The sequence below is a fragment of the Homo sapiens genome, chromosome 5 (assembly GCF_000001405.40).
Source record: "Homo sapiens chromosome 5, GRCh38.p14 Primary Assembly".
Lineage (NCBI taxonomy): Eukaryota > Metazoa > Chordata > Mammalia > Primates > Hominidae > Homo > Homo sapiens.
Window position 1 is genome coordinate 40,461,027 of NC_000005.10, and position 72,089 is coordinate 40,533,115.

The 72,089-nt window shown below is 37.5% G+C and overlaps 4 annotated features.

Moving 5' to 3' along the window:
* Positions 25,720-25,779: an enhancer, noted in NCBI's record as "active region_22500". NCBI's record gives its function as "activates an Ori minimal core promoter by ATAC-STARR-seq in GM12878 lymphoblastoid cells {active_cell/tissue: GM12878}" and the evidence as "EXISTENCE:reporter gene assay evidence [ECO:0000049][PMID:35858748]".
* Positions 29,407-29,556: an enhancer, noted in NCBI's record as "rs9283753 150 bp oligo used in MPRA constructs". NCBI's record gives its function as "activates a minimal TATA promoter with higher activity for the rs9283753 T allele by MPRAs in lymphoblastoid cell lines {active_cell/tissue: LCL}" and the evidence as "EXISTENCE:reporter gene assay evidence [ECO:0000049][PMID:27259153]".
* Position 29,481: a transcriptional cis regulatory region, noted in NCBI's record as "rs9283753 emVar and PTGER4 eQTL with higher activity for the alternative T allele than the reference C allele". NCBI's record gives its function as "positively regulates PTGER4 gene expression with skewed activity for the T allele in lymphoblastoid cell lines {active_cell/tissue: LCL}" and the evidence as "EXISTENCE:mutant phenotype evidence [ECO:0000015][PMID:27259153]" and "EXISTENCE:natural variation mutant evidence [ECO:0001103][PMID:27259153]".
* Positions 35,224-35,765: an enhancer, noted in NCBI's record as "NANOG hESC enhancer chr5:40496352-40496893 (GRCh37/hg19 assembly coordinates)". NCBI's record gives its function as "activates a minimal SCP1, AML or CMV promoter by ChIP-STARR-seq in primed H9 embryonic stem cells {active_cell/tissue: H9 hESC(primed)}" and the evidence as "EXISTENCE:reporter gene assay evidence [ECO:0000049][PMID:30033119]".

A 72,089-nucleotide genomic window follows, 5' to 3' on the forward strand; every position in this document is an offset into this window, starting at 1 on the left:
AAAACCTATTTAATAAAATAATAGCTGAAAATTTCCCAAATCTGGAGACAGATATAAACATCCAGATCCAGGAAGTCCAAAGATCCCAAACTATATTTCAATCAGAAAGGTACTGTCCAAGGTAAAAAATAGTCAAAATATCAAAAGTCAAAGACAAAAAGAATTCTAAAACAAGAGAAAAGCACCAAGTCACATATAAAGGAATATTCATTAGACTCACATTAGGTTTCTCTTCAGAAACCTTACAGGTCAGGAGAGAATAAAATGATATATTCAAAGTACTGAAAGAAGAAATTGACAGTCAAGAATACTATACTCAACAAAGCTATTTCTTAGACTGAGGGAGGAATAAAGCCATTCCCAGACAAGCAAAAGTATAAGGAAATCTATCACTAGACTGACTTTACAAAAAATGCTGAAAAGAGTCCTGCATCTGGAGACAAAAAGGTGATAATCACAATCATGAAAACATGCAAAAATATATAACTCATTGATAGGGCAGATAAACAAAGAAGAAATAAAAAAAAGTTCATACCATTCAAATAATCTATAGATTCAATGTAGTGCCTATCAAAATGCCAATAATATTCTTCACAGAAATAGAAAAAAAAATCCTAAAATTTGTAGAGAACCACAGAAGACCCCAAATAAATCAAAGGATTGTGAGCAAAAAGAACAAAGCTGGAAGCATCACACTACCCAACTTCAAAATGTACTACAAATCTTTAGTAACCAAAACTGCATGGTACCAGCATAAAAACAGACACATAGACCAAAGGAACAAAATAGACAACCTAGAAATCAATCCACATATTTACAGCCAACTCAATTTTGACACAGGCACAAAGAACATTCAGTGCAGAAAAGACAGTCTATTCAATAAGTGATACTGGAAAAACTGGATATCCTTATGCAGAAAAACGAAACTAGACCTCTATCCTTCACCATATACAAAACTCAAATCAAAATGGTTTAATACTTAAATTCAAGACCTGAAGCTATGAAAGTACCAGAAGAAAACATGGGAAAACAATTCAGAACATTAATCTGCAAAAAGATTTCTTGTATAAGAGCTAAAATGCACAGGTAACAAAATCAAACATAGACAAATGGGATTACATCAAGCTAAAAAGTTTCTGTACAGCAAAGGGTGCAATCAACAGAGTGAAGAGACAACATACAAAATGGAAGAAAACACTTGCAAACTATCCTTCCAACAAGAGGTTCATGACTATAATATATTAGCAATTCAAATAACTCAATATCAAAAGAACAAATAATCCAATTTAAAAATGGGTAAAAGACTTAGAGATTTTTCAAAAGCAGACATAAAACGACCAACAAACATATGGAAAAAATGCTCAACATCACTAATCATCAGAGAAATGCAAATCAAAACCACAATGAGTTATCACTTCACTCCAGTTAGAATGACTATTATCAAAAAGCCAAAAAAAAAAAAAAAAAAGCTAGCAAGGATTTAGAGAGAGGGGAACTCTTATGCACTGCTGGTAGAAATGTAAATTAGTACAGCCACTATGGAAAACAACATAGAGGTTCCTCAAAAAACTAAAAATATATCTACTATATGATCCAGCAATCCCACTGCTGGAATATATCCAAAATAAAGAACATTGGTATGTTGAAGAGATATCTGCATGTCCATATTTATTGCAGCACTATTCACAATAACCAAGACATAAAATAACCTCAGTGTCTATCAATCTATGAATATGGAATATATACATGATAAAATATTTTTAAATGATAAAAAGAATGAAATTCTGTCACAGCAAAATGAATGGAACTGGAAATTATTATTTTAAGTGAAATGTGCCAAGGAAAGAAAGAAAAATATTTCATGTTCTCATTCATATATGGGAGCTAAAAAAGTTGATCTCATGGAGGTAGAGAGTAGAATGATAGTTACCAGAGGCTGGGAAGGCTCGTGGAAGGGGTAAAGAGAGGCTGGTTAATGGGTTAAAAACACAGTTAGATAGAAAAAAGAAGTTCTAGTTATCAATAGCACAGCAAGGTGACTATAGGTAATAATAATTTACTGTATATTTCAAAGTAGCTAGAACAGAATATTTGCAATGTTCCCAATACAAAGAAATGATAAATGCTTGAGGTTATAAATATCTTAATTATCTTTGATTACTACACATTGCATGTATCAAAATTATCACATGTACCCCATAAATATGTACAATTATTATGTGTCATTTTTTAAAACCTTGGGGCTATAAGAATAGAATTAATGTATTTGTGAGAAGAACATACGTTTTGGAGAGCCAGGGGGAGAATTACATAGATTTAATAGTTGTTCCTTCTGAAACCCATGTTGAAATGTAATCCCCAGTGTGGCAGTTTAGGGAGGTGGGACCTTTAAGAGGTGATTGGATTGACAGGGCTTTTCTCTGATGAATGGATTAATCTACTCATCGCTTAACTGATTGATGGGTTAAAAGATTAATGGGTAAGCATGGGAGTGGAACTGGGGGCTTTATAAGAAGAAGAGGAGCCTGAGATAGCAAGCTCAGCCCATTGCCCTGTGATCCCCTGCAGCACCTCAGGACTGCAGTGTCCTCACGGATGAGAAGACTCACATAAGAATCAATCTCTCACCCCTGGACTTCCCAGCCTCCAGAACTGTAAGAAATGTGTTTTGTTGTTATTGTTGTTGTTGTTATTGTTTTACTAAATTACCCAGTTTCAGGTATCCTGCTACGAGCAACAGATATCTGACTAAGACAGAAACTAAGACAAGAACTTTCTTCATACTTATTTTTTAGGTGGCCTGGAGAGTCAGATTTTATTTAAAAAGAGAAAATAATGGAGTTTTGAACCACATTTCCTTGATTCTAAAATACAATCTGTCAATTTTAATGTTTCTAAAATCAGGATACCTCTTTCATTGGGCATGTACCTTTGATATAGAAACTTTTCTTCTGAAGATATTATTAAATAGATAATATATCTTAAAATTTATTGTACCTTATAATTGAGTATAACAGTATGAAAAAATGATATGGGAATATTTGTGGTGATTTGTGAATACGCAGGACAGTTCATGGTAAGATTGATGAGCATACACTGTGGCTTCATTCCCACCTCCACCCTTTAAATACAAGCCTTCAAATAAGGAATTCCTGACAATACCTCCACACAGCCATGTGTTTATGATGAGATCCATCTCACACGTGAAGGATGGTGCATAAAAATATAAAATGATTTGAGCAATGCCAAGTATTGAAAAGCCAGAAGTATAACGTAGTGTTCTGACTTCATCTTACAGTAAGTAATTACCTTTTCCACCCCTACCTCCCATTTGTGTAATCAATTATCAACCTACCTTATGGCAAACAATGTAAAACATTTTCCCTCTTGTTTCAGTAAAGATAGAAATTCATGGAAGCAAATTTCAGGTCAACTGCTTGTATCATATTAGGAAACAGAATGCTGTTTTAAAAAAGGAGCATAATTCAGAGAGAAAAAGCAAGTATCACGATGGAAGGATTTGGGTTTTAACCCTGGCTTCTTCACCTGGGTTTATATAAGTGATTTAATTTTTCCTCGAATTCTTTTGACTGTCCCCAGCTAATAACATCCGAAAGAGAATAATAAAATACTGACTCACTTCCCAGAGATATTTTAACCAGAGATGAGTAATATTTTCAAAGGTTTTTCACTGCTACTCTTAAAGCGTATTTCAAAATCAAAATAGCATAATTTTCTTCAAGCTCTTGCTTCTACAAAAGCATAATGCTCTTGTGTTTAATAGCTTAATCAGAGACAAAACTAAATTTGAGAAGATGGGGAAAGAAGAATAGAGTATGTAGTAAAGAAAATAGCTGCAGAAGCCAGATTTGTAAGCTCAAATAAATAATCTATTGTCAACCATGAGCTACTTCAAGCAGTAAGCTTCCCTTCAAATATAAAACTTCTTAACTACCCCTCACAGTGCACCTGGAATGTCAGTGATGGTAGAGTTCACAGATTCAAAGCTTAGTAGCTGCCTAGATCTGAAAAACAAGGCTTTCATCTTTAAGAATGTTCCAATAATTGTTTTTGAGAAGCTCAGAGTGAAGGGCAAATAGCTACAAACAACGGGCAGTTACCTTGTGATCACATTGAAGCCATTAACGTAAATAAATATTCTTTCCCTGAGGAAACACGTGGAGAACAATCATGATTGGGTTGTCTTCATAAAGGGAAAAAGCCCTAATTGTAAATCGAGTAGCTATCAGTAGATCAATATCAGATTCAATCATGGAAACACTTCTGAATTCAAGTGGAAGTAACCTTGACAAAAATCAAGCCTATTTGATGTGAAGGGAAAAATTTGAAAGCTCACAGCACACATAAATGCTCTTTCTTCTTAATTACCAGTGTTTCCAGAAGTACATTTGGTCTAGTTAGCATAACTTACCTGGAATTGCTAAACTACCCTACTGGATACATGTCAGCTTCCCAGAAGAGTCCCTACCTGATAATATGATATGATATAAAATTAAAGTTTATTGTTTGAGGCAGCTTTATGGTTTTCCAGTAGTACTTCCCTCATCAACCAGAGGAAACGCTCCTTGAAGTAATATTGCTGGAGACTTCCTCTGCATAACAAGAATCTTGGCTTCCACCAAGTCCCCTTATCTTAACCTAAGCACTTCTTTCTGCTGATTTCAACTCTTTAGGCAAAACTTAACTCTTTCAACCAATTGCCAGTCAGGAAATCTTTGAATCCATCTGTGACCTGAAAGGCCCCACTTCATCCCACCTTTCCAGACTGAACCAATGTACACCTTACATGAATTGATGATGTCTGCCTGTAACTTCTGCCCCCTCTAAAATGTATAAAATCAAGCTGTGACCCAACCACCTTGGGCGCTTGTTCTCAGGGCCTCCTGAGGCTGTGTTATGGGCATGTATATAACCTTGGTAAAATAAACTTCAAATTTGGGGAAAAAAAGTGTCTACAGAAGTAAAAAAGTCTGCCTGCTCTATCTCAAATGTATCTCTCTCTCTCTCCCTCTCTCTTTCTCTCTCTCTCTCTCTCACACACACACATTCATGCCTTCTCACACTTGATGATTAACAAAGATTGATAGACTCAATCAATAGTACTATTTCCCTAATAAATATAGGAGATTTTTTTCTCTATTTTATCACAAAATAACTCAAAAAATAGTGAAAAAAAATTATGAAAGGAATGAAGATGTTACACTAGAAACCACTTAATGCAAAAGAAAGTGGTAAAGCAGAAAAACAGGAACATAAAAGACATGAGACAAAGAAAATGAAGCATAAAATAGCAAATGTAAACCCAGTTATATGAACAATTGAATGAAATGTGAATGAATTAAAGAACTCAAAATCAGAGATTATTAGACTATATAAAAACAAGATCCAACTACATGCTATCTACAGAAGAACCTTGTCTAGGTTCAAAGACAAAATGTTAGAAGTAAAAGGATGTAAAATATATATATTGTGCAAACAGCAAACACAAGAAAGCTGGAGTAGTTACACTAATATTATTCCAAACAGACTTTAGAACAAAAATTAATTACTCAAAATAAAGATAGACATTTTATAATAATAAAATGGTCCATCCAGGAGAAAGTTATGAAATTGATAAACATACAGACATTTAACAACAGAGCTTCAAATTATATAAAGCAAAAGCTGATAAAATCAAGGAGAAATTAGGTGATTCAACAATAATAGCTATTTCTTTCTAGAAAAGTAGAAAAACTAGAGAGAAGATTTTAAAATAAATGGAAAATTTGAACATTATAAGAAACTAGACCTAACAAACATCTATAGAATGCTGTAAAGAACAGCAGCAGAATACACATTTTTTCTAAGCACACACAGAAATTTCTTCAGAATTCACCGTATGTTAGATGATAAAGCAAGTCTTGATAAACTTAAATGACTGAAATTATGCAAAATGCACACACCAACCATAATAGCATGTGATTAGAAACCAATAGCAAAAAGAAATTTGGAAAACTTGTGAATATGAGGAAATTAACATCTTTCTGAATAGTCAGTGGCTCAAAGTTAAAAATCACAATAGAAATTTTAAAATCTTTGAGATGAATGAAAATAAAAGCATGACATCAAAATTTATGGGACACTGCTAACGCAGGACTTAGAGAAAAATTTATAGATGGAAATGCCTATATTTAAAAAGTGGGACAATCTCAAAATCAGTAACCAAACCTTCACCTTAAAGCACTGAAAACAGAACAAGTCGAGCCCATTTAAGCAGAAGGAAGAAAATAATAAACTTTTGACTGGAAATTAAGGGGAACAGAAAAGCAAAAGAGAAAATAAATAAAACCAAAAATTTGTCCTCTGAAAGGATTAGAAAATATTGACAAACTTTTAGCTATACTGACTAAGAAAAAATAAGAGAAGACCCAAACTACTAAAATAAAAAATGAAAGAGGAAACATCATTGTCAACCTCACAAAATTTAAAAGAATTATAAAGAAATACTCTCAACTAATGACAACAAATTAAATAATTTAAGTCAAATGGACACAATTTTAGAAGTAAAACTGTCTCAGGAAAAAAAGAATTCTGAATGGACCTATAAAAAGTAAGGAAATTACATTAATAATTTTAAAACTTCCATAATGAAAACCTAAACACATATGGATTCACAGTTGAATTCTACTATTTAAAGAAGAATTAATATCAATTTTTTACAAATTGTTACAAAAAGGGAAAGGAAATATTTCCCAAATAATACTATATGTCCAGTGTTATCCTAATAACAAAACCAGACAAAAACATTACAAGAAAAGAAAAACACAGATCAATATATCCTATGTATATAAACTCAGAAATCTTCAACAAAATGCTGTCATATCAAATCCAGCAACATATAAAAAGGATTATACACCATGATCAAGAGAATTTATCCCCAGAATGAAAGATTAGTTTAACATACTTCTTATCAATAAAATAAAGAACAAACTTACATGACCATCTTAGTAAATGCAGAAAAAGCATTTGACAAAATTTAACCTACTTTCCCTTTTAAAAAACTCAACACACTGAATAGAAGAAACCTCATCAACCTCCTAAAAGGCATCTATGAAGAAAACACACACACACACACAGTACTGGAGGCTTTAACTAGGGAAAATAGGCAAGCAAAAGAAATAAAAGGCATTTAAATTGGAAAGGAAGAAGTAAATCTCTGCAGATGGAATGGTCTTACATGTAGAAAATCCTAAGAAATCCATTAAAGAACTATTGTAGCTAATGCATAAGCTGATAACTCTCCATGGTATGAGATCAAGATACAAAAATCAAAGTATTTCTATACATTAACAATGAACAATCAAAAATGAAGTTAACCATTCCAATTACAATAATAATAAACATAATACAATATTTAGGATAAACTTTAAAAAAGTTTAAAACTTATACTCTGAAAATCCCAAAACACTATTGAAAGAAAAATTTTAAAGATCTAAATAAATGTGAAAGATCTAAATAAATGAATGGAAAGGCTTAACAATCTTTGAGATGGTAATGCTTCCCAAAATGTTCTACAAAATAAATGCAATCTCAGTCAAAATCTCAGCTGATATTTTGCAGAAATGTATAAGCATGTAATCAAATTCATATGCAAATTCAAGGAATCCAGTATAGCCAAGACAATTTTGTTTGGTTTTTTTTTTGGTTTTTTTATTATTTTATTATTATTATACTTTAAGTTTTAGGGTACATGTGCACAATGTGCAGGTTAGTTACATATGTATACATGTGCCATGCTGGTGTGCTGCACCCATTAACTCGTCATTTAGCATTAGATGTATCTCCTAATGCTATCCCTCCCCCCTACCCCCACCCCACAACAGTCCCCAGAGTGTGTTGTTCCCCTTCCTGTGTCCATGTGTTCTCATTGTTCAACTCCCACCTATGAGTGAGAACATGTGGTGTTTGGTTTTTTGTCCTTGCGATAGTTTACTGAGAATGATGGTTTCCAATTTCATCCATGTCCCTACAAAGGACATGAACTCATCCTTTTTTATGGCTGCATAGTATTCCATGGTGTATATGTGCCACATTTTCTTAATCCAGTCTATCATTGTTGGACATTTGGGTTGGTTCAAAGTCTTTGCTATTGTGAATAGTGCCGCAATAAACATATGTGTGCATGTGTCTTTATAGCAGCATGATTTATAGTCCTTTGGGTATATACCCAGTAATGGGATGGCTGGGTCAAATGGTGTTTCTGGTTCTAGCTCCTTGAGGAATCGCCACACTGTCTTCCACAATGGTTGAACTAATTCACACTCCCACCAACAGTGTAAAAGTGTTCCTATTTCTCCACATCCTCTCCAGCACCTGTTGTTTCCTGACTTTTTAATGATCGCCATCCTAACTGCTGTGAGATGGTATCTCATTGCGGTTTTGATTTGCATTTCTCTGATGGCCAGTGATGATGAGCCTTTTTTCATGTGTCTTTTGGCTGCATAGATGTCTTCTTTTGAGAAGTGTCTGTTCATATCCTTCACCCACTTTTTGATGGGGTTGTTTGTTTTTTTCTTGTAAATTTGTTTGAGTTCATTGTAGATTCTGGATATTAGCCCTTTGTCAGATGAGTAGGTTGCAAAAATTTACTCCCATTCTGTAGGTTGTCTGTTCACTCTGATGGTAGTTTCTTTTGCTGTGCAGGAGCTCTTTAGTTTAATTAGATTCCATTGGTCAATTTAGGCTTTTGTTGCCATTGCTTTTGGTGCTTTTAGACATGAAGTCCTTGCCCATGCCTATGTCCTGAATGGTATTGCCTAGGTTTTCTTCTAGGGTTTTTATGGTTTTAGGTCTAACATTTCAGTCTTTATCCCTCTTGAATTAATTTTTGTATAAGGTGTAGGGAAAGGATCCAGTTTCAGCTTTCTACATATGTCTAGCCAGTTTCCCCAACACCACTTATTAAGTAGAAAATCCTTTCCCCATTTCTTGTTTTTGTCAGGTTTGTCAAATATCAGATAGTTGTAGATGTGTGATGTTATTTCGGAGGCCTCTATTCTGTCCATTGGTGTATATATCTGTTTTAGTGCCAGTACTATGATGTTCGGTTACTGTAGTCTTGTGGTAAAGTTTGAAGTCAGGTAGTGTGATGCCTCCAGCTTTGTTCTTTTTGCTTAGGATTGTCTTGGCAACGTGGGCTCTTTTTTGGTTCCATATGAACTTTAAAGCAGTTTTTTCCAATTCTGTGAAGAAAGTGAATGGTAGCTTGATGGGGATGGCATTGAATCTATAAATTACCTTGGGCAGTATGGCCATTTTCATGATACTAACTCTTCCTGTTCAAGACCATGGAATGTTCATCCATTTCTTTGTGTCCTCTTTTATGTCATTGAGCAGTGGTTTGTAGTTCTCCTTGAAGAGGTCCCTCACATCCCTTGTAAGTTGGATTCGTAGGTATTTTATTCCCTTTGTAGCAATTGTAAATGAGAGATTACTCATGATTTGGCTGTTTGTCTGTTATTGGTGTATAGGAATGCTTGTGATTTTTGCACATCGATTTTCTATCCTGAGACCTTTGCTGAAGTTGCTTATCAGCTTAAGGAGATTTTGGGCTGAAACAATGGGGTTTTCTAAATATACAATCATGTCATCTGCAAACAGGGACAATTTGACTTCCTCTTTTCCTAGTTGAATACCCTTTATTTCTTTCTCTTGCCTGATTGCCTTGGCCAGAATTTCCAACACTATGTTGAATAGGAGTGGTGAGACAGGGCATCCTTGTCCTGTGCTGGCTTTCAAAGGGAATGCTTCCAGTTTTTGCCCATACAATATGATATTGGCTGTGGGATTGTCATAAATAGCTCTTATTATTTTGAGATACGTTCCATCAATACTTAGTTTATTGAGACTTTTTAACATGAAGGGCTGTTGAATTTTGTCAAAGGCCTTTTCTGCATCTATTGAGATATCGTGTGGTTTTTGTCATTGGTTCTGTTTATGTGGTGGTTAACATTTATTGATTTGCATATGTTGAATCAGCCTTGCATCCCAGAGATGAGGCCGACTTGATCGTGGTGGATAAGCTTTTTGATGTGCTGCTGGATTCGGTTTGCCAGTATTTTACTGAGGATTTTTGCATTGATGTTCATCAGGGATATTGGTCTAAAATTCTCTTTTTTTGTTGTGTCTCTGCCAGGTTTTGGCATCAGGATGATGCTGACCTCATAAAATGAGTTAGGGAGGATTCCCTCTTTTTCTATTGATCAGAGTAGTTTCAGAAGGAATGGTACCAGCTCCTCCTTGTACCTCTGGTAGAATTCGGCTGCGAATCCATCTGGTCCTGGACTTTTTTTGGTTGTTAGGCTATCAATTATTGCCTCAATTTCAGAGCCTGTTATTGATCTACTCAAAGAGTCAACTTCTTCCCGGTTTGGTCTTGGGAGGGTGTACGTGTACAGGAATTTATCCATTTCTTCTAGGTTTTCTAGTTCATTTGCATAGAGGTGTTTATAGTATTCTCTGATGGTAGTTTGTATTTCTGTGGGATCAGTGGTGATATTCCCTTTATCATTTTTTATTGTGTCTATTTGATTCTTCTCTCATTTCTTCTTTATTAGTCTTGCTAGTGGTCTATTTTGTTGATCTTTTCAAAAAACCAGCTCCTGGATTCATTGATTTTTTGAAGGGTTTTTGTGTCTCTATCTCCTTTCAGTTCTGCTCTAATCTTAGTTATTTCTTGCCTTCTGCTAGCTTTTGAATGTGTTTGCTCTTGCTTCTCTAGTTCTTTTAATTGTGATGTTGGGGTGTCGATTTTAGATCTTTTCTGCTCTCTCTTGTGGACATTTAGTGCTATAAATTTCCCTCTACACACTGCTTTAAATGTGTTCCAGAGATTCTGGTACGTTGTGTCTTTGTTCTCATTGGTTTCAAAGAACATTTTTATTTCTAGCTTCATTTCGTTATGTACCCAGTAGTCATTCTGGAGCAGGTTGTTCAGTTTCCATGTAGTTGAGTGGTTTTGAGTTGATGGTTTCTTAACGCTGAGTTCTAATTTGTTTGCGCTGTCGTCTGAGAGACAGTTTGTTCTGATTTCTGTTCTTTTACGTTTTCTGAGGAGTGCTTCACTTCCAATTATGTGGTCAATTTTAGAATAAGTGTGATGTGCTGCCGAGAAGAATGTATATTCTGTTGATTTGGGGTGTAGAGTTCTGTAGATGTCTATTAGGTCCACTTGGTGCAGAGCTGAGTTCAAGTCCTAGATATCCTTGTTAACCTTCTGTCTTATTGATCTGTCTAATATTGACAGTGGGGCATTAAAGTCTCCCATTATTATTGTGTGGGTATCTAAATCTCTTTGTAAGTCTCTAAGGACTAGCTTTATGAATCTGGGTGCTCCGGTATTGGTTGCATATATATTTAGGATAGTTAGCTCTTCTTGTTGAATTGATCCCTTTACCATTAGGTAGTGGCCTTCTTTGTGTCTTTTGATCTTTGTTGGTTTAAAGTCTCTTTTATCAGAGACTAGGATTGCAACCACTGCTTGTTTTTGCTTTTCATTTGCTTTGTAGGTCTTCCTCCATCTCTTTATTTTGAGCCTATATGCATCTCTGAACATGAGATGTGTCTCCTGAATACAGCACACTGAGGGGTCTTGACTGTTTATCCAATTTGCCAGTCTGTGTCTTTTAATTGGGGCATTTAGCCCATTTACATTTAAGGTTAATATTGTGTGAATTTGATCCTGTCATTATGATGTTAGCTGGCTATTTTGCACGTTAATTGATGCAGTTTCTTCATAGCATCAATGGTCTTCACCATTTGGCATGTTTTTGCAGTGGCTGGTACCAATTGTTCCTTTCCATGTTTAGTGCTTCCTGCAGGAGCTCCTGTAAGGCAGGCCTGGTGGTGACAAAATCTCTCCGCATTTCTTGTGGTGTAAAGGATTTTATTTCTCCTTCACTTATGAAACTTAGTTTGGTTAGATATGAGATTCTGGATTGAAAATTATTTTCTTTATGAAGGTTGAATACTGGCCCCAACTCTCTTCTGGCTTGTAGGGTTTCTGCCAAGAGATCCGCTGTAAGTCTGATGGGCTTCCCTTTGTGGGTAATCTGACCTTTCTCTCTGGCTGCCCTTAACATTTTTTCCTTCATTTCAACCTCGGTGAATCTGACAATTATGTGTCTTGGGGTTGCTCTTCTCGAGGAATATCTTTGTGGTGTTCTCTGTATTTCCCAAATTTGAACATTGGCCTGGCTTGCTATATTGGGGACGTTCTGGATAATATCCTGATGAGTGTTTTCCAACTTGGTTCCATTCTCCTCGCCACTTTCAGGTACACCAATCAAACGTAGATTTGGTCTTTTCACATAGTCCCATATTTCTTGGAGGCTTTGTTTTTTCTCTTTTTTTTTTTTTTTTTTTGCTCTTTTTTTCTCCAATCTTGTCTTCCTGCTTTATTTCATTCATTTGATCTTCACTCCCTGTATCCTTTCTTCCACTTGATCAAATCAGCTATTGAAGCTTATGCACACATCACAAAGTTCTCGTGCCATGGTTTTCAGCTCCGTCAGGTCATTTAAGGTCTTCTCTACACAGTTTATTCTAGTTAGTCATTCATCTAATCTTTTTTCAAGGTTTTTATCTTCCTTGTGATGGGTTCAAACATGCTTACTTAGCTCAGAGAAGTTTGTTATTACCGACCTTCTGAAACCTACTTCTGTCAGCTTGTCAAAGTCATTCTCTATCCAGCTTTGTTCCATTGCTGGCGAGGAGCTGCAATCCTTTGGAGGAGAAGAGGTTCTCTGGCTTTTAGAATTTTCAGCTTTTCTCCCCATCTTTGTGGTTTTATCTACTATCTTTGATGTTGGTGACCTAGAGATGAAGTTTTGGTGTGGATGTCCTTTTTGTTGATGTTGATGCTGTTCCTTTCTGTTTGTTAGTTTTCCTTCTAACAGTCAGGTCCCTCAACTGCAGGTCTGTTGGAGTTTGCTGGAGGTCCACTCCAGACCCTGTTTGCCTGGGTATCACCAGCAGAGGCTGAAGAGCAGCAAATATTGCAGAACAGCAAATATTGCTGCCTGATCCTTCCTCTGGAAGTTTTGTCCCAGAGAGGCACCTGCCTGTATGAGGTGTCTGTCGGTTACTACTGGGAGGTGTCTCCCAGTTAGGCTACATGGGGGTCAGGAACCCACTTGAGGAGGCAGTCTTTCCTTTTTCAGAGCTCAAACACCATGCTGGGAGAACCACTGCTCCCTTCAGAGCTGTCAGACAGGGATATTTAAGTCTGCAGAAGTTTCTGCTCCCTTTTGTTCAGCTATGCCCTGCCCCCAGAGGTGGAGTCTATAGAAGCAGCCTGCCTTGCTGAGCTGAGGTGGGCCCTGCCCAGTTTAAGCTTCCTGGCCATTTTATTTACCTACTGAAGCCTCAGCAATGGTGAATGCCCCTCCCCCAACAAGGCTGCCACCTCACAGGCTGATCTCAGACTGCTCCGCTAGCAGTGAGCAAGGCTCCTTGGGCTTGAGAACCACCAAGCCAGGCATGGGAGAGAATCTCCTGGTCTGGCAGTTGCTAAGACTGTGGGAAAAGTGCAGTGTTTGGGCGGAAGTGTACCAATTTTTCAGGTACAGTCTGTCACAGATTCCCTTGGCTAGGAAAGGGAAATCTCCCAACCCCTTGTGCTTCCCAGGTGAGGCAACACCCCACCCTACTTCAGCTCACCCTCTGTGGGCTGCACCCACTGTCCAACCAGTCTCAGTGAGCTGAACCAGGTACCTCTGTTGGAAATGCAGAAATCACCCATCTTCTGTATCGATCACACTGGGAGCTGCAGACCAGAGCTATTCCTATTCTGCTATCTTGGAATGGGAATTCTAAAATTCAGCAGCATAATTTCTAATAGCCAAAATTTGGAAACAACACAAACATCCATGAAGTGACCAACGAATAAACAAAGTGTGGTCTCTTAGTAAAATGGGATATTATTTGGCGATAAAAAGCAACAAATATACTGACACATGCTACAACACCAATAAACCTTAAAGTATTATGCTAAGTAAAAGAAGCAGACACAAAAAGCCATGTATTTTATTACTCTGCCTGAAATGTCCAGAATAGGAAAATTTGTTGGACACAAAAAGTAGAGAAGTTGTCTAGGGCTTGGGACAAAATGGGGTATGACTGCTAATTGGTATGGGCTTTGTTTGGGGGCAGATCAAAGTGTATGAAAATAGCTTGTGGTGATGATTTCACAACTCTGCTAACTTACTAAAAACTAGTGAGTTGTACATTTTAAATGACAATTATATTGTATGTGAATTATATCTCCATAAAGCTATGAGAGAAAGAGCTTTCAATGGCTTCTGTACCATGTCCAAATTGTTCTGCCAGTCTTTGAAACCCCTCCATACCACAGAATCAGATTTCATACTATGCCTTTCACCTTTCAAAATTATTTCCAACTGTATCAGTTTTCTATGACTGTGTGACAACCCACCCCCAAATTCAGCAACTTAAAACAATAAACATGTATTAATATTATCACACGAATTCTGTAGGTCAGAAATCTGAGAGTGGCTTAGCTGGGTCCTCTGGCTCAGGCACTTGATGTCTGCCAAGGCTGTAGTCATCTCAAGGCTTGACTCAGGCAATAAGTTCCAACTTCCAAGCTCACTCATGTGGCTGTTTCAACCCCTCAGATTCTAGCTGCTTGTTGGCTGAAGACATCAGTTCCTTGATACACGGCAGCTCATCACACATCAGCTAGCTTCCCTCAGAGAAAGCAATGGTGAAACAGAGTGAGTAAGATGGAAGTCAGAGTCTTTTGTAAGCTAATCTTGGAAATGGCATTTCATGGCATTTGCTGTGTTCTTTTCCTTAGAAGCTAGTCATTAGATCTGGACCACACACAGGAAGAGGCCATTGCACGACAGCATAAATACCATGAGGAGGGAGACAGATGGGGGCCATCACAGAAACTGCCTATCACCACACTGAACACCATCTGATCCAACCAGTCTGGTTCCCTCTCCATCTCACAAGCACATTTCTTGACCCTGTCGTAACTCTTAACTCACTTTATTCCTGGGCCTCTCTCCTTTACCGATCTGAAGTCAGACTCTCATTCAAGATGAGCTCAAATTCCATGTATTCCATGAAACTTGCCCCTGATTATACTTTATTCCTCTGAACTCCTTATGTTTCATAATTATACTACATAATTTACCCCTTAATTATCTCCTGCCTTGCCTTATTACGCAAAGTATGTCTCCCTTAACTGCATATGCTTCAACTGAGAGTTTGTAAGAAACACAGAATCTCCAGCTCCTAAACCAGAATCTGTGTTTTAACAAGACATGCAGGTGATTTTCATGCCCATGAAGGCATGGGAAGCACCACTGAATTGTACCATTCTCTATTGTTTCACCTGTGTAAGTCCCATATCCTTGACTAGGCTTGCGTGTATTTGGAGAACTGGTACCATTTTCTATATTTGTTCTGCTCTTAAACACACACACCCAAGCTTAGAATATAGGTTAGTGCTGACCACACAGTAGATCACAAATTCAAGCTACTAGAGAAGAAACACCTCTATGAACTGGCCAAATTCAGTAACAGGAATATAAAGATAAATCAAATCCCAGCTCTGCTACTCAACAGATAGTGTGACTTTGGGCAAGTCATTTAATTACTCTACATTTCCAATTCTTTATCTGAATTTAAAGGGGACTATCATGGAAGCTCCAATTTTCATTTTATTTCTGAATATCTACTAATCCACAATAACATTAGAATCAATATAGTTTGATATTGCTTAATAAATAAGAAAACATTCTGGAACCTTTTAGTGCCTAAATGTCATCAACATGAACATCAGTAATAACTGCATTGTAGATGTGAGAAAATGTTGCTTAGTCCAGGATTGTTTAGCAAAAAAACATAGAATTCTATATCCTGCATTTGATTTCCCTTATAATTTAGGCCATGTTGAATGTAAGTAAATTGTTAAAGAAGTTTAAAACAAATTTTTGCTGGATAACAACAAGAGTATGGCTAGAACAGGTGAAATCTCCCCTTTGCCACACTTTGGGAGTCACCCCTATGCTCCTCAGCTCTGCCTTGGAAAAGGAGCTTCTGGCTCTGTAAGAGTCAGATTAGAAACAAAGACTTTGCCTTCAAAAGAAAACTATGAATTTCCACCTGAGGTTCACCACCTTCTCCTGTAAAAGGAGGAGCTGGATTTGTTATACAGAGCAGCAGAACTAGGCTGAGTGAATAAAGAAATGGACATATACACAGGTGGTGCTTTTTGTTGTTGTTTTTAAGGTACTCAGTTTAATTTCTTCTTCTGCCTGTAAGGTCCAATCCCACCCACAGAGTTTAAATTGGCACTTCCCCTGAGGACCTGGACTCCAATTACATCTTATATTTTGATCTCTAAATCTCTTCAAGTTCAAGGACTTCACCTCCTCTCCAGGAATAAAGGGCTGTACTTCCCAGTCACCTCCCTCCCCGTCATGTTGTCCTTGCTTCAGCCTTCAGTCCTCTCTTCTGCAGCAAAGAATCCTAATTCCCTACCAGAATTCTTAAACATCAGTTTACTTTACACATTTCTTTTTTGGCTTCTTTACTGTTAGAACAAGCCCTGAGTGTGTAAAACTGTTCTCACTGTGATGACAAGGCTGTACTGAACAATTGGGGGCAAGAGAGCTGTGGTTCCAGCTGAGGGGGCTAAGTTATGGGACCATGCATGCCTCCACACTTATTTCTCTAAAATTCATCATAGCTCTGAACTTCATGCAGAACTCCTAGAAAAAAAAACACAGTCCAGCTACCTACTTTTAAATTTATGGACGAATGATGGTGGTGATGATGATGATAACAATAATAACACTAGTGCTGTTAGCCGCCTCTGAACAGAAGCATATTTTTGGTTTCTGTCCTCAGGCTCCAAAGTGGTTCACATGATGCAAACTGGCCGTGTAGTCAGCGTTTTGGCATTTTCATTTGATTTCTCTGCCCACTCTCCCCTGTTGGCACTGGCTGCACTTTGAAATGAATTTCTGTTCCTGTGCAAACAGGACCGCAAGAACAGTTACCAGACTTTGAGATCACTCAGGGCATGCAGGTTTCCAGAGATCATTATCCTAGAAGCACAATTCAAGAATAAATATGGGAGCTCAAAATCCACCTAAAGAAGAGAGAACTCTTGTACCCCTCTGGCAGATAATTTCTGCCCACAGCCAAATAATACTTTGGTAAAGTCATCCTGAAACTATTTCTTCTATCCGGCCAAACTCGGGCACTTGGACAGAAGCACCAGAGACATCACAGAGAAAAGAGATGCAATGGGAATAACACAGGACCAAGGACAGGGACCCGGGTTCTGGTCCCAGTTCCACCACTAACTTTAACACTGAGTGAGCCACTTCTCCCAAGTGCTTAGCTTTCTCTGTGAAAGATAATAGTTAGATACTACAGTTTCCAACTTGAACTTACCTAATCATCAGTATCTTGTAGGACATTTATTTTAAATACAGATTTTCAGACTGCTCCCTGCAGATGCTGGTTCAGTATGTTTAGCAGTTACTGAATACTAAGTTTAGTTAGTATTCAGGAGTTTGCATTTTAACAAGTGACCCAGGAAAGTCTTCACATAAGCAAGTTTAGGAAACACGGGCCACATGACATCAGAAAGCTCTTCCGGGTCTGCAGTTCTGCAGAATCAAGTTAATTAATGGCCACGATTAAGCTTCTACTCCCTACAAAGCTCTGCTAGATCCTAAAAATGATAGGAATGATAGCTAACATTTATGTAGTACTAGTCACTATTTTAAAGGCTTTGCATATATGAACTATTTTAATCTTCACAACAACCTTCTGAACCAGATACTATTATTATCCCTATTATAAGACACAGAAACAGATGCACAGAGATTAAGTGATTTTTCAAAGATGACTTGGCCACTAAGGAGGTAGGATTGGGATTCAAGCCAAGGCACCCCAGTTATAGAGCCTAGCCTCTCGACTGCTCTGCCCTGCCAAGCTTCAGCCTTCCTGTAGATGCTGAACAGCTCAGAACTCCTCAGCATCAGGCACTTGGTGGACAATAAGAAAAGCCCTCTAATAACTAATAACAGTACCTTAAGGTTATAGTCTGAATGTGTCCCCCAAAGTTGATGTGTTGGAAATGTAATGCCCAATGTAACAGTGTGGAGAAGCGGGACTCTAAGAGGTGACTAAGTCATGGTGACTCTGCCCTCATAAGTAGATTAATGCCATTATCACAAGAGTTGGTTAGTTATTGCTGGAGTGGGTTCCTGATAAAGAGGATGTGTCCACCCACTCTGCCACCCTTTGTGTGCTCTCTCACCCAACCCTTCTGCCATGAGATGATGCAGCAAGAAGGCCTTCACCAGATATGGGCCCCTTGACTTTAGACTTCCCAGCCTCCAGAACTGTAAGAAACAAATCTCTGTTCTTTATAAATTATCTAGTCTCAGGCATTCTGTTATAGGAACAGAAAGGTCTAAGACACTTAACAACCATCTACATCAACTAGATCAGTCTCAGGAGCCAGGGTGAGGGTACTAGGGAAGCCAAAAGGCAAACCCTAGACTTCACCCTTGTTTCAATCAAAGAAAACTGATTTTGTCTGTTTGGTACATGTCACATTTCATTTGAGAAAAAAAAATCTTGTGATTAAAAATGAGATGCTAGAAATCATTGATCTAGGCCCCTTTTATTATGTAGATGAGAAAACTGATCCCAAAAGATAAAGAAACTTTTCCAGATTCCAGGAACAAGAAGTCCTTGGCAATGGCTTCTAAAGCCCCAGGTTTCCAGACTCATTTCTACAGAATCAAAATGCACTTGTCAACCAGATGGACTTGATAAAAACCCATTAAAATTAACATAGATTAATAAAGTAACCACTGGAGAACTGCAGAAACTGGGGCAGCAGCATTTGAGAGGGGACATGCACAGTGACACCAAATGGAACAGAAGATGACTCAAATCAATGGCTGTGTCAGTATTCACAATTCTCTCCTCCAGTAACTGTAGCATCACCAAAAATCAGGGGGAAAAGCCCACCCAGCTTGTGTTGAAGTGGAAACATGACTACAAGTGGAGTAGGAGGACTTACTTATGAACTCTAGCTGTGCCATTTACTACCTGGGTCATGACGCTAGTGATTAGACAAGCCATCAATATGAGGCTTTCATGAAATCATATATGTCAGTAAGTCCACGACTGTGAAGATGTAGTAAACGTAATAATCTTTTAGACCAGAAGCTCCCACTCACAGTCTGGTATTACTGGCTTTACCTGTCATTACAATTCATGATGTTGAGAGGAAGGCTGATCATATAAATGGGGATCCAAACCCCTGGAAAATTTCCCTGAGCTCCCCCTTTTTTTGAACTTCTGTAGGCATGATGATAATCATAAAGAAATAATCTGCAATGGTTGGGCAGCAGCAAGCCCAGAAGATGAGCTGCCAGATAGATGCTGTGACCGTTATCAGTGATTCCATAAATGACTCAGTTTTGCCACCCAGGCACCACTCAGAGATCACCAGAGGTTTGAGGTTAACGAGTACCTTGGCACAGAACCTAGTGTTACTGATACTACACACTATTTTTTGCTCTCTTCTGCCACTGATTAGTAGATGAGGAGAGAGTTATGTCAGCCTCAAGTGCAGATTGCAAGAGGGAAGACACAGGAATATCAAAATAGTGCCATCACCCAAGGAAGAGGCTTCATTGCAAATCATGCTAATATGTGTATTCCCCCTGCTCGAGACTGAGAGCTCCTAGAAGGAACATCTGATAAAATATGTAAGTCCTTCCTCATCCATCCTGATTTCTCATCATTCGTTTTATTGACAAATGGATCAGGTGTTAAAATGTTTAAGGGTAATCGACAGAAAAAAAGTTAAAGTTAAAAAACTTCTATGACTAACCTGACCTGTTTCTGCCAACTGACAAAAGCCCACTTTTATTAGGCTTCAGCCTGATTAAGCTCAGGATGAATAATTACCATGTGCTGAGGGCTTACTGTGGGCCAGAGAGGTGCACTATCTCTGATCCCAACGACTACCTTGTAAGTTAGATATTATCACATTAATTTTACAGACAAGGCAACAGAGACTGAAAGAGTTTACTAGTCTAGTGTCCCAAAGCTAGTATGTGTCAAATTCAGGATTTGCCTCCAAACTCTGCAGACTGCAAACCTCTCCAGTTTGCAGGACCAGATTCAGACTTCTTCACTTGACCCAAAGGGGCCTTCAAGACCCAATCTGTTTGTAGCCTGAGGGCCTGCTATATTCCACATCCATCACATGTAGCCCTCACTACAGAATACCTTGCGGAGGCCTGCATGTATCACAGCGTGACTCACCTCCTTGCCTTCTCCCATGAAATCCCTTCTGCCTGGAGTTTTATTCTTCCTTCTTTATGCAGTTATATTCCAGTTGCTCTCAACACTCAGCTCAAACCACATTCTTCAAGAAGGTCATCTGTGATGTTCCTCAAGCTAATATAACTTCTGCTTTGTTGGACTCCCCATAGCAGCCTGGACAAATTTCTATGTAATCATTTATTAATTACATTTAACTACAGTTTATAATTTATTTTTATCTCCCTCACTAGGCATACACCAACTTGAGGGGAAAAAGACTTTATTTAATTTTTATTCTCAGGCTTAGCATAGTACTATATGAGTAGATACTCATTTACACAATAAATATTTGAGCAAATGAATGATCACAAAAGTGAATAAACTGATTAATTAACTTCCAGGACTATCTTAAAGGCTCAGTTAACTTAACCTCATGTGTTTATCCAAGTGTAATCCTTCTCCTCCACTGGGAACTCCTCGGTACAGAAGCCTCTCTTGTCTCTTTTATAATCTCTGGAACCTATTCGCCCGTGATTCAATAATGGCTGAATGACCCTCTGTCAACACTATCTCTGTTTGAATCAAGAACAATACTATATGACAATTAGATACCATGTAAAATGGACTTCTAATGGGTTTGAAATGTTAATGTATAAAAAAAGTACTACAAATAAAATGTAAGGTAACATATACATGTATACATATATATGCATATATACATGCATATATACATATGAGAATAGGAAAGGACTTACTAGCCATGACACAAATCTCAATAGCCAAAAGAGAAAAGACTCTTACTACACAAAAATGCAAAAACTTCTGAAGGGAAAAAAAAAAAACTCTATGCACCAAGTTTACACACAGCAAAATGAAGAAAATATATTCACATATATGACAATGGCCACAAAAATGTTAGCATTTTTGATACATACAGGGCACGTTCAAATAAGAGAAAAAACAAACAAACAAAAATTACACAAAGAGGAAATTTTCATATGAAGAAATGCAAATGACCAATACAACATGAAAGTGTCACATCACTAATTGGATTAAAGTATAAATTTAAACATCAGTGTCATATTTCTCACTAATTTTATAGAAATCACAAAGCACATGGGAAAATGGACCTATGAAGTTGGGGGCAATTTTAAAGTATATTTTTGAGGCCGGGCGCGGTGGCTTACACCTGTAATCCCAGCACTTCAGAAGACCAAGGCAGGTGGATCACCTGAGTTTAGGGGTTCGAGACCAGCCTGGCCCACATGATGATATTCCGTCTCTACTAAAAATACAAAAATTAGCTGGGCGTGATGGCAGGTGCCTGTAATTCCAGCTGCTTGGGAAGCTGAGGCAGGAGAATAGCTTGAACCTGTGAGGTGGAGGTGGGAGTGAGCAGAGATCACGCCATTGTACTCCAGCTTGGGTGACAGAACGAGACTCTGTCTCCAAAATAAATAAATAAATTGATAAATAAATAAATTAATTAAAGTATGTTTTTGGAGATAAGCAGTATGTTTTAAAATAAGGGCATATACTTGAAACAACTCTGGAAATTTATCATAAGAAATTCAGATAATACTTAAGCAACTAAACAAGGATGTTTATTGCTTATTGTTTAGATAATAGCAAAAAAAAACAAAATCGGATTTTCTATCAAGAGTGAATTCGTGTCTTTAATTACAGACAAATTATATGTCATATAAAGTTACATATTGAGAGATATCAATCTGTCTATATCTCATATCCACACATTATAATACCATGAAGTGTTTAAAATAAAGCAATAGTTAACAAGTGATCATGGAAAGATGTCTCTGAATTAAAGAATCTCAATAAATGACTTTGGTAGGCATAATTCCAAGACATCCTTCACAGTTCCCTGCCACCTGGTGTACATGTTTTGCCTAATCTCTAGGATTGTTAATATGATCAATTTTACCCCCAGGATTAGGTTATATCATGTGGCACAATCAACTTTAAGAAAGTTGACAGATTGTTACTGGCTAGAAAACTTAGAGAGCCACAAGGCAAGGAATATGGGTGGCCTCTAGGAGTTGCAAACATCTCTGGCTGACAGCCAGCAAATAAATGAAGACCTCATTCCTACAACCACAAGGAATTTAATTCTGCCAACAAACTGACTGAGTTTGGAAGCAAAATTTCCCCAGAGCCTCTAAATGAAAACTCAACCTGTTTGACATATTGAATTCAGCTTTGTAGGATCCCAAGCAGAGAATCCTGTCATGCCACCCTGCCAAACTTATAGAACTGTGAACCAATAAAGAGATGCTGTTTCAAGATGCAAGTTTGTGGTAGTTTATACACAGCAATAAAAAACTACTACAATGCCAACCAGAATAAATAAAAAGAAACCAATATCTAGATACTGCAGAACAAGAAAGAGAAATGAAAGATGTTTAAAGTAGCTAGAAAGCAAAGAAAAATTACCTACAAATAAATAAGAACTAAATTGAGAGTTGACTTCTCAACAGCAATAATGAAAAGCAGAAGACTGTGAAAGAATATTTTCAGTCTTCTGAGAGAAGATAACTCAGCCTGGTAATACATAGCCAGCCAAGCCATCCTTCAAGAATGACAGCGGAATAAAGATATTTTCAAGAAAAACTGAAAATTTTCAATACAAAGCTGAATATTTTCACCTAAGAGTCACTGATTAAAGAGTATATTCCAGGAAGAAGTGAAAATGATCCAAAAGAAAAATCTGAAACACAAGAAAGATTGGTGAGCAGAGAATGTGAGGAAATAATCTAAGTGAACAAAAATATGTGCCAAAATTTGAACACTGACTATATAAAATAATAATAGTAATGGGAGGGAATGATAAAAATCAGGCTAGTGATAAAATACTGGACAGTAATTATGTATAAACCAGGAGGCTGTGATTGGTAATTTGTGCTTAATTTTTGTAAAGTCTTTGCAATGTTATGAAAGAATATCTGAGGTCCAATTTTACTTGGCAATACATGGATATATAGAAGCTTTGCTTGATAGAGCAGCCCCTCAGATATAGTGAAGAAATCCTACAGATCAAAAAATATATATACCACAAACTGTAATGCTTACCAAAACAGGAAAAAAAGACAGATTATGGCAGGGGATTTTAAAGTCAGGAGAAAACTAATAACTTCCCTTTTTAAAGTTCACCTAATTGAAAGATGAAACAACAAAACGAAAACGCTTTTCTTGAGTTCACCCAACTCCTCAAAAGTGAAGTAGTAACCACCATCCCAGATCAGAGAACTGACATCATAAACCTTCAAGCCAACTCAGGTTTCATCTACCCTGCCCTACAGAATTAGACATGTGTGTGTGGATGGTGATGGTTCCTTACATAGTTTTTATCTCCCAACATTCACCAAAACTGTGTGAATCTCTCTGAAGAGGCACTAGAAACCTCTTGTGAACTAGTATTTCTCAAATTGGGATGTGAGAGATTGCAGTTTCCTCGGGAAGTAGACATCCAAACTGAGATGCTCTGGCTTTACCAACTATCAAAGTTGATACAAATGATTTTTTTTATACAGACCCCTCGAACGACCAAATAAATCATCTGCTCTCTCAACCAGAAACAAATAATCTAAGTGAACAAAAATACCTGGTTGAAATAAGTTTAGTGCAGGGTTATATTCTGCACCTTAAAATTGTGTTTCTGAGAGATATTCCTCATTGATTCATAAATTCGTCAACTTTGTACTGTTCAGGGTATCTGGATTAAGCATAAGCTTTGGAGTCAGACAGCCTGAATTTCAAAATCAGCCTCATAACTTACGTAACTATTTCTTAGCCCCACTTAGCCTCGGTTTCATCATCTATAAAGTAGCAATAATAACACCTGTCACACACAGCTATTTTAGAAATAAGTAAGATTTCAGAAATCGATTTCAGAAAGAGCTGGCACCAAGGAAGCAATCAATCAGTGTCAGCTATGAGTATTGATAACACTAATGGAGGCTGCATCTGTGTGACTAATCTGTACCAGGGGTTTAAATATCACTAACATTGGACTTTGGAATGCATAGACACATAAAATGTTGGAGTTTGCGGAGGCTTAAAGTTCACCCGTTCCAATTCTCATTTTCTGTGAGGATTTGAAACCCAGACAGACTCAGGAACTCGTACAAAGTCACACAGCCAGTATAAGGAACTGAAATCTGACCCTCAGCCACTGAGCACCAATAACACTATTTCTTCTGTGTCACAGCTCATGTGTCTTCTTTTTTAATCTTACCAGCAAATAATTTGTGAGGTTAATAAAAATTAAAATTGAAATACTTTTCATTGAGCACACCCCAGTGAAACGGAAGGAACAAGGGAACATGGGGTCTGGCCAAAGAGAAACCAAGTTTGAGGAAGAACGTGTTTGGCCTTCCTAAATATAGTTCACCATAATGCCAAGCAAAGGAAAACAAAGAGGCAAAAGATTATAGGCTCATTCTGATATCTCGTAGGCCTATTTATTAAGTACATGATCAATTTCATGGACAAATAATCTTATGTTTTTAGCAATTGTATTTTCTGGCCAAAAATTCTGGAAACTTGTGCTGACAATGAGATGAAATATTTTAAATGCCTATTATCTTTAAAAATTCAGGTTACAAAATTTAATCTACCAACCATTTCTATCACTGTATCTTGTTTTGACCCCACCCCCATTCCCCATTGGAGAGATATTTCTGAAAAGTGATTTATGGGAGCTGGCCTTATTTCCATTGCTTTAACTACCTTGGAGCCCTATCTTCTTTGTATTCTCTAAAATGACTGCCCTTTCTGCACAGTCACTAAATACCTATTGAGTAGCCCATGGTGTCCTTCTGATGACCATCTGATGGGAAAACTTGGACATTTGTGCTCATTATGAACCATCTGCCCTTGAGTCCAAATTTAGAATATACTAATTTTTAAATTGTATTTTTCAACCCCTATAGCTGGTGTAGGTTGAATTCAGCAAAGAATTTTTCTATTCTGTCTTTGGGGACCCTCCAGCATCTTCTCATTCACATCTGAAAGGACGTCTCCCAGTCCACAGTGCCTGTGATTGCCACATTCTGGTGAGAGCTATATGGCAGATTCAAAAATCATTGCGCAGCCTGTCAGCTGATTGGGGTGAATGATCAATGTAACCGGAACTAAAGTTGTATGACATCATCTTTGCCACAGCTTCACGTGACAAAGCTCACTTCAAAAGTGCTTCTTTCTCAGACAAAGCCCTTTAGTCAGAAAAGCCACAAGTAACAGTTAAAATCACCTGGTCCAACCATATGGAAAGACTCACCAAGGTTCATAAAAATGAAACCACCCAAAGTATATGAGGTCTTCTGAGTCCTAATCCAGGGCTTTGACATGGCATCACCAATGCATCACATCCCACATGGCTCTCACTTCTTCCCTGGCACCTCTGCAAAGTTCCAGGGGATTTCCTGCCTCTCACTCTTCTCTCCTCATTCTCTGGACTCACCCTGATCTCATTTATGTATGCTTTTATCATAATTTTCTCTAAAGTAGCCCCAAGTCATAATTACATTAAAACCTGAAGTCTGATAAAATAGTGAATATAAAACCACAGCACTGCTGTCAAAAGTAGAAGAGTGATAGTGAGCTTATCTCCAGGGAAATGGAGAAGTGGTCAAACCACACTGCTATTTTTACCTGCCTGGTATTATTTGAGCCTAACTGAATGTGTGGTCACATGGACAGTGATTCAGAGATGTTAGGAAATTCAGGTCACCATTTATTTAAAGCAACTAGGTTCAAAAGATCCTTATTCTTTCTTCTGCCATGAAGTTACATATCCTGGGAGTGTAAATGAACCAGTCTGGGCTTCATTTTACTCATCTGTAAAACGAAGGATTTGGACTACTTGATATATTATATCTCATTTAATCTAGGACTAAATTCTATTCCAATTGAAGGGTGATGTAGAGGGAAATTGGAAGGCTGATGAAAGAGTCTGAGGATTAGGTAGTGTAGTGTGGAGGAACAATGGAGACAGAAAGTCTTCCTTCAAATTTAGTCTTCAGCTGCATTACAAGCCAAGAGGCTTTGGTCCTGACACCCTCAGACCTGCTCTCTTATCTCTTCTGTCCCTCTACTTATTAGAATGTGTAAGCTGAAGTCATGCTTTTGAATATAACCATATTGATAAGGAGGTTAGAACTGTCAATCCTTCACACATATATGAATCCATTTGAGCAAATGCTTAAGGTATTTCTTCTTAACATTTGGTGACTCTTTTGATTATGAATTTAGTTATGAAAACTAGATAATTCTGGATATCACAGAATGAACAGGTCTTTATAGTAGGTCACATAGGCTTTGGCCCACAAGAGTGCTATCTGTGTAGTGAGACAACTCTCTAACACGGAGAAGCAGCAGAAACAGAGTTTGGGATATGCCTCACATGACCTGGCCATAGAAAAACATGCTGTTTTTCTAGGAACATGGATAGGAACCACAGCCCTTTTCACAGGACTCCTTCTTGTTGGGCTTTGGGCACCAATTCTGCCTGGCCTGGGCCAAGTCCCTGAGATGCAGTGGTGGCAAGTGAGGGTATTTAGTAATACCTGCAGCCCCCTTGGTTCCATCTTCTTCTGAAAGGCAGGAGCAGAAGAGCCTTTTTCCTAGCCCAATTCATGGACCACGAAAGAGTTCCAGAGTCCAAGCAACTGACAGTATCAGAGCATCTGAAAAGCATCATGTGTTTTTATGATTACAAGAAGGAGAAATTCATTGGGGCTAGCTAATGTAACAAAATAAAAATAAAAAGGACTCTAATGTGTGAGTGAACTCTGTCACTTGCCTACCCAGTTATTCATTTTCTTCTAGCATTATGCAATGGACAATAATTGGCCTTAGCCAGGGAATGCTTTACCCTCCCAACCTCTCTTTCTGCTAGAGGTGGCCATGCAATCCAGTGTTCAACTGGGGAAGCTTCTGAGAAAGTTTTTCTTTCTTGGTAAAAGGAACAAAAGAGGCTGGTTCCATCAGTTTCCTCTTGAACTCTGACTATTGTGACTATCTAGATCTGCCTTATATATAAACACCGCATTTATTTTCTGTAACTAATTTCTCATTTATTCATAAAGAAATCAGACATAGGACATAATGAGTGTTTATGGTCCCACTTAAGCTGAGAAAGCTTTCAAATGGCATAGGAGATATCTGTTCTTATACTATTACAAGGTCCTCCATAACCTTCACCTTAATTTCATCATAAAAATAGCTAACATTCATTACTAACTTCAATGCATTTGACAGTCATCATTCCATCTAAGCTTCACAAAAGTCCCATGAGATATATATTATTGATATTCCCATTTTACCAGTGAAGAAACTGTGTCAAGGAAACAGGTAGAAAGCCTAGACTTAGATTGAAACCCAAAGCATTTGGTTCCAGAGTCGGGAATCTAAACCACTATAACATGAAGCCACCTGCATATATATTAAACATTTCAGTTACTATCCCTAAGCAGACTACTTCTGAGTGTTGTCCTGGGAGATGATCTTCTATTCCTAACCTCCTGGCCCAGTCTTCAGATGCAGAGTTGATTGTTCTTCAGCTTGCCCATTTGTGCAGATGAAAGCAGGAGCTGAAGTGGGGCTCTTGCAAGGGCTACTAAAGGCTTTGCCTTCACTCTGAGTGCTTCACATGCCCAGACATTTGTACACATTAAGCACTTGAACCTAGATTAGGACAGGCTGAACTCATGGGAACTCACAGGTAGAAGATGAGCTGCCCCTAGTTGCTTCTTTGCAAAGAGACACCAACAAGATACTGGATTGTTCAGCATCTTTTCCTTCTGAAGGGAATAATTACTTTATGGGTGATGAGAAGCTCAAAAAAAAACCTCCCCATCTGTATTTATATGTTGCAAAATGCTACATGTCTCTATGTTACAGGTTCTCATTCCTCAGCTTAAAATGTAACTGTCCCTTATAAGATAACTTGGAAATTTACATCTGAAATGTGCAGCTTAATGTGAATGGGTTTATCAGGTCCTTTGATAAAAGCTGGATTTGGTTAGGGAGAAAAAGAAAAGAAAAAAGATGTACCTTTAGGTAGAAACAGGAAAGCAGACAAATTTTGACTTGGTTACAATTCCATCTAAGATCAGCCCGAGTCACATGTGAACAACAGGACTGAGAAGTTACCTAGAACACAGAATTCTCAGTACTAAAACCAGTATAGTCCCAGTCAAACTGGGATGGTTGGTCATCCTGTCACAGATTCACACTTTTCCATCTGCCTAGTTCTCAGGAAAACTTTTCAATTATCCGTTCTCTGAAGCCAATTCAACAGTCCCTTACTAGGTTAGTAGATAAACAAACCGTGGTAGATCCAAACAATGGAATACTGGTAGCAATAAAAAGGAACAAATTGTTGATACATGCAACAACTCAGATGAATCTTAAAGGCATTATGCTTATGAAATAAGTCAGTCTCAAAAAATTGCATGCTATATAAGAATACATTTAAAAGACATCCTAAAAAAAGAAAAAAAAAACTATAGTGACATAGGTCAATGGTTGCCAGGGGTTGGGAAAAGGGTTTGAATTTATATTCCTAAATAAATTACAAATATATATTTGTATGAATTTACATTATGTTTTAGATTATGTTTTACAAATATGTATTTTTATGAATTTACATTCATAAAGAATGACATGAGAAATTTTTTCAAAGTGATAGAACTGTGCTCAATCCTGGTAGGGATTACACAAATCTGTACATGAAATAAAATCCATAGGATTTTATACCAAAAGGAAAAAAGTCACTTTCTGTGATAAATTTTAAAATAAAATTCATTTATGAAGAATATTCCTTTAAAGAAAATGTTTATTCACACATGCATCTATGGCGTAGGACATAGATGAGCATTTTCTGTACAAGGAATAAGAAATTCTGAGTTCTTGACCCAATTCCTTTTAACTTTATGCCTAAACTTTGGCAAGTTGCTGCATTTCAGTCTTCAGTGTTCTAATCAATAAAATGAGAGTCACGAGCTAATTTAAAGAATGTCTGACCCAGCTTTAAAATTCTAAGAGGCTGTAATCTTGCACCATATGGAATTCCCCAAATTGTTTGTCTTAACTTTAGCGAAGACTAAAATTAGCTAACGGTGGCAGTTGGATTGGGCAGACATCAAATGAGGGTATTTCCTAATTAAAGATACTCTCAAAGGAGAAGTAAGGGCAAAAGTCTTTCCTACCAGAGAAATTTTTTTTAAAGGCAAACCTCAAGCTTAATAAACTTTCCTAGGCATTAAACCGCACATAGGACCCAGTAGAAAACTTATTCAAATTTTTAAATCACCTTTTCCCCTTCTTGCTCAAAATAAGAATTACAAATTAAAGGGAAAGGGAAACAAAATCACAACTCTTTCTGCCTGAAACTAAGATTTATCATTTTGGTTTTGCTACTGCATTTTAGAAAGGGTGATAAGAAAGACGGGACTTTTTTTTATGCTGCATAAAGAGATTTGAAGTTACTCAAATGAGTGTGTATTCAACCTGAAAGCAGTCTCATAGCTTCATATTGAAATTCCAGAACAGAAAACATTGCTGTGTCAGTTACACTGGAATGTCCCTTAAAATTTTTATTTTCACTTCTAATTGAGAAATTCCTGTGGAATGGATGGAGGACAAAAAGTTCACCTTACAAAGGACTTTAGAAAACCCTAACATACAAGTATCTTGCTGGCACCAGGAAAGAATTTCAAAGATGATTAAATAATGGGAAGTGTGGAAAATACAATCTCTTGAAAATATTGTTTTATTATTTAAAAATTTTGATGTCATAGATTTACTCCAAATTGTAAGTAAACACTGAATAGAGTATTAAATTTTATATATGGTGCTCTGATTCTCTCAACACTTAATATTTAAAAGCATTTGAGTATTTAAAAAGACCTCAACTAAATGTCACATGATCTTAATTTAATTTCACATTAAGTCACTGAATTGTAGTGTCATAAAAGCCTCTTCATGTGCTGTATTGGGTTAATTCAGTATACTGAATTTTTCTGCAATAAAAGTATCTTGTAATAGACAATTTGAATTTTACAGCAGAAATGAACCTTAGAAGCCATTGCTTCTTAAAGCTATTGTGTTTTAAAGTTGTAATCGAAATGCAAAGCATGTTTTGAACTAAGCAAAATATGATTCCCTAGGCCATTATATCTTAGAATCTCAGAGTTTAAAGACCTCAGCCATCATCAGGTACAACCTCTGAGCTGATACAGAAATCCCACTGTATTCCTTTTTCTGGAACACTTGCTCTACCAGGCTGCTCAGTGCTACCTACTCTGCACAAGATCAATGTGACATAACTCCAGTCACTTGACACTCCTTCAGATCACTTAGACTAGATCTGTTTCCCAATGCTTGCATCCCAGGACTTGTCTCTGTCCTCAAGGATACCAAAGATGTTATCTTTCTTGTTCACGTTTGCCCTATGGCTATAAAAATAGCAATCATGTCTCCTCCTTGGTTTTCTCTTTTTCACATTAGACATCAACTTCCCCCTCAACTAGCCCTCATGTGACTTGATTTTTCAGCCTCTTTGCATCCTGCCTGCCCTCCTATAAAGAAATCACTTTAGGTTCCCAATGGCCTCTAAATACTGTGTACCTAGACCAGAATACAGTTACTCCAGTATTTTCAATTGGCCCAGAGTCCCTAGCTCAAAATGAACAATATACTACTATTGCTGTGGTATTGATGGTCCTGCTGTTATTTACCACAATATTTCTTAACATGAGATTTCTGTCAATTAGGAAATGTCCTTCTCTGTAAAATGTAACTGATACATGAGATCAGCAGAGGAGCTATTTCATCAGCTGAAAGCCCATATGATGACCAGTATTCTAAAAAGCCAAGCAGGGAGTTGTCTAGTTAAAAGCAGGCTGGGGCCAGGCACGGTGGCTCTCACCTGTAATCCCAGAACTTTGGGAGGCCAAGATGGGTGGACCACTTGAGGCCAGGAGTTCAAGACCAGCCTGGCCAACATGGCAAAACCCCCATCTCTACTAAAAATACAAAAATTAGCTGGGTGTGGTGGTGCACACCTGTAGTCCCAGCTACTCAGGAGGCTGAGGCATGATAATCGCTTGAACCCAGGAGGCAGAGTTTGCAGTGAGCTGAGATCACACCACTGTACTCCAGAAAAAAAAAAAAAAAAACAGGGTGGAAAGCTCCCCTCAGCACAATCTCCACCTTCAGGCTTCTCAAATGTTCAACGGAGCCTAAGATTCTTGTTCTGAATGTCCAGCCCCAGCCTCATGGTCCTCTGGAGAATAAAAAAAACTTTCTAACTCTGAGTGTTACTTGCCTCTAAAAAGCTACGGCTGGTAAAATAATTTATATTCCCTTCTTCTAGGAGTGGACAATTAGGTGTTGGGTATTATACTAACACCTAAATGTCGATTCCTGTCTTCTTCTATGTGAAGAGAGAGGTTTTTTTGTTGTTGTTTCTTTGTTTGCTTTTTGGTTTTGGCTGCTTTCTTGTTGACTTTGGAAACCACTTTCCCACCGGAAAATTTTGAAACAGGGGCCATGTAAAATCAATTTAATTCTGTCTCTGGTTTAGAAAGAACATGACCCTGTTCACTAATAATTAAGAAGAAAGTTTGGGGCGGGGGGGGGGGAACTAAAACTCAAATGCTAAAAATGGTTGAGTAAAATAAGATCTACAATATGTATATGTTTGGTCTAAAGAACAAGGGACAAACAGAAAGGGGGAAACATGAGAGAAAAGGATGAAACAAAGAAGGAAAATTAAAAGGCAGAGATAGAAAAACTTCCCACACAGGACACACAGAAAGGAAAGGGAAAGAGGGAGAGAAAGAAAGGAGAGAGAGTGATATGGTTTGGCTGTGTCCCCACCCAAATCTCATCTCGAATTGTAAGCCCCATAATCCCAGGTGTCAAAGGAGGGACTTAGCATTAAGCTATTGGATCATGGGGGTGGTTTCTCCTATACTGTTCTCGTGATACTGAGTGAGTTCTCATAAGGTCTTTTTTTTAATGACATAAATTTATTTTTCCAGTTCTGGAGGGTGGAAGTCCAAGATCAAGGTGCTGGCAAGGTAGACTTCTTCTGAGGTCTCTATCCTCAACTTTCACGCAGCTACCTTCTTGCTGTGTCTTCATGTAGCCCTTTCTTTGGGTGTGTGCATACATGATTTCTCTTCCTTTTCTTTTTTTGAATTTTTATTTTTTATTCCAATAGGTTTTTGGGGAACGAGTGGTGTTTGATTACATGGATGGGTTCTTTAGTGGTGATTTATGAGATTTGGGTGCACCACTCACCCAAGTAGTGTACACTGTACCAAATATATAGGCTTTTATCCCTCACCCTCCTCCCACCCTTTCCCCCGAGTCCCCAAAGTCCATTGTATTATTCTTATGCCTTTGCATCGTCATAGCTTAGCTCCTACTTATGAGTGAGAAAATATGATATTTGGTTTTCCATTTCAGTGTGGAGATTCTAAAAGAACTAAAAGTAGATCTACCATTTGATCCAGCAATCCCACTACTGGGTATCTACCCAGAGGGAAAAAAGGTCATTATACAAAAGACACCTGCACACACATGTTTATAGCAGCACAATTTGTAATTGCAAAATTATGGAATCATCCCAAATGCCCATCAATCAACAAGTAGATAAAGAAAATGTGATATAGCATGTTCTCACTTATAAGTGGGAGCTGAACAATGAGAACACATGGACACAGTGAGGGGAACAACACACACTGGAGCCTGTCAGAGTGGAGTAGGGAGAGCGTCAGGATAAATAGCTAATGCATGCAGGGCTTAATACCTAGGTGGTGGATTGATAGGTGCAGCAAACCACCATGGCACATGTTTACCTATGAAACAAACCTACACATCCTGCACATGTATCCCAGTACTTAAAAGTAAATTAGATTAAATTTAAAAAATACAAATTAAGAAAAAAAATAAATAAAATAAATAAAATGTGGTATATATTAGGTTGGTGCACAACTAATTTCAGTTTTTGCTATTTTTTTTAAAAAGTAATTGCAGAAACTGCAATTCATTTTGCACCAACCTAATATATACCATGGGATACTACTCAGGCATAATAAGGAACAAATAATGGCATTTCCACCATGCCATTCTATCCATGCTGGATGGAATTGGAGACCATTATTCTAAGTGAAGTAACTCAGGAATGAAGTAACTGATGATTTTATAAATCGTAGTTTCCCCTGGGTTTTTCTCTCTTTCCTACCACCTTGCAAAGAAGGTACTTGCTTCTTCTTCACCTTCCGCCATGACTGTAAGTTTCCTGAGGCCTCCCCAGCCATGCAGAACTGTGAGTCAGTTAAACCACTTTTCTTTCTAAATTACCCAGTCTCAGGTAGTATCTTTATAGCAGTATGAAAATAGAGAGCGAGAAAGAGAGAAAGAGAAGGAAAGCGGTGAGAAGAGGCTGGGAGGGACAGCAGAAGGATATGGGATTCTAGCAGAGAAGCATTAATGTGATGTACTTTAGGTTCTCTCCACACCCATCCAAGAGCAAAGCTCTGATCTACATTCCAAAGGTTCATGTTAGTGAGAATCAGACCTCCCAGCCAAGAGCCCTGCCCCTCCATCCCTGCCAGGAGAGAAGTGTTCATCCCAATGCTCAGCATTCCTCTCATTTGCTCACATACAGCATGAGAAATGCTGACATTTTAGCTTATACTTTAAGAAATTCTGGGTTTCATGAGATTTTCACTTTGTTAATATAATATACCAAAAAAGCCTCCAGTTTTTAAAAGATAATAATTACAGTCATTATAAATGAAAGTCACATCTAGGATCGCATCTCCAATTCCTCATTTTACAATGGAGAAATTGAGGCTCAAAGCTGAGGTGACTTCCCCAGGGTTTCACAACCCAGCCAGCCATAAACTAGAACAAGGAAGGAGCAAAGTGTCAGTACCAACAACGTGAGAGCAAAGTCATTTTCTGAAAATGTACACCATTGAAACAGCCCAAGTCGTTGTCACCTTGAGTTTTCTCCACCATACATCTGCAGGCTTGGCTCTGTCACATCACCACTTCCTGATGTGGGGATTGTTTTCCTTTCAAGAATAAATAAACAGTAAGAGCCAATAAACTCTAGAATGATGAATGCCCTCTTTTCTTAATATTTTCTTCCCAGAAGATGGAATATGACACACAAGGAAAATTCTTTTCACCAGAATAATAAATATTTATCATTAAGATGCAAACAAGACATGAATGAAACTCTTGGGGTGATTTTACTTTCTGTCAGTGCAACATTTTCTGCAAGTCTGTGAGGCAGTCAGCCCAGAGTGGACAAACAAAGCTGACTGATTGATTCTGAACATGAGTTTGGCCACTAAGTAGCCCACGAGCGATGGGACTGCTGAGACATGGTGCTGTGTTATTTGTTCCACTCAAGCAAATTCCAGGCATTAGCTTGCCTGCCCCAAACCCACCTACACAGTGACAAATTCAATTCCCACATCAACCAGAAATACCAGGACTCACTCGCTCCTGCATCTCAAAAGAGACTGTCCCCAATTTCTGGAGGGCCCCAGTGGAGAAAGAGTCCCACCGCAATAGAAGTCATTCCTGTGAGATGCTATAAGCTGCTCAGCATCACCCAGCCATGGCTCAAGATCTCACTCTACTCCCCAATGCAAGTATGATCATTTTTCCTTTTTTTTTTTTGTATGCTTAAGCTCAACGACAAGAAATGTATGGTCTTTGTATCATTTCTAATCCAAACGAACTCTTTTCATCCCTTACAAACACACCGAAAATCCTGTGATTCTAATCACAGAACTGGAAAAATCCAAGTCAAATGATTCTCATCTAACTGAATGGAGATGAATGGGTTATAAGCACTTATTGAACACCCACCACATACAGGACACCCTATGAGGGGCCTGCACTGGCCTGACGGAGAGAGTGAATGATCATTACATCCTAACATAAAACTGCTGCAACCAAATTTTGCAGATGTTCATTCAGGTTAGTTAGCTGGGCTCTTGGCCTTTGTCTTGACTGCATTCTTGCCCTTTTGTGCCCATTGTTCCTATTAACACCTCTTTGAGAAGGTAATATGAAAGAATTTAAATTAAGCAAGACAGTTTAAAGAAGGTCTTTGTTAATATGAAAGTTGAAGATTATATCTGAATATCATTAACCCTTGCTATTTGAATCCTTTATTACTGCCGTTGGTTTGATTTGGTGGTAGCATAGGGGTTACAGAACATTGCCTGTGGCAGTGTAACAGCACTGCGCAGGTAAAGAGAGCATTACTCGTGCAGCTTCTAATCCATACTTTGGGTCTCAGTTTTTCTACTTAAAGAACAAGCATTCATGTTTCTTTCTCCCAAAGATTATTTTATTATTCCTGAGGACTGTGTCTGCTAAGCATGTCAAAATTTCCCAACATTAGTTAGAAAACCTGCTGCCTCTTTTTGCCTTAACAATCCTTCACAAATCAGTAGCAAACACCTAGAGAAATTACCTTTATAATCTAGGATGCAAAAGCAAGGGAACATGGGTGCAGGTGGGGACCCCCCCCACAGCAGAGGCACAGGTACCTCTGGTCACCTCAGAAGTACAATTGCAATAGATTGACTTAGATGCCATCTTGCTAAAGGCAAGGAACATACTAGGTGGCATGTGATAAATTTTCTAGGCTTATAAACCTAATTCTTGATTTCATGCCTCCAAGAGATCTGAAATTAAAGAGAAGAAGTTGGGTCAGCAAAATTGAATTTCGTGGAAAGTACAGCTATAGGAGTGATGCACTTAATTTCCTTTACTGACCATTCTATTACAAAGAAAATGGATAATTGTGATTCAAGAAGCTGAGGGAAATAAAATGGAAAAAAGGTAGTCAACATCTTCTAATAAAGGTCAATATTAGAAATAACTTCAGCTAACCCTTTCCTTGACGTGATAATTCAATATTTTACAGATAAATTCCCTGTAGTTATTTTGCCCGCTAAAATATATTAAGCTCCCTTCCATGCGCATCACACAGTGTTAAATACGGAAAGTCGAAAACAAAGGACAGGGGAAAGAAATTGATCCCTGACTTAAAGCAACTGCATTTTTCCAATGACAAGTTTATATCAATTGGTTAGTGTTTCTCAAAGTGTCATCTATGGATCCTCTGACCAGAGTCACCATAAGAGCTCTGCAGAAATACAGGGGCTGGGCCTTACCTAACACCTAGTCATTTAGAATCTCTGAGAGAAGGGCCTCTTTAGAGGGTTCCCTAGAGACTCTTAAGTACAGTAAAGTTTGAGATTGCTGCCATAGGAACAATCACAAGTCTACATCATTCAGGAGATTTGAGTGCAGGCCTAGATGAGAGAATGACTAATTACCTTGGATTAAAATTCACTAAGAATCTGACTTTCCATTTCCTGTCTTATACTGAAGCTCACATTCCAACTGAATTCCTTTGGCTCTTACGGATGAAAAGAAATTGCTGTATATTCCTGAATTACCTTTACTAATAGTTCAGCCACACTCGAAGACCTGAATATAGTAGAAACTTGAATAATTTGGACCTGCTAAAGGAGAGGTCACATAGCTTGGAAGCGGTCAGAATCAGCAGACATTTGGCCTGGCGCAGAGGCTCACACCAGTCTGGCCAATATGGTGAAACCCCATCTCTACTAAAAATACAAAAAAATATTTAGCCGGGCATGGTAGTGCATGCCTGTAGTCCCAGATACTCAGGAGGCTGAGGCTGGAGAATCACTTGAGCCCAGGAAGCGGAGGTTGCAGTAAGCCAAGATCGTGCCACTGCACTCCAGCCTGGGTGACAGAGCAAGACTCTGTCTCAAAAAAAAAAAAAAAAAAAAAGAATCAGTGGACATTTGAGATTTTTTTTCCTGTGGCATAATAGTAATGTATTCTGGCTTACAAACCAATGCCGAATTTTAAATCTGAGCTTTTGGCCTTGATGTGATTGATATGTACTGAAAAATGTTCCCACCACCTCACTTATCCCCTGGTCCGTCATTATCAATTGTTATGAAATTTGTTCCCTCTGGTTTAACAAGAATTCCGGTTCCAAAACTGAATAACTTATGGCACAGAGAAAGAAATAATTTAAAGACACAAAATGCCAGCCACTGATTTCCTTAGCCCCTTTTCGTTTATTGATCATCATAACTGTGGGGGTAGATGTTATTAGTCCTATTTATATTTGAAGATAGGGGATCACATGGGTACAAAATGATAAAGCAGATGCAATGTCAGGATCTCCACCCCCAGACGAGGAAGCTGTCTTAATTGCACTAGGCAGCATCTTCTTTCAATGCAAATAGGCTGAAGAAAGCAACATGTTTGTTACACTAGGGAGTAAATGACATAAAGAAGAAGGAGAAGGAGAATAAAAGCAAAATATCAGGCAAGTAAGGAGTCTCTGGAGAGTGGAGGGAAAAGGGTGTCAGCAAGTGGAACAAGAATAAAGAAGGGAAAAATAGATGGGCACCCAAACCAAACTTCTTCCATTTGACAAATTTTGTGAAGACTTTTCTGACAGACAGAGGTCCCTCCATGCTGGTCTTAAAGATTTTTAAAAACTCACTTAGCAGCAGCAGCATATTGTAACGAATATGTCAAAGAATCCCATGTACTCATACCCAATAAAATTGTTCCCTGTTAAAATAACATTCTTCCTTGCAATTTTGGTTTCACTATTGCTGAAACATGGTAAAAACTGTTTCTTGTAATACCAAACATTTTGCTCTGCTCTGTAGCTGACATGACACTTGTAGCTTCCACGGGTTGCTTGATGAATAAGTACAACACCAAACCATCAGATGGTAAAGGCTCTTCTCCACATCTCATGTCTCAGCTGCCACAACACAAACCCTTCAAAGGAGACACATTCCCAGTTTCATGCTCCAAGTGAGACAGATGCTCCCCAAAGCCACTACACCACCTCAGAACTAGAGAAAAGAAGTCCTCAGATTTCCTTTTGTTCCTGAGACCAGCACACTGAGGCTCTTTTACTTTCCCCTTGGCCACCATCCTGCTGAGAGCTGCAGGAGAGAATGTCTGTCTAGTGTCCCCATATCCCCCTGTCTGGCTATCAAATGTAAAGCCACCAGACCTGACATCCCTGTTGTCTATTAACCAGAAACCTGAGCTCCATCCCTAGTACTCTGTACATTTCCTACTCTGACCCACTTTCTTAATCATCCTGTACCTCCCAAACCCCTCCAGTGTTTCCTCTTGTCTGCCATCAGCAAACACTCTTGTTATGAGTTGAACTGCATCCCTCTCTCCGTTCATATGTTGACATCGTAACCCTCAGTACTTTAGAGTGTGACCTTATTGAGAAATAGGGCTGTTGCAGATGTAATTAGTTAGGATAAGGTCATACTGCAGTAGGATGGCCCTCTGATCCAATAGAACTAGTGTCCTTCTCAAACAGGCAAGTTTGGACAAAGACACACACACACATACACACAAAAACACCAAATGAAGATTGGAGTTATGCTGTGGCAAGCCAAGGAACTACCAGAAGTTAGGAGAAAGGCCTGGAACAGACCTCAGGGAAGCACAGCCCTGCTGGCATCTTGACTTTGGACTTTTGGCCTTCAGAACTGGAAGACAATAAATTTCTGTTGTTTTAAGCCACCCAGTTTGTAATACTTTGTTATACCTCCCCGGAAAAAGAATACAACCCATCTTTGAGCACTCCCTTCACCTGGCTCCCCACTAGTGGCACAGCTTCTCTTGCAGTCTTACTGAGGGAAGATTTCTTCTCCTTCCCCTTGGTACCTCAAAGCCTGGAGTTAGATCCCATTGCTCCTTCTAAACCATTTCTTCTCCCTGTGCTCAAAAGCCCAGATCCTTTGAAGTTTAAGCCATCATACTCTTTCTACTTGCTACTGGCATCTACAAAACTTGGTCACTCTTCATCACTTATTGATGACTTTGTCACCTGTTCTATAACTTCCTTTCTACCCCCACTCCTGGCAAAACGTTTAATGACATCAACTCTCTGGTGTCTTGGTTCCTCTACATTCTCATGTCCAAAAGTTGTTTCTTCCATTCCAGTTCAATCTCCTATTCCTTGTTGTCATCACCATTAACTGTACTAACTTCAGAATCTCAGCCTCCAGCTTCCCCCTCTCTGAACACCACGTTCTAATCTTTGAGCTCATTTACTCGGTACATAATCTCTCAAAATTCTCCACTTTCAGTTATGGAGACTTCCAATCAACTGAAAGGTAACTGACACCAAACATTTCCTCTTGAACACTTTTCTTATGTCTTATCTTCTTACCTAGTTTGAAGTCCACTCATCCTTAATTAGAATTACTTCCTTGGAAACACCTTTCACTCTCTCTCCATTTTTGTACCAGCACATCTACTTGGCAATGCTCCAACCCAGGTAGTACCCACCAATCTACCTATTCTGGGTTTCTACCTAAGAAATTAAACTTGCTGGACTAAAATATACAACTATGCCTTCAGATTTCCCTTTAAAGTCATGACTACGAAAGTATATTTACCAGCTGTCATCACTTCACACTTCTAGTAATAACCTCTCATTCCCTGAAAAGTTATAACACTGGATTGTCTTTCTTTCCATCGCTTTTCCTATGAGGTATTGGTGATTGTAATATTCAAATAACTAATCCATTTAATAGTATAGCATGTCAGTTTCTTGATTATCTCATTTTTGTTGACTTTGTCTTCATCTCTACCTCCAGTACCCACGTAAGTGACTATATCCTAGATCTTATTATTGATTGAGATCTGCAATCTCAATTTGAAGCCATTCTCTAATCTCTAACTTCCAATCTTCCCAGGTCATGTTCTCCCACATACTTACTCCAAAACTCTTTGGGCCCTACTGGGATATTCAGTCTATTAATCCTACCACCTACTTTTCTCCAATCCCTCCTTTTCTTCTTACCAAATGTAGATTCCAGGATCCATCATTTAACCACTCCTTCTACAGATCCTCAACTAGCTTGCTTCCTTTGTACCTGTCTGACAAAACGCCAACCTGCTAAAACCTAAATCTCTCCCTATATCTGCAGCTGAGCAGCCAAATGTGGCTAGACAAAAACACAACCATGCTGACTCTTCTTTCAAATATGACCTCAAGCTTCAAAAACGTTAATATTGCCCAGCAATTCTCTATATTCTTCTGGCTTTTCCACTCTTCAGACACCTCTTTTACATCTTTTTTTTTTTCCTGTCCCTAAACCTCTGCATTGGCTCTATTCTTACTCTCAGCTGAAATATTTGCCTCTTATTTTCCTAATCCAATCGAAGTATTTAGGAGATAATTCCCATATCCTACCTACTATAAGTTTATCAAACTACCTACATCTGTACCTTGTCTCCTGTTGCAATGGATGAACTGTCCCTGCTCCTATCTAAAGCCAACCCCTCCTTTTATTATCTAGATTCCATCCCATTATCTTCACTCAGACTTTGCTCCTACAATTATCCCCTCTCTTAATTGCAACACAAGTTTTCACATTGATATACAAATTGCTCCCATATTTAAAATACCCTGCTTGATTTCTTTCTAGCACCTGGCCCATTTTTCTATTCTTCTTTGTAGCAAAACTCCTCAGAGAGGATGCCTGTGATAGCTGGGTTCCTATTCTCAACACTTCTAGTCAGGATATTGATTCAAGATTTCACTAAGCTCACTCACATCATCAGCTCCAGTCATCAATGGTTGGTCCCCACACTTTTCCAACCCTCAGCAGTACTGAGTAGAGTTAATCATATCCTTAAAACATTTTTTCCCTTGGTTCCGAGGGCGTTGCACCTTATTGTTTTACAGCCTACGTTGCAGGCTGCTCCCTTTCCAATCTCTTTGCAGGATGCTCCTTCTCTTCTTAACACAAAGTTGTGTTAAGATTAGGGCAGCTATTCCCCAGGTGCCCTAATCTAGTCCAATAGCTTAATACTCTGTCTGTATGATGATGACTCCTGAAGTAGCAACCCTGATCACTCACTTAAACATTAGATATGCACGTCCAGTCACTTACAGGACACCTCTTAGTAGGCTCCAAACCCAACTCTTGATTCCTACTCTGCAGCCTCTAAAATGTCTCCTTCCTTTGTCTCTCAGTAAGTGAGCAACTACCCCATTTCTAACCCATTAATCCAGCCAGACACCTAAGGTTAGTGTTCGATGTTTTCCCTTTCTCAGACTCTCTACATTCAATCCATCAGCAAGACTGATTCACAGTACTATCTCAACACATACGTATGGAATAGATGAATACATGAATAAATAAGCAAGTGTATACAACTGTCCTGTGCCAGGAGCAGAAACTAGGAAAAACTATCCATCCCTTACAGTCCAAAGATTCAAATAACAGCATTCATTCTTAACATGGCTTTTTAATAACTAATGAGAAAATGAAACCCGTAATAAAGTCATATGCCAAGATTCATAGCAAGAGTCCTCACTTCTCAAATTTGATCACTTCCCCTTAATTTACTGGCACAGCCTGCCCAGTGTTGCTATTTTGGGGGATCCGATTTCTCTTCTGCTAACCAGTTTAAATAAGTCCTAAAATTATGCGTTTTAAGTTATTGCTCTCCAAATATAATTTCTAAACTTCTATAATATATTAATTGCCAGCCATTGATAACTACTCAGGTAAAAATCTGGAGAACAAAACTAATTAAACCAACTTTCTAGATTAAAGGAGCGATAGTTCTGGTGTACTAGAGATGAAAAACAATTAACCATATCAAATTATCTGTGGGAACAACCTCTGAGAGTTGTGTTTTTTACAACTTAATATTTTAATCCAATATTTTCTATTTGCTTTTCAACCCCAAATTCAATTTGAAATGTAAATAGTTAATGTTTTTAGGAATGGGAAACATTAATTCACTTATTTTCTGGTACACAAAGAACATTAGTGCCTATAAAAATGACTTGGGTCATTGCTTTTTCAATAAAAGAGCAAAAATTTGAGCCAGGGTTGACTCACATATCCATTAGCATCTTAGGTTTATTGACTGTCATCCCATTCCTTTCAAACGCTTTTGAATTCAGAGAGTACTCACCAGACAATAAGTATACAAATCACTCACTTTAATAAAATTTTGTTGAATACCTAGATTGTAAGTTTATTCCTCACACTAAGAAGTCAGTCAGTCATGAGACAGACAGTCAATCCTGACGAGGCCCCACCACAACACACTCAGTGGTTATAAAGGGCAACAGGAAAGCAGAAAGCACAGCCTAACACCACTCATGGAAAATTTTATAGCACATGCACTCTTTGCAGGAAGTCAATGTAAATGCTATGTAAATACTGTATTGTTTATTGTAATACTGTAAATACTGTAATACTGTATTGCTTTTAATTTGTATTATTTTTATTGTTATGTTATTCATTTTTATCAACAGTTTTTTGACTGTGGAGGTGGAACTTTTGGATACAAAATGCTGATTATATGCTGAGAAAGGATAAAGAAGGAAATGTCTTAAATAGAAGAAAACATAAGAAGATAGAAACTGCAGAGGACAGAGGACCACTGTATGCCCTGAAGACATCACTAAAGTGGCACATGAAGCACACTTTTGAACACTCAGGAAGAAATTCCTGACAATCAATGGACACAGAAAAACATTATTAAGTAAAACTTGTGGTGACTCTTTTGCTAGGCAGTGGGGCATAGTGGTTAAAAATTTGGGACTTGGGAGCCATTTCCAAAAAGAAAAAAAAATAATGAACAAAAAAGTTCGTGGAGCTGCTTCCTGCGGAAATCATGAAAAATGCCATTGAAAGTCAAAGCCCTGCACTAATAACTAATTATTTGTCCTTGAACAAGTTATTTGTGAATACAGAACCCATAGATACGAAAGGCCAACTGTACTTATTGAAAACAATCCAGGTATAACTAGACCCGCACAGTTCAAACCCATGTTGTTCAAGGGTCAACTGTATAATTCACTTAATCCCTAGAGCAACTGTAAGAGCTAGATACGATTGTTATCCTTGTTTTGTAGGAGAGGAAAGTGAGGCACAGAAGTGTGGTTCAAGGACCAGAAGCATCTGCATCACTTGGGAGTTTGTGAGAAATGCATAATCTTAAGGCCCACCTCAGATTGCTAAATTGGAATCTGCTTTTTAATAAAATTAGCAGATTCCTACAAATATTAAAGTATCAGAAGCACCTGGCTAAAACCATCTTCCCAAAAGTGGTGGAAGGGGATTTCAAGCCTTACAGGTCTCACTCTACACTGTACTGTATAAGCCTCTTTGCATTAGAAAATTAATGTAAAGTGCCTAGCATATTATAAGTAATAAACATTGTCCATCATTATAATATTTTAGGAATAGTTTGTACATATTTCTACCTGGAAGTAAAACTATTTATTTATTTGTTTATTTATTTATTTATTTATTTATTTCAAACTAAAATTTAAAAAGCTGAAATTATCACCAAACACTTAGCATTGACAGGAATTCGAATTGCAGAATTATAGAACATCAACACTTAAAGGGAACAGTAAGATCTAAGAATTCAAATCTCTTGTTTCATTTCTGTGGAAATTTGTGCTAAAAGAGATATGAAGTTAATGTGACGAAAGTCAGCCAGCAAATTAGGGGCATAGGAAGGACTTAAACTTGGGTCTTGGTAGCTAGGTCTGCAATCATGCAATTATTACTGACTTCTCTTCATTCCCTGCCACTGCATAGGTCAAAAAAGGCAATTGGATAAGTAAGCAATTCGCAGATCCAAGTGGTTTCACATTACTGTTTAAAGCGCTCTCCCGACCACAGAGGCTACTTGTGATGTCTATGAATATAAAATATCTTCATAATGTGTTTTTTCAGAAATCAGCTGTTTACTGGTTCTGTAGTAGATTCTCTCCTGGGTATTTCCTTAGCATTTGGCTAGAACATTGGTGCAAAATTGATGTGGTATAATATTGTAAACTTTGGGCAATAGTGTAACCTCTCCCAACAATCCTTTTTTCTATCCAACATTAATTCTTATCATTCTATCCATCTTCATAGGAAATTTTTTAAGTAACAATGTTTTAGTCTTCTCTAAATTACAGCATATTTTTCCCTGCCCTCAAGAGTCCCCATCTTATAAATGTTTGCCTTTCGGTTAGTCCAGCCAAATTTTATTTTTTTGCCTGCCACCTGCATTCTAATAGTCCTTTTGCCTCTTATGCACCTACTCTTGACCATTCATTTCTCCTCTTATCTCTACAGTGTTCCAAGATAATTATGCAAAGTATATTCAGATCACTCCTTCAGCAGGCTACTGCATTCTTTCTTCAAATTGCTCAAAATACATTTCTCCCAAAAAGTATTTTCTTTACTTGTTGAGAATAACCAGGAATTGATTCATATTAGGCATTTTATTCATCTTTACTATGTAATCAGCAATAGAAATCTGATAGGCATGATCCCTGACTTCATCTTCTACGCAATATTCTATGTATATATACCAGCTTGCCTTTAGCCTTATTACTGAGTTTTAATTTTGATACTGTGATAGTTAACTACATGTGTCAACTTAACTGGGCCACAAGATGCCCTGATATTTTAAACAGTATTCTGGTTGTGTCTGTGAGCATGTTTCCAGATGAGATTAACATTTGAATCAGTAGATTCCCCTCCCCAATGTGGTCGGGTGTTATCCAAGCCTTTGAAAGGCTGAATAGACCAAAAAAAAAGAATAAATGAGAATTCACTGTCTCTGACTGTTTTAGAGCTGAACATTGACCCTCTCCTATACTCAGACTGGGACTTATGCCATCAATTCTTCTGGTTCTCAGGATTTGGACTGGAACTACACTACCAGCTCTCCTGGGTCTCCAATTTGCAGATGGCAGATATCATGGGACTTCTTAGCCTATGCCTTATAATAAATTGTGTGTGTGTGTGTGCGTGTGTGTGTGATACATATATATATATATATATATATATATATATATATATATATATATATATATATATGAGGTATGTGTGTTTGTGTGTGTGTCCGTCCTATTGGTTCTGTTCCTCTGGAACAGATCAGACTATTAGAGATAGATTATGTGCCTTCACCTACTCACTGTTCCTGCTTTCCTTCCATGTGCTCACTGTTCCCTGTGAATGGCTCAGGATTTGCTATGGGAAGTAATTTTGCCTTCCTATGAAAAGTAGATAAAGATTCAGATCCACCCTTTCTAAGTTGTAAGTATTTTTACTTTACGTGAACTTCCTTTAATGATTTAAACAAGAAGTGGAAAGCTTAATGTATGCTCAACTTTTTAAAAACTTAACAGAAAAAAATTGGAACACTATTGACCAAAACTTTTAGCACTTTGGTTATCTAACGGTGTTTCCATTATGGGCGATGTTAATTTATTTATCTTTGCTTTTCTATATATTTCAAGATTAATCAAACAGTATATTAATACTAATTTCGAAAAGACCAAAATCATTAAAAAAACAGATCGTTTTGATTCATACTGTCCTCTAGTTGGTAATCCCCAACAAATCAGCACAAATATCACACCAAAATTAGAACAAAAATTTGTTAACAATAAAAAAGATAAAAACCCAGCAAATCTACACCAATTAAAAATAGATGATCACAAGGAAGAATAAACTAGTTTAAGATAAACCTACATAGGCTACTCACAGCACATTCCACCTTATATCATGAAACAGAAATCACCAAAAACCAAAAGATAAGATCTTTGCCGTTTCTCTCCATATGTCCTCAGATTCAAAGATCCAAGAAGTTACAACTGAAGAACAAGGTAGGGTTTCCTTTCTACCTTCTGTATTCTACTCTGTGAAGAAAGTAGTAACTATGCCCATTTACCATTTCCACCACCAGATGGTATAATCATCTACAAAAAAGAAAAAAAAACTCATTTAATTCAAAGAGTGAGAATTATATAAGGTACATTTTTCTCACCACAAAGCAGAATTACAATACTTTTTTTTTAAGTACTGTTTGGAAATTAGAAGAGGAAAATTACCTTTAAATAAACTTGGTTAGAATAAGAACCCGAAACTATAATTACAGATCATTTAGAAAACACCAAAAATAAGGATACAACATGTAAAAACTTAGTAAATATGGCCAAGCTGTATAATCAAAGAAATTTACTTTAAGTGATTTTATTATTAATTTCTAGAAATTAAAATAAATTAACAAAACAATTTGCTCTATAAATTAGAGTAAAACAGAACAAACTTCAGGAAAACAAGCAGAAATTGTTAATAAAGTAGAAATCAATAAATTAGGAAATACTGAAATAGAGGTAAATTCGAGTTTATAAACAAATTCAAAAGCTGTTTATTTAAAAAGAACAATAGAATAAACAATTTAGACAAATATAACTTAAGAAAGACATAAGAGAAAAAACACAGACCCCTCTGAAATTAGAAAAAAAGATCAAACTACAACAATGAAGATAATTTTTTTAATTTGAAAAAAAGTAGATCTATAATCATGGAATAAATTGGGGAAAATTGTCAAAGAAATTTTTCAAAGTTAGATAGACAAATAATTTCTGGTCTTTCAAGTAACAGATAATTACTTTGCTATTTACATTCTTAAAAAGTATAGAAAAAAGAGCCAGGCGCAGTGGCTCATGCCTGTAATCCTAGCACTTTGGAAGGCTGAGGCAGGCGGATCACGAGGTCAGGAAATCGAGAACATCCTGGCTAACACAGTGAAACCCCGTCTCTACTAAAAACACAAAAAAAATTAGCTGGGTATGGTGGCGGGCGCCTGTAGTCCCAGCTACTCAGGAGGCTGAGGCTGGAGAATGGTGTGAACCCGGGAGGCGGAGCTTGCAGTGAGCCAAGATCACGCCACTGCACTCCAACCACTGCACTCAAGCCTGGGCGACAGAGCTAGACTACGTCTCGAACAAAAAAACAAAAAAAAAGTATACAAAAAAGATGAAATGCCACTTATGCCATTTAATCTTACCAATTTACAATAATCTTTGAATAGAAATCTGATAAAGCAGATAGAAGAAATCTACAAACTTATCTAACTAATAAGTATTAAGTCATGGTCATGGTGTCTTTTTACTTTCTTTTTTAAAGAAAGAAAAAAGCCATGACCAACAATTAATTTCATACTTACAATCAAAAAACCAGAAGTGTTTCTATTGACAAATGTGCCTGAAGGCACAATTATTTATCACTGTTCTGAAAGTCTGAACAAAACCAATAAGGTAAAATAAATTATAAGTTTAAAAGAGGGGGAGACAGAATCATTATTATTTTCATTTAGTATGATTCTTTACCTACAAAACGTGAGAGAATCAACCAAAGACATTTTAAATAAGCTAGTTATCTGAAAATCCACAGGTTAAAATATATTGTTATCTAATAATCTTTTAACCATTGATCCAGTTTGGCTGCCTGGAAGCATTTTCTAAGATTGTACATTCTACTTTGGAGGGTAAGTTTTTCTCTATCAATGTAGTAAGTAAAACATATGACCTATTTTTTTCTACCCATGGAATGAAGTTGTACTTGGTAAGGCTATAGCTCTAATCCTTTTTTCTTCTTCTTCTTCATTTTCATACTCAGTGGAAGAACTCAGGATCCATTGTCAAAGTTTTCTTTGAGTCTGCTGAGAAAATCCCATCTTAAATTGCATTATATATTCAGCAGTTGTCATATATTCATTTATTCATTCAACAGAACATATTCTAAGTCCTAAAACATAGAAATACGCACTAAAGACACACAGATTAATTTTATCTCACTCGGCTTATTATCTAGTAGCAGAAAAAGACATAGGCATAAAAATTTAAGGGGACAATCTCATATAATAAAAGCATGTGCTATGAGGCCATAAAAAAACCAGTCTTTACACTTATGGCCCTTTGGAATATGCACTCAAGGGTCCTCATATATAACAACAGACCACTACTATGTATGGACTAAGGATAGTTTTGAAAATTACTGAGTTAATATATCAACTACTCCAGTGAAACCAAGTGATATTTTAGTGTTCAAATTTATTATCAAATTATAGTATGTGGGCAGCTATTTGCTTTAAAAATAAAGTTTGCTAGACTATCCTTTGAAAAAAACTTTGGCCTGATTTGATTTGCTATGTGCTGTTGTTGAAGTATAGGGACCAACTGGATTGAAGCTGCTGCCTAATCAGCAAGCATACTGCTGGGGCATAATACACAAACTCCTTGAATTCCAATGGCATTACCTACTAACCCACTGAAATGTTGATCATGGCCACACTGTGAGGCCAGCCTTGAGCACCCTGGGCCACCGTGTGAGATTTGTGACAGGATGCTTGAGCAGTGACCATCTGCAGGAAGAAATGGGGCAACCAGACCAAGGACAAGTCAAAGAAATGCTTTCAGACTCTACAGAGGCCCAGTGAACAACAGGGCTATGAACTGAGTCCCAGTAACCAATAAACCAAGATTCAGATATTAAAAATGCAGCTGCTCGCCATAAAAAAGGATGAGTTCATGTCCTTTGTAGGGACATGGATGAAGCTGGAAGCCATCATTCTGAGAAAACTATCACAAGAACAGAAAACCAAACATCACATGTTCTCACTCATAGGTGGGAATTGAACAATGAGATCACTTGGACACAGGAAGGGGAACATCACACACCAGGACCTGTCGTGGGGTGGAGGGAGCGGGGAGGAATAGCATTAGGAGATATACCTAATGTAAATGGCGAGTTAATGGGTGCAGCACACCAACATGGCACATGTATACATATGTAACAAACCTGCACGTTGTGCACATGTACGCTAGAACTCAAAGTATAATAATAAAAAAGAGAAAAAAAAAGAAAAAATAAGTAAAATAAAGATACACACTGAAAAAAAAATTCTGCTGCTCTTATTTAAACATAGTCTCTGTCCAGAGCACAAGTGTAGGGAAAGGGCCACAACTTCAGTGAGCTTTGCAAACGAAGACTTCAGGCACAAAGTACAGATTAAAATTACAGTGCAGTCTTGACATTTGCTCAGTGTAGAAGAAAATAAAAATACTTGATTTGACATCAATCATTTCAGCCTCAAATATAAAATCAATCAAATATTTATTGAGCATCTTATACTCTGTATTCCGATCTATGTTAGGAGCTACAGAGATATCCAAAAGAAGTGTAAGATGTGGTCTTTGACTTCAAGGTAATTACAGTCTAGATGATAAGTCATGTGCTCCCATAGTACCTAAAGTTATTTTTCAAAGTTCTAAATATAATTATAAGTAATTATTCAACTATTTTTTAATCTATTGCTCCATGGTGCTCTAAATTCCATGAGCTCAATCAAATCTAATCCATACCTCATCCACCACTTTACTTCCAATGCCAACTTCATAGTGGCTGCATAAGAAATATGTCTTGGATAGATGAATAAATGGATATGTGAGTGACATGTAAGAAGCATTTTTAAAAGTTCGGTTTTTTTCTGAATTGGGCTTAGTGTGAATGAGCACACAGAATGGAGAGAGCTCTAAGGACTGGAGTAGTGGGAAAACACTAATTACTACCATTAATATCATCTATAAATATTAAGACCAAATCAAATACACCCAAATGTAAAAGCTTAAAATGTCTACTGAATGTGTTCATTACAAGCTACCACTGTGCTCTGGAGCCAACCATTTGGAAACTGCTATTCACCAATTGTCTCCTCTTGGCTGTTGTTTCTTCCCCCTACCAATTTGCTGACAATAGAAATACAGTTCTATTCTTTCATTTCCCCACAGTATAGAAGACAAGGCTGCAAAGAGTACTAAATCTTCAGTGAATTTAGGGGTATCATGAGTACAACCTCAACGGCCATCTATGCTGTTAGTAGAGAGGAGCACACATGGCTTCTTTGAAAGTCTCTGGAGGCCAGCATCACCTTTCCCAGTGGTCCCCAGGAATCTATTGAGAAAGAGTTCACAAAGTATTCTCACCAAGCTTAGGCTTTAAGTTGCTAACACATGTGTGTCTTCTAAATTCACAGGAAGGTTAAACAACCTGCTGTGGTGATGGGAATGCTGTTGCCACACACATAACTGATTGGTTTTCCTTTTTTCTTTTGGTTAATACATTTTAATTGTCCCTTTTTCGATATTTCTGAGAGAATCCAAACAACAGTTCTTACATTTGTTTGATTTGCCCTTCTTTCAGAATCACTCCTACATTGCACAGAGACATAAATTTTACTTTCTCATTTTAAAAAAAATAGCTCTACCTTGACTTCCATTTTAATTTCTAATGTAAATGCATACCCCTATGTACAAGCTTTGGCTCTACTGGGTGATGAGAAAATTAATTATATTTGTGAAATATGGCAAATAATTAGTGGCCTTCCAATTGAAGTGCTAGTATTCTTGGATTATATAAAAATGTTTTAAGTATAAAAGCAAACATGGGTAATTTTAAAGCAAGGAAATTTCCAGCTCCTCAGGTTCATGCTGAGAATACAATTGTAGTAGAGACACCTTGCTGGTCCTTCACCATCACAACGATACACATGAAAATCCATAGGGATTTTTACTTAAGTGCCAAGTTTTCTGACAGCTGTCACTCATCAATCATTTCTCTGCTTCCTTATTCATTCTTATCATAAACTTGGCAGATTTGGATTAAAAATAATATGCTAGGAATTAATATATTTTTTGTATACTTTCTACTCTGAATTATTTTGGCTATTGAATTCCATTGAACCCTAATTCATTCCAATAATCAGTAATATTTAAATGCAGATAATGAGCTAAAGTTCCTCATTATGAGCCTTTTTATATAGTTTATTTTTATGTTTATAAATATAACTGTGTAATTATATAACTATAAAAATGTGTAAAATAATTGCTTAGTGTCATGATAATAAAGTTAAATCTATTCAGAATAAATTTTTATTACTTAGAAACATCACAGAAAAAAATTAATGTAAAATTTCAATTCATATACATAATTTTTATAGTAAAATATATCTGATCAATATAAGATATTCAGGAACAAAAATATTATATTCAATTAAAAATCTTTACAGAGAAGTTGAATGGAAATGGACTCAGGAAGAAAAATATAGATGGTAGAAAATTTCTGACTATTAAAATGACCTTGTCCACGTATTTTTCAATTAAATATTGTGGCCATTGAATTGTTATTGTATTAAGATTCCATTGAAAAAGTATTAAAGTGATTCAATAGTTTGTTTTAATGTTAATATTTACAATTAGACTGATATTGCATCATTTTCAACAAATTAAACTTAGAGTAAAAAATTTTAGCTGTTAACTTAATGTGAAAGAACTACATAGATTTTTCTACATTATTTTAAGTAGTATGAAGCAAAAAATTGAAAGTCTTCTATGGTAGACTATGAAAGACTAATATGGCATACTCAGCCACTCATACTGGGGCATGCTTAGCTGATGTGCTTTTGCTCTGAGGCTCTGCTTCATGACGAAATTCATCAGTTGGGGCATTTCTGTAGCTGACATTAGATTTCTCAGGAATCTAGTCCAGGAATCTCTGCATCAAGTTCAGATGAATTTCTTTGGAGACGTGTTCTCCAAACATGAGTGGAGAAAGCAGACCTACAGGTCCCTCCTGGCAGTTTTTCTATCTTAAGGTCTCCTGAAAAGAACATATTGAGAAAAAATAAGACATGCAGATACACACAGAACCAGTTTAGTCTAATTCCTGATTTCTCTAACTTCACAATGATACAGTTTTAATAAAGGTACATTCAATTTACATTAACAGAATATTTAATATTCTAGTTTTCAACTTATGAATTCAGATTTAATTGGCTTTATATTTTTTCTAAAAACAATGAATGGGTGTATATAGTATATTCGTGTTGAAGGACTGTATTAGATAATACTCATAAACCATTTCAGATCTCTTCAGCTTCACCTGTCTTTCATTCCAGCCACTGCTATGATGAACAGTGCTGCGCAGACTCTGACCCACTTCGTGCAGGTGCAATCTGACTGTCCTTTGTGCCAGTTCTGTGCCATGCACAACACATCTTCCACCCAGCAGCTTCTCTGTTGATGCCATGGAGTAGGATGCTACAGAAATCTGTTTCATACTAAACCATACACAACCCAGAAGCACAAATCTCTATTTGTCCCTTGATGTAAACCTTTGACAAATAGATGTTGGAAGCCAATGGGTAAGTATTTCTCCCTTTCTTCCCCAAGAGAGATGGTCCTGCAAGGCATTTTATAGGGTTTCTAGGACAGCCCTTTGAAGTGATAGTTGACTTGATAAGATTCTCTTTTATTGCCCTCCTTGCTTTGTCACCCCACAAGTCTGCTTTCTGGAAAAAACATTCCCCCAATGAAATACTTGCATATGAATGTTTGCCAGATGTTCTGCTTTCTGGAGAACCAAGTCTATGACTGTAGATACCAGAAAGCATCCTAAAAAGCATACACTCAGCAGCAGATTTTAAAACTGGATCATTTAAGTATAAGATGGCAATAAGGACCCAGTACTTGTAGTAATGGGGTAGTAATAATCCATGGCATTAGATAGTATCATAATTACTCATTTTTTAAACTTTTGATTTATTGGGATAAGATATAGGCTGAAGTCAGGTAGTGGGTTTTGCTATGGCTGTATTGCTTAAATGGTACAGAGGCAGTGATATTTACAAAGATCAGTAGAGTAGCCTGGCTTTTGTAAACCCTCTACCCCAGTGGTAGCCAATTTAATAATACTTATTTGTATTGGTTTTTCTTTAAAAAAGAAAATGGTAAGCTTATTCAACTGTCAACTTAAAGTAGCTGTGAAAACCAGAAGGCCAACATGGAAATTTTAGAGCCTAAAGGAGACTCATCTCTTGCAACATCAGGACAAACTATTGAATATCAGGCATGAAATTTAATGGCAAGAGTGGTAAGATGGCCGAGAAAAGTGAATATAGACTTGATAGTCGCCCATGCCAAACTGAGGCCTTCATAACAAACTGAGGCCTTCATAAGAAACAAAGGGAACTCTGAGACCTGTGATGGAGATGTTTGGTGGATGAGCTTGAGAATCTTGAACTCTCCAATTCCCTTAAATTCTCCATAAATGCACAAGTAGAGGAGAGCAACCTGTATACCCTTCAAGGTCTCCCCAGGTGTGGGTGACTTGCAAGCTGACAGATGTCCTCCTTCAGAGCTATCCCCACCACCCCTCATTGTGCCCAGGCCTATAACAGGGTCAGGTGTTGGCACAGCTGACAGAAGAATGTAAAGCCCATACTCAGGGAGGGAGTAGCTTACACTTGAAGGAATCGTAATAACTGGCTGACACATACTACAGGGACTGAGAGAACACACGTAAGAGAGGCTTTTGAGGGTTAGTGGTCCAGGAGGAGAAATATAAAGCCAGATAGAGGAGAATTTAGTAGAAAGGAGAACTAGCCCTGCTACACTATGGGAATGCTTTCTTGAAATTAGACATGATGGGTCCATGGTAAATTAGGAGGACATGCCAGCACCTCCTTGGCTAAGTAGTAAGAAAGTACCAAGAAAGGAGCCAGAAGAGTCAGAGAGATTGAAATGTTAAAGTGGATTTCTCAGTAAGAACAGAAAACCCTGATAGGTGCAGCAAATCACCATGGCACACGTTTACCTATGTAACAAACCTACACATCCTGCACATGTACCCTGGAACTTTAAATTAAGTTAAATTAAAATGTTTTTTAAAAGACCGGAAAACCCAATACACGTTTCTGTTTCCTGGGAGGGCCCAGAGGATACTTCCTTCACTAAAGCCACAAGAGTGCATGGGAGAAGCATCTCAGGATGGGAGGGGCAGGGGGATCTTTAAGAAACAGCTTTAAGAAACTTGGTGAGGGAAAGTAATCTGAAATATATTGTTGACAGTAAAAGAGAGTGTAATGAAGCTCTGCTCCGTGGTGCCAAACGAGGTGATAGGATTCCAGAAAAGGAGAAATTTGGGGTTGGCATTTAATTGTTAAAAGCAAGGTGTATGTAGTTACCAAGTCATAAGGTCAGGAGGGCATAGCAAGAATTTATTAAACAATAGAAATAATACATTCCGTCCACCTTGAATTAGTTGAAAAGTGGGGAAAGGGGGAAATAATCATTCAGGATCAGGTCCAGAAGGCACGAGTAAATTATAATGAAGAGGCAGCCCAGACTACCAGGTCACATATCTTTGTCATGCTGTCACCAATCTCTCGGCTTGTATGTAAGGTCTCATGGGGAGTGGAGGGGTAGTTCTTCCTACCAACTGATGGAGGAGGAAACACAGTCTTGGTGCGCAGATGAGTCAGAGCAATGTCTGTGCTGTCAAAAAATGGACTTCTGTTGTATTATATTCCCATTCAGGAGTGGTCCTAAAGGGCAGTCATGAAAGGAAATCATTCCAATAGGCATATCTGCAAGTCATTTATTTGATTATTTACCTAGTGTGGACAGAGAAGTGGTCCAAGATATGGATATGAATTCCTGAGCTATGTTGAATGACTTGGGTGGTTATTAGAGGTCTGAAAGGAATTAGATTGAAGACCAAAACATGACTGGTGATGAGGTATGTGGGTGACCAGTGGAAGATGGTCCAAGGCATGCAGAATTTTTTTATGCTAATACCCATCTGAGACCATCCTGGAAGCAATCAAATTCTAGGTGCACAGAATGATTTGTTCAGTGAATGTCAATAAGTCTCACTCCTTGGCCAGTCCAGTGCTAACCAGCTAAACCCATGAACATAGTATGCATGCTGGCAAAGATGATTAAGCACAGAACCAACTTTTACAAACTCTGATCTAGCTACTCTCACTGCTGAGTGCCCAATCTGCCAGCAGCAGAAATCAATGTTGAATATTCAATAAGGAACAATCCAATATAGAACAATGCCTCAGGAGAACAGCTAGCCATTTAGTGGCAAGTTGATTACATTGGACTCTTTCACCCTGAAGAGTACCACAATGTGTCCTTTCCAGAATTTACATCTACTCTCATAAGAAATTGTCTTCCTTGTCCCAAGTGCTTCTTGCAGCACTGCCATCTAAGGGCTTACAGAATGCCTGAACTATCACATAGTATTTCCCACAACATTGTCTTAGATCAAGGAGCCCATTTTATTGCAAAGAAGCTGTGACAATGAGCACATAACCATTGGCCTAATCATGTAACCAATTGCTCAGAAGTAGCTGACCCAACAGAACAGTGGAAGTCTTGTCAAAGGCTCAGCTACAGCACCAGCTTGGGGAAGACATGGTCATAGCAAGGACTGGGTTGCTGTAATCCATGACGTGGTATATATGTTAAGCCAACAGCTAAAAACTCATGCTGTGTCCCCAGTAGCCATAATGCATGCATCTCAGGATCAAAGAGTAAAAATCATCCCTGATGTTCCATTTCCAGAATTGGTGCCTCTACACTGGGGGCTTTTCTGCCTTCCACACTGGGGTTTCTCTGTTGATGATAAAGCAAGGGGCACCAAAGGAACCCATTTGTTGTCTATGTATGCACTCAGAAGTGCAGGAGTCATTCCTTGTGGGGCAAACCTTGGACCAATGGGAGATGAGACTAATGGGCAAACATTTCCCCTAAAATGCATTTCATGCTGTTTCTCAGAAGGCTCCCTGGGACCAAACAACCTGTCTTTCCCATAGTGGTTCCAACTTTATAACACTGCCTTGTATTGGCTCTCTCTCTTTCTCTGCTTTGCTTCCCCTTTCCCTTATTCCTGCCCCCTGCAAAAAAAAGAAAAAGAAAAAGAAATTCCAGTAAAGTACTGCCCATAAGTGCTCTCACATTTTGCATTCTGGGGGAAATCTGAACAAGCCAGGTCCTGTGCTAGTGGTTTTCACAAAAAAAAAGAAAACTTGCTCCAAAACGTAATTAGCATCTCTTTTACCAGAACCAAGGCCTCTAACAATTTTTCTTCTTTTTAAAATATATATGTGTATATATATATATATATATACACACACATATATATATAAAGGTATAACTTACAATAAAGTGTGTGTATCTTAAGTGTACAGCTTAATGAATTTTTATATTTGTATATCCTTCTTGACAGCAAATTTTAAAGATGAATTATATCCCCACAAAACAACTTAAACTCAAATCTGTAACAGGTGTTTTATTGCATGTCGATTTACTCTCCTCTTTCTATAAATAAAATACGACTGCTCTAGCTCAGGCCTTCATTCTCTCTCACTGTAACAACTTTCTAACAAGCTCCCTTTAGTGTTTTGACTTCCTTAAATCAGTCCTTCACTGTCACCAGAGAAAGCTATCTAAATGAAAACTCTGACTTTGTCACTCTTCTGCTTACAATTCTTCAGTGGCTGCTGATTACCTAAAGGAACTAGGGTTCCTTATCCTGGTACTCAAGGCCCTCCTCCTTTTATATTGTCCCTCAACCCTGCCTATCTACCTAGATAATTTTACTCATCTTTTACACCTTAGATTATAGCTCTTTTACTCCAGGAAGCCTCCTTAGCCTCCGTTTTCCAAGCCATGCCCCATAGTACCCTGTGCCTATCTCCCTGGTTGTACCAAACACTTGATATTTTAAATATCAGTTCGCCTGTCTGTTTGCTTCTAAAGACAAGCATCATAATCATTTGCATTCCAATAACCCCAGTGCAAAGCTTATTACCTGAGTCATAATATGCAATTAATAATTTTTTTAGTAAATAGATTAAAGGAGAAAAGAATATTTAAGACACTGTACTCAACAAATGTGTACCAAAAAATTTAAAACCAAGAGATGGCCAGGCATGGTGGCTCATGCCTGTAATCCCAGCACTTTGGGAGGCTGAGGTGGGTGGAGAGCTTGAGCCTAGGGGTTCAAGACCAACCTTGGCAAGATGGTGAAACCGCACCTCTACCAAAAATACAAAAGTTGGCCAGTCTCATAACAGGGTCTCAAAATAAATAAATAGATAAAAATTAAAAATAATAAATAAAAATAAAAAGAAGAGCTTTTGATAAAACCAAATCCCACATATTTGAATTTCTACCTTAGAGTAGACAGATCACCCCTGTAATCATATATCTGACTTCCTACCTGCATGGAACTCAAACATCTGCTATCAAGAGATTAAACTGCTCTGACGTAGGCATCACCCTGCCCTGAGGCCTGGTGCTCTAAGGTGTCCTGGTTACCCACAGCGCTCTGAGTCAGTGTTGAGCCATTCTCACTGATGGCTCATAGTACCATGGGTCTCAAGCTATTGAGTTACAGTTTTCCATATCCCCGGTATTCAGTCTTAGTTGTTGCCTAGTTTTTCATCTCCCTGCTTTACATTCTAGTTCCCCCAATGTCTAAGTCTTTTGCCCTTTATCCCCATCTTCTGGAGACTAAATGGCTGCCTTCCAACAGGTTGATTGCCTGATCTCTGAAACTTTATGAGTCACTTACCCTAGATCTGAGACTTGATTTGAACCAAAGGTACACGTTTGTGATCTGTCCTTCCTGCCTCTTGGCCTGGCACCCAGTTTTAGATCTCCCTTCAGGCTCATTTCATGCAGATATGCTTGGACTTACGATTCTGATCATCCTTTGACCTGTCTCATCATCCTTCTCATATCCTAAGTTAGCACTTCCCCCAATTATTCAACTTTTGTGTAAATCCGTATTTTGTTATATTGAGTCTTCTTAACGTGAGTTATACTCATGATACAAAGCAGAGCCAAGTGTAGGAGTGAGTTTGGAGGTGATAACTCTTTCTGAGTGGACCCAAACAATTCAGTACTTTGTATAAGATGATTTAGAGTCTGGTACAAAGCACCTCTTAGGGGCCTATTCAGTGTGAACAAGTTCTCTAACATTAAGAACCTGACAGTTTGGTTGAGGAAGAACAACAGGCTCCTATGAAGTCATCCAGAAGTGTATGTTTACATGGCAGCTACTTAGTTTATCAGCCTTTCTCTGGCTACCTGCCTTAAATTATTTCCTTAGCAAAATCGACTTTGCTTATCCAAATGCCCTAAAATGCAAACCAGTTTTGCTTCCCCATAAATCTCTGGAATTAATAGGAAAAAGAATTTGAAACTTTGTCCCAAAATAAGACATTGATAACATTTCCTTTATGTTCAGGATCAATTTGTTGGCATTTCCCTAACTCATCTGCATCCTTCCCTAAAGGAATAAATGACTTCCCAGTTTAACGAGATCTCTTTATTGTGCACAGAAGAACACATGGCACTTCATCATGTATGACTGCCCTCTGCCTTTATGAATATCATGAAATTTGGCTATCTGCTCCAAGATCTCCTTCTTTGCTTCTCCTCTTTTTAATTCCATGAAACCTAACCCTGGAGATAATATGTATGTACAACCTATTTTCTCATGATCAGTATTTTTAAATCACAACAGGAAAGGAGCCAACAAAGTCATCTTTGGTCTTTGGCTATCTTCTTATAGGAACACTTTTTCCTTCATTTCCTTGTTATTATTTGGTTGTAAAGTCCTCCAAGACACTGAATTGTTAGACCTGCAACTTTTTGTAGAAGAGAATTCTGTTTTGCTGAGTAAAGTGCAGCATGCTGCATTCTCTATGTTGGAGATGAGGTATTGATTTTTTTTAATAATATTTGGTTCAGGGGTATATATTGCTGCTGAATTATTATGTTTCTTAGAATTGAACATTTCACAAATGGATCCAAGATGGCCTTTTATGGATTGAAATAGTTCTAAACCGTACATTATCAATAGCAACAAAATAAATCACCAGGATGTGAATAAAATATTGATTATATATTCCTTTCCTCCATTAATTTGAACTTTACATCTAGTATTTCAATTTTTCTGTAATGAGATACCATTATATCTACATTGATTATAGCCTAGAAATGTTTTCAGTTAAAATTTCGAAGTAAAAAGTTTTTTGTTTCAGGAAAAGTGGGCTGAAAACAAAATATAAGGTAACATTTCAAAATAATTTGTATGATGTCAATGGCTTAACAGTGGTTATTTCATGAACTCAGAAAAATCTTATTGGAAAAGTATTCATCTTATGAACACATATAGCTGAGAAAATAGAGTTTAGGCTGACTTGCAGCATTAGGTCTTGATACAATTTAAATAAAGAACTTGAAAACATTCATAACACTTATGTCAGCCTACAGAGAAAGGTACTTACTTAACTCATGTTCTCCCACTTAGGCCATGTGAACAGACTCTTTTACATAATGTGATTGTAGTCAAAGGTCCTCAAACATCATTATTATCATCCTCATGGTTATCATCACCCTTACCGCCATTGTGTACCCAACTGCAAGGTAGCATAGGGACATCAAATCTTAGCATTTTCAAGGGGTTAATTTTAAAGAAAGAGAGTGTAAATGTCAAACACAGTTTTAAAACTAGAAGGAAGGAACTGTCAGTGGATCAAAGCTGAGGTTAGTTCCCAGAGTCCAGTTAGATATATTAAGAGTTAAATGAGAGACGCACTGACACTAGGTCATGGTCCTGTTTCTTGACTTTTGAACCACTGCTTTTTCATGGCTTTTATCAACAATAACAGGATACAAAGTGCTAAAAGTGTGGGAAGATATTTACATTTAAGGAGAACAAAAAAACATGACACTGATGGTTTAAAAAAAGTCACATGGAAGAAAAATGAGAGAGAAAGTCATAACAAAGGGCTGGACTTGAAGTTAAATCCCTATTAGGTCCTGTAAAATGCTGAACACATTAGGTTAAATATTTACTCTTCAAACCAAGCTTTTGTGGTGTAGATACCATTTATTCTATTTTACAGATAGGAGGTGTTGGGCTCGGAAAGTTTAAGCAACATGCCCAAGATCACCCAGCTGGGAGTAGTGAGGCAGAATTAAACACCAAGCTCAACTGATGCAAAGATTGTTCTACTACAGATGATTCTCAAACCTAGCTCATGTTACTATCACCTAGGGATCTCTGAAGAAGTACCTCTGCCTGGGCACCACTCAGGATCAATTGAACTAGAATCTGTAAGGGAGTCAAACATCCGTACTTTTAGAAAGCCCTTTATACAATTATGATGTGTAGCCAAGGTTGAAAACACTGAACTAACAGAAGGCTACCGAAATGGTGTGAATTAGGGAGCAGTGAAAAGGCCACCTGTCCAGGACACAAAGTAACCAATATTTCCATAGACTCTATTGACAGAGTTCCTGTAACAGCCAAAACAAATATTTTTGGCAGAAGCATATCAACAGATGATTCTTTTCAGCATGTTTACAGCTAATTCATAGCCCAGAAAGGAGGTTGAAAAACAATGATAAGTGGATATAACTTCCTAATAAAAACTTAGAATTGCATAGATATTTCCTGTAGGAAATATCAAAGTTAATTGAGGCATAAGAATTCACTTAAAAGGCCACTGCAAAAAAAAAAATAAACAAAGCTTAAAATTTGCACTTTCACTTTGCAATAAGTCCTCGTTGCTTTTCAGAATAGTTTGGTATCTAAAACCTTGAGAAATGTAAGGAATAAGTTCAAGAGAGAGGTCAAGCTGGAGTCTTATAACAAGCATATAGAGATCATTTCAAGATTGGAAATTGAGGGCATCACTTAGAAAGGATAATAATAAAAGAGAAGTGTGCCTAAGATTGAAACTTAAGTACTTAAGAGACTCTTAAGAAGGAGTGGCAGGAAGGTACAAGGAAAACAGGATGACATAAGGACTTGAAGTTAACAGAGTACAAGATTTCCAAATGTGGGAAACAACTGTTCAGACACTGTTGAGAAATCAAGAAGGATGAAGACAGAGGAGCATCTATTGCATTTGGCAATATGGATGTCAACAGTGACCAGTGACACTTTGCTGTCCACTGTATTGTACATGTATTATTATACCTCATTGGTGTTCTGCCAAGAAATTATAACTCCTATTGTGTCTGATGGCTAAATAAGTTGGAAATCCTAACTTAGATGACTTTTACAACCTACAATTTTAAAGTTCCTTTTAGGAGAGCTAAACTTCAGTTATTTGGAGAGGGTTGGGGGCACAATTAGAATCAGAAAAGCTGAACTAGAGAAGAGAAATATGTATATTTAACATTTATCTTACCTATGTTGAAAAATATATCACTGGTATATTTCTAGTTATCTCTCTTAATTCAAAAACTTACACTGGTTTCCCAGTGAAGAAAAGTCTGGGACCCAATGGCTTCACTGCTAAATTTTACCAAATATTTAAAGAAGAACTAATACCAGTTTTACTCAAACTATTCCAAAAAATAGAGGAGGAGAGAATACTTCCAAACTCACTCTACGATGCCAATATTGCCCTGATACCGAAACCAGACAAAGACACATCAAGAAAAAAAAAAAAAAGAAGAAAGAAAGAAAAGAAAACTACAGGCCAATATCTGATAAATATTAATGCAAAAATCTTCAACAAAATACTTGCAAACCAAATTCAACAACGCATTAAAAATATCATTCATCGTGCCAAGTGGGATTTACCCTAGGGATGCAAGGATGGGTCAACATATGCAAATCAACCAATGTGATACACTATATCAACAGAATGAAGGACAAAAACCATATGATCATTTCAATTGGTGCTGAAATTTATCATTGAAGCGATGTTGAAATTCAACATCTCAAATCAATAAAAGTCATATACAATAGACTCACCACTAGTATCATACTAGATGGGGAAAACCTGAAAGCCTTTCCTCTAAGGTCTGGAACACAGCAAGGATGCTCATTGTCACCACTGTTATTCAACATAGTATCAAAAGTCCTAACTAAAGCAATCAGACAAGAGAAAGAAATAAAGAGCATCCAAATTGGAAAAGAAGAAGTCAAATTATCCTTGTTTGCAGATGATATGATTTTATATTTAGAAAAAGCTAAAGGCTCCACAAAAAACTGTTAGAACTGATAAACAAATTCAGTAAAGTTGCAAGAGACAAAATCAACATACAAAAACCAGTAGGATTTCTACATGCCAACAGTGAACAATCTGAAAAAGAAATCAGGAAAACAATCCTATTGATTGTACAATAGCTACAGGCAAAATTAAATACCTAGGAATTAACTTGAACAGAGAAGTGAAAGATCTATACAATGAAAATTATAAAACACTGATGAAAGAAATTGAAGAGGATGCCAAAAATGGAAAGCTATTCCATGTTCATGGATTGGAAGAATCAATATTATTAAAATGTCCGTACTACCCAAAGCAATCTACAGATTCAATGCAATTCCTATCAAAATACCAATGACATTCTTCACAGAAATAGAAAAAGTAATCTGAAAATGTATATAGAACCACAAAAGATGCTGAAAAGCCAAAGCCATTCTGAGCAAAAACAACAAAACTGGAAGAATCATATTACCTGACTTCAAATTATACTACAGCACTATAGTAACCAAAACAGCATGGTGCTGGGATAAAAACAAACACATAGACCAGTGTAACAGAATACAGAACCCCAAAATAAATCCATACATTTTTGTTAAAGCTGCGAAGAACATACATTGGGAAAAGACAGTCTCTTCAATAAATGGTGCTGGGAAAACTGAATATCCACATGCAGAAGAATGAAACTAGACCCCTATCTCTCACCATATACAAAAATCAAATCGAAATGGATTAAAGACTTAAATCTAAGACCTCAAACTACGAAACTACTACAAGAAAACATTGAGGAAAATTTCTAGGACATTGGTCTGGGCAAAGAGTTATTGAGTAATATCCCAAAAGCACAGCAACCAAAGCAAAAATGGACAAATGGAATTACATCAAGTTTAAAAGCTTCTTCATAACAAACAATAAACAAAGTGAAGAGACAACCAACAGAATGGGAGAAAATATTTGCAAACTTTCCATCTGACAAGGGATTAATAACCAGAATACATAAGGAGCTCAAACAACTTAGAAGAAAACCAAATAATCTGATTTTTAAATGGGCAAAAATTCTGAGTAGACATTTCTCAAAAGAAGAGATGTAAATGGCCAACAGGAATATAAAAAGTTGCACTGCATCACTGATCATCAGGGAAATGCATATCAAAACTACAATGAGTTATCATCTAACCCCAGTTAAAATGGCTTTTCTCCAAAACACAGGCAATAACAAATGCTGGCAAGGATGTGGAGAAAAGGAAACTGTCATACACTGCAGGTGAGGATGTAAATTAGTACAGCCTCTATAAAGAACAGTATAGGGATTCCTCAAAAAAAAACTAAAAATAGAACTACCATATGATCCAATAATCCCACTGCTAGGTATATTCCCAAAAGAAAAAGAAATCAGTATATCAAAGAGATATCTGCACTGTCATATTTATTGCAGCACTATTCACAATAGCCAAGATTTGGAAGCAACCTAAGTGTCCATCAATAGACGAATGGACAAATAAATAGATAAAGGAAATGGATAAAATGAATGGATATACACAATGGAGTACTATTTAGACATAACAAAAGAAGGAGATTACATCATTTGCAACACCATGGGTGAAACTGGAGGTCATTATGCTAAATGGAATAAACCAAGCACAGAAAAACAAACTTTGCATATTCTCTTTCATTTGCAAGAGCTAAAAATGAAAATGATTGAACTAATGGAGATAAAGAATAGAATGATGGTTACCAGAGGCTGGGAAAGGTAGTTGGGAAAGGGGGAGGGATGTGAGGATAATTAATGGGTACAAAAATATAGTTAGATACATATATAAGATCAAAAGATCTTATTCACTTGATAGCACAACAAGGTGATTACAGTCAATGAAAATAAATAGTACATTTTAGAATAAGTTAAAGAGTGTAATTGGATTGCTTGTAACACAAAGAAATGATAAATGCTTGAGGTAATGGATACCCCATTTACCCTGATGCAATTATCTCATATACTCCACAAACATACACACCTATTATGTATTCATAAAAATAAAAAAAGTTAAAATGCAATATTTGAAATAAAAAGAACTTAACAGTGAAGTGTGCTTTAGACTTTTTAAATTTCTTCACACTGAATGCATATAAATGACAAGATGTACTTCAGAAAATTGTAGTTGGAAATATATTTAGAAAAGTATGAGCTTAAGGGTCATTATTTACTACATCTTAAAAAGTAGAGAGAGTCATACTGTATGATTCTAATTATATAACATTCTGAAAAGTAAACAGTAAAAAGATAACTGGCCTCCAGGAGCTCGGGGAGAGAAGGTGATGCACGTAGGCATTTTTAGTCTAGTGAAGCTCTTTTAGCGCAGTGAGACTTTTTGAAAATTGACTAGAGTTGGAGCAATCAGTGTAATCTCATGTTTAGCTTAATATACATGCCTACGCTTACATATAGAAATACTTATGAATATAAGCATATACATGGGTTAGTATGCACATGTATATTTCCTTGCTCTGTCAGCTGAGAATACCTAAAAGCAATAATGCCCTAGTAATGATGAGTACGCTTAGCACTTGAATTTTGGTTTCTACCCCTACTTTCTGATAAAAGAAACCAGGGCTCCTTGGAAAAAATGACTGATTCTAGGAGAAGGGCAAGAAATATACATGATAAGCCTGGAACATCTTATAGTGCCAGAAGTAAGAAAGTGCTAAAAAAAGAAAAAAAAAACGAAAAAAGCTTCACTTTGATTAGTATATGTCAAAGGGACATAGGAGCCACAGAAAGAGCTCCCAATGGCCAATGCTGGAACAATTTAAGCAACAAATAAAGTAGAATTCAATTACAACACAAAGTATAAAATAAATATTCATGAGTTCATACTGATATAAATAAATGATTGCATAAATACATATATGAGGGAGAAGAGGCAAATCTGCCATGAAGAATTCCAAATAATTTATGTAGATAATCTACCAGCAAGGAGTGGGGGCATAACTCCTCACTCCCTAAGTGTGGGCCACACATAGTGACTTCCTTACCAAAAGCACAGCAAGAAAGAGGCCAGAGGAGAATAACTTTAGAGTGGAGAGGCCTAACAAACATTACCTTGACCAGGTGATCACAATCAACATCAACAGTGCAGTATGAACCTTTGACGTATGAAAACAACATCATTTTATCTTTGTAAGCTTCCTCTCCAAAACCTCAATCTAATCATGAAAAAACAGACAAATTTAACAGTGGGCATTCCACAAAATACCTGACCAGTACTCCTGAAAATGTCCAGGTGGTCAGAGAACAAAAAAAGTCTGAGACCGTGACAACTGAGAGAAGCTTAAGAAGGCATGCCAACTAAATGTAATGTGATAACTAGATGAGATGTTGGAACAGAAGGACATCAGGTAAAATCCAAGGAAATTTGACTGAACTATGGACTTTAGTTAATAATAGTGAATCAATTAATACTGTCTATTAATTGTAATAAATGTACCATACTAATATAAGATGATAATCATAGGGGAAACTGGTGTGGGGTATGTAGGTATTCTCTATATTATCACCTCAATTTTTTTGTAAGTCTAAAATTACTCTAAAAAATAAATCTATTTTTTCAAAAGTAGAGGATTTTATAAAATCATTTCAGACAAAGTTAATTTGAATGTATTAGTCAAATCATGATGTAATAAATTAAGCCATCTTTTCAAGAAAGAATACCTATTTATAATACAATAATAACAATCAATGGTGACATTTTCTATTAAGCGTTTCAAAATTATTGCCTTATTTGATACTCATCACACCTCTAAAAGAATGCGAAGAGATAAAAAAGCACTCCAGGTTTGTATTTATTGGAAAACATAAGAGATTATAAAATGCATAAAATGTCTTTATAATCAAAATACACCTGAAATTAATAAAGCAAAAACCATAGAAAATACACCACATGATTGAGCGGGTATTTTGCTTAATAACTGTGAAGCATCTCAGATGAATTTCTCCCTTGGAAAGATTGCTTACTCTATTCAGTAAAATGTGCTTCTTAGTAAAATAGAGCATTGTCATTATCTGGCATCTCCCGTGCCTATGAATTTCACATGGAAATACACTGGGTCCTACTTCTTAAGTAACCTTGACAGTAGCTTCCCAAATCTGAAAATAGAAATTCAAACAAGTTTTATGAAGTTGAATATTTGTGCCTTATGCACTGAGCTGTGTGTTATGTACAATTTTAAAGTTAAGATGTTAAATAGAAATTCAAATAAGTGCTAGTGAGTTCTATATCTGCCAGTTAGTGTTTACACATCTGGAAGGCGTAATACTAAAAAAAAAAAAAAATCCAAAATTTCAACAACCTCTTGATAGCTTAAGAAGCTAAGATTCGAGAAAGTTTCTCCTTGAAGAAATACCATACCAAGGACAGCTTAAGGTGTAGAAATTGTCAACCCAGGAGGTCAACTGCAAACCTGTCACTAACTTCTAATTAAATATAGCATTTTCTTCTATTATATGCACTAGTAGTAGCAGTGATGTTTGGATACCTGTAACTTTATCTCCATTAGAAATGTCAGATATTTTAATATCATCAGTTATTTTTTGCAGATATCTTGAAGTACTATTTATGTTCCTCACTACTGGGATAGTTTTGTAGATTCATGTTACTCACTACTGAGATAGTCATTTAGCCTGTGCACTAGACCTTGCTTTTGATGCCTTAATAACGCATATAGCACAAAATTTTCAAAACATTTCTGTGAACATCTTTCAATAGTATTCATTTTTTTATTTTATGCATTAAAAACATTATTTTGCAAAGGGACCCATAGGCTTCATAAGACTGCCAAAAGTATGTGGTACAAAGAATTAGGAATTTTTAATATGTGGTGAGATACAAATTCACTATGTGAATTGCATTTTGATTGAACTAGAATATCAATTTTACTAATCAATAATCCCCATACTGGACATCACATATTTCTCAAAAAAATTTTTTGCAATATATTCTCCATGAAATGATCTCGTTTAGCTAACTTTGTAGACCAGCCTTTCATACATGCATCATCAGAAGAAACTCAAGTGTTTTCTGCTACTTCACCCTATGCAGTTCAAGTCCTAGGTAGAATTTTAGTGGCACCAGGAAATATTATGTTCCCATCTTCCTTCCTCCTCTACTAGTTTCATATTAATTACTGATGCCTGTAACTTCCTTAAGAAACCAAACTTAAGAAACCAAACTTAAGAAACCAAAAAAATAAAAGTTTTTGCATATTAATTAGGGATAAGAATTAATAGATTCAAGTACACCCTACAAAGAGCAGTTACTTAAATTCACAGAAGTATAAATATCTGACAACAGCCCATTTCCTGAAGGAAAGTTTTGACAGGAAGACAGTGCAATTAGAAAGAAGTATCAAGGAGGGAGGGGAAAGCACACAGCAAGAGAAACTAGTCTCTCTCACACTCTTGCCTAGAGTCACCCCTAAATCTCAATGATCCACTTAATTCTAGTATCCTAACTTCCAATTTCTAGATTTCCCATTTGTCAAACAGCAATGATAACATGGCGCTTTTCACCCAGGTATTGGCTGTATAGTGAAGACTGCCAGCCTCCTGGGTATCAAATGCTTCGCACTCATTCAAGCAAATGTCCTATGCAACAATCAGTAGTGGCAAAAACCATTTCTTCTTTGTGATGGATCTCACCATGTCCTCTCCCTCTCTCATAATGTAGCTCTTCAATCCCTAGGTTTCCCACAACACAGGAAGAGTGCAATTACATGTGTTTTTAGGCTGACTCATTTTCTGATGGTAATGATCAGTATTTAAGCTAATTAGAAAGATTCTTTTGATGTCTTTTATTTCATTCACAATTAGTGTCCTGCTGTATATGTATTTTTAAATAAACGCCCAGCCAGTAGTGGGAAGAGAAAGAATCATTTTACTATCCTCAATGTCTATCTGGTTTCGGGGAATTGCTCATCACCTGGCTGCCTCTCTCTCTCGAAGAGCACATAAAATGTAAGATGTTAAGAAGTAGTGACTGAGCCACTCTGTGCTGCCTCTGCTAATGGAATTCTGAATCCAGGTCCATTGGGAACCTGATATGAGAAGGGCCAAAAGTCTTATGATGGTCTCTCTCCTTTGAGTCAATTTCCTGTTTCCACCAAGTTCCTGTAAAGTAGATGGGATGCAGAGGTTGGAGACTGGTCTGGAAAAGTGTGAGGTGAGGGACTCTTTTCAGTTTAGGAGAGCAAGAAGCACAGGAGGGCCCATGAAAAGTCTGCAAAGGTGGGGAGTCCTTCCCAAGACAGTCTTCAGCATCTTAATTAACCACTAGCCTTTTAATCAAAAGACTGCTGTTCCACTGCTTGAAACTAGGAAACTCAGAGTGTTAGTCTTTAGCCGAATGTGTTTTCTAACAGGTCACTGAGGCATTATCAGGGCCTATCAATATCAGCCTGTACAACGAGGGTGATTGCAGTCTGTGGCAAAACCCAAAAGAGACTCAAAGTCAGAGAGACTATTCGCAGGTTTTCCAGGAGCTACACTACCACTGTGATTAAGGTGTACTCAGTTGTTACAGTGGGAATTCATTCAGTCAGCATTTAAGATGAACCTGTTTATGCTATAGAGAATCCTAAGGTGTGATACTTGCCCTGAAAGTGCTCACAGTCTTGGGTAGAAATGATGTGCTGGGCCGGCCAGGCGCAGTGGCTCAGGCCTGTAATCCCAGCACTTTGGGAGGCCAAGGCGGGTGGATCACGAGGTCAGGAGATCGAGACCAGCCTGGCTAACATGGTGAAACCCCATCTCTACTAAAAATACAAAAAATTAGCGGGGCATGGTGGCAGGAGCCTGTGGTCCCAGCTATTTGGGAGGCTGAGGCAGAAGAATGGAGTGAACCAGGGAGGCGGAGGTTGCAGTGAGCCGAGATCGCGCCACTGCACACCATCCTGGGCAACAAGAGCAAAACTCCGTCTCAAAAAAAAAAAAAAAAAAAGTGATGTGCTAGGCCATTCATGGACACTCATACAGCATGGGCTATTATCTATGAAGAGATGTTACAGAGTGCTGCAGATGGGGCTCACCAAAAGAGCACCTCTGGGACCTCAGCAGGAAACTCCACGTACATTTAAAGATGACAACATAGATGGTGATCACTATCTTATCTATGCAGATGTGGCTGCCATTCTGGAGGAAAAAAAAAAAAACTTCTCTTCCCCTCTTCTTTGCCTGAATATGAAGACTGACTCTGGTTTAGAGCTGCAGAAAGTGCTTGCTGTTCTGGATGTGAGGGTGCTCCCAGTTGTCCTCCTTAGTTTTGTTCTTAAAAAAAGTCAACTTTCTGTCCAAGTGCTGTAGGCCATCCTCATTTACTCCTGGATAACCCCTAAAATTAATACCCATCATTTGAAATGACTGATTAAGGTTTACTCAAAAGTGAAAAAAAAATTATCAGTCTAGCTTCTATGTAGTATTATCTCTTTCTCAATTACCATCTGCTTAGTTATACAACTTCACCTCTCACTATTCTACCTTCTCGCACACTTACACACTACTCTAGCACAAACACGCACACACACCAACACCATACTGCTGCAGCTGTGAACATCTCTCAGGTCTGCAGCGTGCCATTCTCGTTCACAGCTTCAAGCCAGAGAGCATATCATTGCCCTGAATAGAATACCTTTTTTCTCTTCTTTGCTTGGTGAATTTCTATTTGTCTTTCCCATTGAGCCATGACTAACACTATGACACTTCCATCCCTAAAAGTCATTCTTTCATGTTGCCACTCTTACCTCCATCATAGCATTGATAGCACATTCAATTGGGTTGTTTCCTTATGTGACTACCTCTCCAAAATTTAATGGTTATTTTTCAAGCACTTAGAATGGTTCCTGGCCAAAAAAAAAAAAAAAATCACTGATGAATTAATAAAGAAAGTAACAGCCTATTTCTCCAATAAAACTGGTTTTCAGCAAGCATCAACTTAGTGCTGATAAACCAGCTGCATTACAATAAATCTGGATGATCTAAACTTGTCATTTTAAGCCATAATTATAGCTCAGAGATGACACTGAAGAAACAGTTAAAAGATTGGGTGCAAATTTGTAACTCAAGGAAGTCTGAGAGTTCTTAGAAAAAAATAAGATAGAGCTTCTCCTCTGCATATCTCCAATTTGCTCTATAACTTGATTGAGTCATGGCCACACTCTGTCTAGAAGACATAGCAAGGTCACTCTGAACTTGATTCAGTTAAGGAAGAGCAGCAGGCAGCAAGTTTCATCATTTCTAACCCGTATCAGCTACTACACAAGAGCAAGAGAAATCAAATCTCAAACATTTTTGAACACTCCAAATGCCCAATTCTGCACTCAGTCCTGAAATGGTGGACTCCCTGATGCTTATGCTTGGAAAGGATCTTGCAATAAACTGTCTGACTTATTCTCAAAGTAAGAATGTTCTCTACAATATGTGGGGAAGATACTCACTTATCTCCACTTGAAAATGTCTACAGACAAAACACTCCTTACTCTATGAGTTGTCTATCTATCAACTTCAAACGCATGTAAAGTACTGTGTTAATCCATTTTCATGCTGCTGATGAAGACATTCCCGAGACTGGGCAACTTACAAAAGAAAGAAGTTTAATGGACTTACAGTTCCACAGGGCTGGGGAGGCCTCACAATCATGGAAGGCAAGGAGGAGCAAGTCACATCTTACGAGGATGGTGGCAGGCAAAGAGAGAGAGAGCTTGTGCAGAGGAACAACTCTTTATAAAACCATCAGATCTCATGAGACTTATTCCCTATCATGAGAACAGCATTGGAAAGACTTGCCTCCAACATTACCTCCCATCGGGTCCCTCCCACAACACATGGTAATTCAAAATGAGATTTGGGTAGAGACACAGCCAAACTATATCAAGTACATGGCATAGTACCTGCCACACAGTAATTGTTCAATAAATGTTAGTTATTGACATTATTATCATTATCAACTCTCAAACCCTTTTTTATTTTACTAACAATTCCTTCTTTTAAGATATAAAACATACAAGGAGCAAAAAAGTATGTTCAGTACACCTCAGTTTGTATAAAAAATGATAAATATAGATATATGATGATTTGTGTAAGTATGTATGTGTGACCATGCTTACAAAGCTGCTTGAAGGAGTCCCCAACTGCCACAGCAGATGATGTTCATTGTGAAAACTCAAATGTCCACATCAGAGATGCTATCTCCTATCCTCTGATGCCAGGATGCTGCTAGGCCTGGTGCCACAGCGAGATGAAAAGCCTCTACCCTATCTTATTCTATACTTTGTCACCTGCACCTTGAAGGAGTATTGCTATATCCAAAGTTCCATAAAATCCATCATGTAAGCCAATCCAAGACTCTGGACAGGCAGTCATCTTCCCCATCTTCTACCTCCCCAAGGATCAGCTGTTAATCACCTACAGTACTTACCCTTGCTTTGGGAGAACAGCAAACACAAAATATTTCCACAAGAATGCACAACTATTACTGTATCAAGCATAATAAATTCCCACTTGGGAAAGGAAATTATCTAAAGGGCATAGTGTCTACAGGGATACAGCTCTGGCTAAACCATGAACACCTTTCAACGTTGTCATATAGAGCAGTTTAGTTACTGAGAGTCACAGCTCTTAAATATACACTTTTCTATCTACAATTACAAAACCAACTAGCCTATTCTTGTGGTATCTCCAACAAAAGAACACTTTCTGCTAAAAGGTAAGTTATTCTCTGTTGAGAGACGTTGCAGAGGGCTGCAGATGGGGCTCACCAAAAGGTATATTCACTTCTCTAGCTCATGCAGAT